Here is a 72089-nt window from a genome sequence, read left to right as displayed (position 1 = left end):
TCTGTGAAGTCGCATCCTGTCGATACTGTAGGATTCCCTGCTCCGACAGAGGTTGGTCATCTAATTTGTTGAGTTCCTTGCGAAGGCTTAGTCGTTGTTTACTATACGCTAGGCAGTCACAAAGAATATGTTGGATTGTTTCCTCTTTGCCACAGTGGCCACAGGCTGCGGTGTCGGCCATCCCAATGCGGAAAGCGTAGGCGTTGGTAAACGCAACGCCCAACCACAGCCTACATAACAGGGTCTGGTCTGCTCGGAAAAGCCTCGACGGGACTTCAAGACTTAGCGTAGGGTCAAGCGAGTACAGTTGGGCATGCTTGAAGTGTGGCTGATTTCATTGTGATGTTGTTTGCTGGCGAGCAAGCCTGCGGAGCTTTCGTGCAGCATCTGTCCTAGAAAGTGGTAGTCGTAGTTTATGATCTTCTGCGTAGGCTGAGCGGGCAGCTTGATCGACCCGTTAATTGCCGATGATTCCGCAGTGACTGGGCAACCACTGAAATGTAATTTGGTGCCCTTTCTCAGTCAGGTGGTGTATAACGTCTGCTATCTCTAGTACCAGCTGCTCGTGCGGTCCACGGCGTAAGGCTGATAGTAGAGACTGCAGTGCCGCCTTCGAGTCGCAGAAAATAGTCCACTTGCCTGTAGGTTGATCAACTACAAATTGCAACGCGGCACGAAGTGCTGCTAATTCTGCTGCCGTTGATGTTGTTGCGTGAGATGTCTTGAATTTAATTGTCATGGCCAGCCTTGGTATCACTACTGCTACTGTAGAGCTGTCCGGCTGAACCAATCCGTCAGTGTATATATGTGTGGAGTCTTGGTATTTCTCGTACAAGAGAAGTAGTGTGAGCTGTTTAAGAGCCGGTGACGACAAATTGGCTTTTTTCTGGACGCCAGGTATGTTAATATTAATCATTGGTTGAGCGAGGCTTCATGGCGGAGTCACAGGTCTAGCGGCAGGAGAGAACGAAGTTGGGATCGACTCACCATGTGCGGTCACTGTTTTGCAGTAAGATGTGCATGGGTCGGACCACTGGTAAAGAGGCTAGGTGATGTCGAGAAGTTCGAGCAAGGTGTCGTATATGTGTCCTCAGCACTTCCACATTAATGTGGGTCTTGATGAGGTTGTCCCTTGTGATCGCGATAGTTGCCGCTGTTGACGCACTTTGGGGCAAGCCTAAACATATCCGGAGTGCTTGAGCCTGGACACTTTGAAGCATTCGTATGCTTGTTTTACTTGCGTTGGTTAACACAGGTAGGCTATACCGAAGGAATCCAAGGAAAAGAATCCTGTATAGTCGCAACATAGCAGTTGTGAACATTCCCCAGTTTTTTCCGGCGAAGAACTTGAACAAATGACAGATGTCTGTCAATCGCCTTTTCGTGTATGCTACAGGTGAGCTCCATGAGAGGTCTCTGTCAATTATAACACCTAGGAACTTGTATAATCAAAGGTGACGTATCCTTTCGCTGTTAATCAGAACGCTGTAGTTCTGCATTGGTTTGCGCGTAAATGCCACAAGTGCACATTTCTCAGAGGAAATTTTCAGACCTCGTTGACGGAGGTAAATAGCAACTTGAGTGGCAGCTCTCTGAATGCGCGCTCGCAGCTGTAGACGTATTACTGCAGACGTCCAAACGCAGATGTCGTCCGCGTACATTGACGATCTGACAGTACTTGGCAGATTCTGTCAGTACGAAAAGCTGTGAAGTACAGCACAGCTTCATTTATGTCTAACCTACATATGTCGGTCCAACCTAAACGAATAGTGTTGCGAAACTGTTCTCAGTCTGCTTTGTTTATCAGGCATTTGGGAACATGTGGAGGAAATTCATATGATGTTGGTGTACTCAACACTGCAGGAAAATGGTCACTTCTATATGAGTTATTCATGACTTTCCATTTCAGTAGAGGTAGATGAAGGAGACACGATTGAGGTCTATAGACGAGTTTTTCTGGAGATGTTATAGTATGTTGGCTCTTTCCTATTCAACAGACTGGCACCGAAAGAGAAGAGAAACTGTTCAGTTAAATGACCTCGTGCATCACAGCGAGAGTCACCCCACATACTTTTATGTGCATTTAGGTCCCCAAGGAGAAGATAAGGTTCAGGTAGCTCGTCTATTAAAGACTGGAATTCCCGTCTTTCAAGACGGTCGTGCGGAGGTATGTACAGAGAGCAGACGGTGACGAGTTTGTTTCGAAGTACTGCACGGACAGCAACCGCCTCAAGGGCTGCCTAGAGTAGTAAGGGCGTACACGCAGCTCCTTGATTAACCATAATGGTCACGCCACCGGATGACGCCACAGCTTCATCTCGGTCCTTTCGGAATATTACGTCAGCACGTAGAAAATTTGTATTGGGGGATTTTAGGTGTGTTTCCTTTACACACAGCATTTTTGGTGAGTGTCTGTGTAAAAGCTCTTGGACATCGTCAAGGTTTTAAGGAGTCCTCTGATGTTCCAGTGTATAATTTGTGTCTCCATAGTGGAAGTAAAGTAGTACCATGTGTAAGTTAAGGGACTGACTTGTTTGAGCTGAAAGTTTGAGCTCAAGTAACAGGGCTGTCATCAGGCCCTGTTATGAGTTTTTTTAGTTCTCTTGGCGCACTCCAGAGAGCCGCGCCGCTCTTTCGGCACCAGGGGTGCCGCCGTATTTATTGCCTACTCGGAGGCACTGGATGCCCGCACATGCGAGCTGGTTTTTCGATGTTTAGGCCTTGCCTGGTGAGGTGAGGCCTTGATACCCGAGGACCCTGGAGTCTCTGGCCTCTTTTCAATAGTAGGCGGAGCAGACTCATTCACTGTCGTATTCGGAGCAGCCGCCACAGCCGATGGCTCGCTCTAGGCATGCCGAAGGAGCGGTGAGGGCTGGTGCGACGCTGCCTCCTGACGCAGCGCTTCAGCATATGTGGGGCCATAAAATGGCGAGACTATTCTTCTCGCTTCTTTATATGTGATGTTTTTTACCTTTAATGTGATGATCTCTTTTTTTTTCAAAATGAACAGGACCGTGAGTAAGCGGCATGACTCCCGCCACAGTTCACGCAGTGTGCCGGTGCTTCGCAGTTGTCGGACGCGTGGTCCACGACTCTACACAGAGCACAAGTTTGCCAGCCACGACAACTTTGCGAGCCGTGGGCATATCTCTGACATTGGAAGCAACGGTGGTGGGTCGGAATATATGGCCTCACGAAAGTCTTTCTATACCCGGTTTGAATGGTTTCCGGCAGATCGCTCGAAGCGAAGGTCAGTATTAGGTGTTTAGTTTGCACTTACTTTTTTCTCTTCTTATTTTATTACGCTGTACGTTGGTCATATTCTGGCTCTCCATCCTTCCAGAAATTCAGATTCGGTCAGGTCAAGCAAATCTGCATCTGATACTACCTCGCGAGCCGAGTTGATAGACTTGTGTGGTGTAATACTGATTGGTGTGTCGCCAAAAGTTGTGAGATAGTTCAGCTTTTTGAATTGGTCTTTCTCTCGTATCTCAAGGAGTAGATCTGCGCTGGCCATTTTGGTAACCTTGTACCCGGTACCAAGAGTGATGGTGAAGAACCTAGCCACTACGAAGGGGGATACAGTTCTTGCATGTTTGTTAGTTTTCTAGCAGTGTATAACATGAAAGTGAGCAAAGATTTGTCTTTGCTGGTTAAAAAAAATTGATGTCTTCGGTGCGTACCCGAGTTGAGGAGGCACGATTACTAAGCAAAGGAAATGCTTTATGCATGCTAATTTTAGGTTGTTCAGCAGTGTTGGTGGCTACCCATCACGAAGCCCAACGAGGGGGCGCTGCAAGTTTGCTGATGCTGAAAGCTTGCAGACGTCAGCCGTACACAACTGCTATAACCCAATGCGCCTAGGCCTAGCCACACACTCTTTGCACAGGGTTAACCCTTGCCGCCAAGAAAATTGGAAGTAAACAGAAGTAAGAAGTAGACAGAAAAGATAAAGAAGTGAGAAAGACGAAGATGTAGAAAGAGAGACAGATAGGAAAAGGCGACTGCTGATTTCCCCTGGTTGCGTCAGTCCAGGGTTGCCGTCTACGTGAAGCCGGGGCCAAAGGGGTGTGTTACCTCTGCCCGGGGGCCTTAAAGGTCCAATCAACCAGCGTTGGGTCGACATCAGGATCCCCTTTTTCCCGGAAACGGCAAAGCCCCGCACGGCTAGGCGTGGGAGGGAGTCGAAGCACCCCTCTCCCCCACCAGCTCGAGTCCATGGTGTCGCTACACCAAATGCCTGTTCGCGCAGACGGCCCTGTGGGAGCGTCATAAGCTGGATCGGAGAACAACCGCGGCCAAATGTAGGAGATTTTGCTAGCGTTTCTAGGTAAGCCGAACTCAGGGAATGCCTGTTATAATTTTCAAATGAGGTGAAATAAACATATCGCGCATTTCGGCTGATAAGTTCATTTCAAGAATTGATGCTACAGCATAATTGTATGGTCAACATTTAGCATGTTTAGTGTCTGAATTCCAAAAAATCGTCGATAGCATCCAGTTGTATATTGTCAAACCTTTTAAAGAAGTGAGTGCCAGTGCTGAGTAGTATAAAAAATACAAGTCTCTTAAATAATATCCTACATACTTTTTGTATTGTGTATCTGTGTTGTGATACGTCGCGTAATACGTGCATTAATATCTGTATATCGTATACATTCAACAATGTATCCTGTATTTTATGAAACAAGATTGCATTGTCGCAACACCACTGTACTAAACAATATTCGCAGACTGAACTCCACTTCTCAAGGTAGTTCTGGTGCCACTGAGATAATCGAATAAAAAAATGAAAAAAAATTTGTACCATCTCTCTGAAGGGAACCTTGATGGGATGCGAAGTAGCAGCATTACGCATGGGTAGCATCACGCGTTGAACGGCGCTAACGCGGGTGCTGCGGTGCACACTGGAAGATTCGTTTGAAGCGTTAGCGAGCATAGGTCTTGTAGGTGACATGTTCAGACATGTTTCAACGCGTACGCTAGGTGCGCGCCAGGTTTATTGAGCGTAAACCGAGGAGTCGGCGGTGTAGCGAGCGGCGGTTGGTGCAGGCGTTACGGGCGAATGACCGAGATGGCAGCCGCGGGCGCCGTGGCGAGCGTGTAGCTAGCGAGAGAGAAAGTGACGTCAGCGCGCACTGCGAAAGGGGGGTGTGACGTCAACGTGCAGCAGCAGTGTGACCTACTTGACACCGTACAAACACCTGCGGCCTGTGGCGCGTTCATTTCGAGATGGTTCATTTTCGAGATAAGCATACAACAACGAATGCCTTGAGTGCGCGCGATAACCTAGCCATGAGTGAAACATGGTTGGTCAAAAAGAGATACCAAGTGAGTGGATTCGACCCGCCGGTCAGGCAGACTATAGAAACAGAAATTTAGTAGTGTAACCGATGCGCACTACATGTGTTGTTAACTGCAGGAAGCATATCATGTTAGACGCTTGAAAGCGCTGACCTCTGTTCAAGCGAGCCGAGGCCACGCATCGGAGCTTTTAAAAAGCGGCTGACGGCTGTACATTGGGACTTCACGTACACAGACGCGAAAAGTCTACGTACGTTACGTGCATGGGTTCTGAAACACTTTTAGCTACACGCACGCGAAGCACGGTGCGAGCTACTACGTAGATCCATCTTCTCGGAATCTTTTATTGACAGTATGTGCGTCGGGTGCCAGAACCCAAGGGGGCTTTCATAAAGATTTTTTTATAGACGCTCTTTCTCGCACCTGTCAAAATGTCTTTGAGCAAATGGCCTTGTTCTGAGTACTCCTCGGTTCCGGACCTAGAAGGGGCCACCAAGTAAACGTAAGCTATGTAATGACCAGTATAGAGTTCGCCTTGTTTGTTGTACACTAATTGGAAACTAACAAATAACTTAACAGCGAAGGTAAGGCGCTCAGCGTATTGCGCGAGCAAAAGGTCTGTCCGGTTGCGAATAACGTGGGCGCTGAACACTAGTTGGGGCAACTCTGCCAAGCGGACAGCAATATCTGTTCACTCCACTGTGTGCCTCATGTTTTTCACGAAAGGGTTGCATTCACTAACATTGCGTAGCAGGTCTAAATCTACGTTCTTCAAAAAGCGAAGGCGTGGAGCTAGTGCAACTGCTCCAGTCATCCTGTCACCGTGTTTTGATGCAAGCCGGATGTGCGTGCACTCAACACGGTATCTTGTTCGTGTGGCCGCGCGAAACTGTCTACATGCGCAAGAAAGGTGCGAAAAGAATCGAATATCACGTATTACGTCCATGAAAATAGCCAATGCCTCCCAGAAGATAGTTCGGGCCTTCTCACTACTACAGGCACGGCCCGTGACGTCAACCACTTTCGACACTTGTATGCTGCCGAGTAGACGTGCGCATGCATGCATCCGTCATTTGAGGTAGCAGGATTGCTAAGCCTGACGAAGCTTATTGTAGAGTGATGGTGTTTCTTTGGGTGACTGCACGAAGATGACCATGTTTTTCAACGTCCTGAAAATGCTGCATGGTGATGTGATGTGCTATGTTCTCTAATTTTCGTGGAGTGTGCTATCGGCGTCAAATGAAACCCGAATAGCGGGAAGCCTTCGTCATAGTATAGTGCACAACCTCCATTTATCACCATGAACAGGCCCACATTTATGCGCAGAGATTCCGAACTGGATGCGGGCGCCTGTCATTGGTGATGACTGGACGGCACACACTTTACTATTTTGAAGGTTTGCCGCTGTTCGGTTTTAATTTGACGCAGATTTGACGCGGGTTTAATTTGATGCAAGTTTCCGCAGTGGGGAAGCGATGCGAGCTCAAGTGTCACCAATATTAACTATGTGCCGAAGGTACAAGTGTTTTCGTTCTCAAAAGATAAGCGAAAAATGAAATGAGAGCCTGCCGTTCATCGGGATGATATCCATATGCCTTCTCTCCGAGCTTCAAAGGTATGTGTGCGTCTATATGACCTAACTTTAGGTAGGTTTTTTAAAAGCCCTTCACTTTTCATGCCGCCCTCTCCAACGCACGTTTGGTTATTTATGTAAATTGATCTTATGTGCTTTTCTGACTTGTTTGCACAAGCCTTCACCTTAGACACTTTTTGCTGAGTTTCGCTGGTGTTCACCCCCGCTATAACGTTTTTTCCCGAGACAGTAGAAAGTTTTGGAAGAACGTTTGCAGGCACTGCGGGCGCTGTGGGCATAGCGGGTACCATATGAGTTTTAGAATAACGTTTGCCCCTCCTACGGAACAATCCAGAGACATCAGCTGCCTTCAAACTGAAACGCACACTGTGAGCAAAAGTTGGCCGAGATGGGAGATTCTCCAGCACATGAGCCCACAAAACTCTTCTGCCCCAGTTATTTACTCCCTGGTAGGGAGTGAACTTGGCAAATGAGGTTGTATTACGTCCCCTGCTTAATGACAGAGTTTATGAAGGACATAACTTTGTGAAACTCCCCAGGTACTTTCATGTTACGAGTTCAAAAACTCCCTATGGCAGCTTTAAAAACTCCTTTATGGGCGTACCGTGCGTGTGTGTGCACTTTTAAAAAAAATGGAGCAACGTTCTCTCCATTTAGAGAGGAACAGCGATGTCCCCAATGTTCGTCTTTAAATAGAGAAACGTTGCTCCCTCACCCACGGAGAAACGTGTTCCTCCCTATGAAAACCAACATGGCTGACCCCAGGTTAGCGAAGCGAGTAGGCTTAGCGAATGCATCGATTCTCGACTGATAAGCAGAACACGGCACTGAAAGTTACAAATAACGGTACCGCCAAGCTTGATATCGAACGGAATGACTATAAAAACAAGCCGACGAACCTGTAGTGATGAAAACATCGCGAAAGAGAACGACGGAGCAAGTAGGTTTTGTTCAGCCAGTGAGGCGACGTTCACTCTGAAAGACACGGATACAGCAGTCCTCACCCGAAGAGTGCATGCTAGGCTTGCTGTATTTATTTCTCGCAGATTCACATAGTATAGAGACGTTATCCATGCGTTTACGGGGCCGCAGGTCACGAGATGTGCTTCCGAACCGTAGACTCGATCACAGCGAAACCATTCCAACTCAGTAGTGCAGCTTTGATAGGTAGATGTTCAACGTTATATAAGTAGCTGGAGGTGTGAGAGCGCCCTAGTCGTGAAGTAGGTGGTAGCTGACGCCATCTGGAGGGAACTGAACGATACTAAAAAAAAAAGGTTGCCTGCGGTGACGTACGTTGTCATACCCACTTTCACGGCTCCCTTGCAGATAATTCACGGCTCCATTCATTCAGGATTACTCACTGACACCGGACGCCTAATATAAGCTGATGCAATACATATAGCTACACATGCACACAAGGACACATAGTACACAAGGACACATATAGGGTAAACTCAGTGAACAAGAGCATAATAAACCATTATCCACAGTGGCACACACTTCGACGTGCTTACTTTTTTTTCTTTATTGCCTTCTTGAGTATAGGTCAAGCTAATATGACAATCACTATCACACGTGTTTCATGCGTGATAACGCGTCAAACAAAGATATTACATCTTCAACACAGTCGGTAGTCTTATACACATCTCGCACTTTTATAACTGCTTCCACGAAACACTCATTAACGGATAGAACTCTCACATCACAGTGTCTGTACGATAGCATACTACGCCAAACCGAATGAAGATCAAGTAAAAATATAACATACAAATTTTGCACAGAACTATCACAAGGCAAAAAACGAGTTCCATATGGAGTAAGAGGTAAATCTTTTTTTAAAGTCCTCTGTAAAATGTCCCAAAAGAAAATAGCATTCTTAAAATCAATAAACACATGTTCAATGGTCTCAGGTTTGTTACACTTCGACGTGCTTACTCACACCCTACTACGAAAACGCAAATGCTTATATAGCAATGAATTTCGACTGAATAGTGGCACAGGTTACAGGTAAGTTTTTGTCCACTTTTTTTGCTTTCTAGCAATACCAGAACATGCGCACATGTAAATATGTTGTACATGATGCTTAGACACATGAAACTTTACTAACAGTTGTACAATAATGAACGGGGTAATTAGTAGATCTTATCTGGTTTTTACGAAGACGATTACCCAAACCGCGCGTGGAATGCCCACGGCATTCCGTTTGCGGCGCCACTGCCACAATTATTTTTTTTCTTGAAGCCTCCGAGAACGCAAACGCTTGCCGCGCGCTAGCCATTTTGGAGGTCACGTCTTGTTTTATTCTTCCACTTGTTACTCGGAGAGGGCGCCGAATGCAAACCAGGCTTAGTCTCCGTCATGGTAGGTGTTCTGTGGTCGCGTCGACCTCGTTTAGTTGTTACGTGTTAACGTTTGCTTATATTCTTTTTACGTGGTTACCACAAGTGTGACCGTTAGGCATGGATACAGTACACCACTAGCCCTTCAATTATAATGTTTTGATGCGGTAACGACCATCCTAGCAGTGTATACATACGTTACAACGAGGGCCTTGCGAGAAAAATAAGCGATGACCTCACATCTGACGGTATTCTTTCGTGAGTGATGTCAGTGGCTGTTGGCGTCGCGGCAGCTCTATTACTTGAGTGGAGGAACTAGCGCTGCAGTGCGCAAATTTACTGTAACATTATATCATGCTGTGTCTAGATACTTTTCTGCTTCAGATGTTTCTCGCGATTTGCCTCGCGTGTCAACTTGCAGTCATAGTGCGTGCCACAATTTTGTTGTTAGCGCTGCGGCTGTGGTGATTACTATTACTCTGGATTTGGAATACTGTTTTCACAAAGGTGAATGAGTGTTAGTACTTACCTGCTGTGCACAGCTGTTACTAGAAGTACATTTTGTGTTGAGTTTCTCACGACAAAGGAGCATCATGGACGAGAAAGGCATACTGCACGTGTGCATAATTCCGTCTTGCCTCTCAGTGCTTGCATGGGCAGTTCAAAACGCATGCAATTGAGAATATGGTTTAACTGACAGAATTCATTAGTTTACTTTTCACAAAAGTGTAGTTATGATGATGTTTAAAACGTTTCTGATGGTTGTCAACCATTCTGGCGAATGAACGCTCGGTGAAACTTCGCAGCCTGTTTCCCTTTGTGCTTTCACCTGCCATGGTAGCATAGTCTTATTGAGTGTCGTGTGACTATGCTGGAGGACGGAGGTTCGACTTCCGGCCACGGCGGTCGTATTTGAATGGGGGTAAACTGCAAAGAAAATCCATATGGCAGTAGCGGCACGTATAACTCTATCATTTGTGTATGATCGTGCTTTCACGCATGGACTATACAGTGGTAACAGGTTTCCTGGAATGTTGCAAAAATTAAGTGTGATGGTGTTTTATGCACCTCGTTGAAATCATGAGTGCTGTCGGTGCCGTGCGAAACTAAAAATGCGTGGGCTTATTAAGTATGTCGACACCGAAACAATTCATAATTTGTATATAGTCTAAGGTAATCTCTAAAGCAAGAGTGCTTGGGAAGCAGAGGTCCTTGTATTCGTGACAAATGGGCAGTATGAAACAACATGAGAGACACACGGAAGTGTGCGGAACATCGTGCGAGTGCCTGGCGATAAAAAAAGAGAGGCTCTTACTCTACACCAATAAAACAAAAAAAAACGTCACTCCCGCATTGCTTGCATCAATCTTAGGTAAAAGCAATCGTTCGCGACTGGCCGTGGCCGGCTAGGCTCAGCGTGCGCATGCGCGCGCGCAAGCCCCCGTGATTGAGGAGAAACTTGAACACTGAAGGAGGAACGTTTCTCGTTTGGTCCTTGCCGCGAGAGGGCGCGACGGGTAAAGCGCCCGAAAGGGAGGAAGTCGCTGCGCCGAAGGAGGAACGGAGCCCGTTTCTTCATTCTCGCTCCTTTTTTTTAAAAGAGTGTGTTTGTGCGAATGTACGGGCATACGTTTGCACATCAGTTTGAAACACCTGTGCATTCTGGGGCTGACCATCTGAGCATCTTTGGACAGGCAACGAAATTAAAAGTGTAGCGAAAAATTGCAACGACCAGTTGGTATTTACTCTGAACATTTCAATATATTTTGCATCATTGAAGCACACTGGACATCAGTCCGATTCCTCCACGAAACGTCACGAATTCCACGCTTCAAAGGGCCGAGTTACGAAAATTTTGAAGAATAGTTTAAAGGCAGCAAAAGTAAGCTGTTACGATTGTCGGTGATTGCTTTTGGAGTTTCGTCGTAAAACTTCGAAGCGGTCCGAAGTAGGCTTTGCTCGACCACGGCAGGCTGACCGGGAATAGTTGTGATAGTTTGTCGGCGACGCGCTCGCCCAACATCCTCTAGACTAGCTAAGGCCGCTCCACTCCTCGGTGACGTCACCACACTACGACGGGCGTGGAGGACGCGTTTTCAGATAGACGCATTGCTTGCGCCGCTCGTTTTTGTGCGGTGGCTTATATAAATAAATAAATAAATAAATAAATAAATAAATAAATAAATATATATATATATATATATATATATATATATATATATATATATATATATATATATATATATATATATATATATATATATATATATATATATATATATATATATATATATATATATATATATATATATATATATATATATTGTAGAATGAACAGTCTTTTAGAATCGTATGCGTCTTTTCTATTTGTTTTACGGCAACCAAAGCCAGACTCTTCATAATCTATATATTTACTTCACTCAACAATACACAAATGAACTATGTTGGTTGTAACAAAAATGTTTATTAAAATATATAAATGGTCAAGTGCACGTGACGTTTTAACGACAAGTGAAAGTACCGAACCGTCAAGGTTTTAAGGTGCTCAGCTTCCGCTTTTCGGCCACTTTTTTTGGACAAGTTGATGGTTTTTTAAGTTTACAATAGTTTTTCAGCAGAATGTTGGTTGCAGCACTAAGTAGGTGTTGTAGCACTAATCCTGGGCTGTGACCGCTATGAACCTCCTCCAAATGGCTGCCCTCCATCAAGAGGTTGCACGTTAGAGAAAAAAGGGCTTTCTTTCGATTGGAGAGTGCATGAAAGACAGTAGAATACTTGTTACTTCGTAGTTTGTCCAACACTATTTCGGCGGTCATAACAGCATTCACTACTGCAGGTTGGGGAAACTTAAGTCCTCCACGACTTATGCTCTCTAATACTTCTGCGTTTTCCAACACGATGTCCTCTTCATCCACTAAGTTTGTTCTGCACGCAGTGCATGACAGCTTCTTAAGTGCCGCATGGGCACAATAGCCTGCGACGTATGTTATGGCAGGAAGATTAGGGGCCTTCATTTCTATGTCCTTAGCATTTACTTTGATTTTGAATTTCTGCAAAATGGCCTCATCAAATTTGATTGGAGGCGTTTCCGCATCCATCTCTGGCAACTTCAGGGCACTCTGTAGACGAAGCTTGCGTTCGGATTCATATATCTGCCTAATGGAGACATGGTATTGAGACCCGGAAAGTTGTCAAATCTTTCCCCCAAACAGTCTGTCTGGAACTTGTACAGGAGTACATAGTCAAATTCAAGGTCTTCGAGGCAATATGCGACAAGCTTGATCAATGTCTCTGTAGTGAGTTGAAAAGCACTGTGGGTCTCCCGTGTGAGAATTCCGTTATTGAAATTCAATTGTTCCCACACGTCAAGCCACTGCATGATGCTTCGAAGGAATTCCACTTGTGGGCACAATGTTTGCGTGATGAGAGTCTGCAGCACATCGCGAAGCCGTCGTCCTTTGTTGGGAGAATTAACATTGATAATCTTCCACCACGTTTCTACAATCCTTATGAACTCTGCAGTTTCAGGTGCGTGCTGCAAGTCATAGCGCTGGTCATATGTTTTTAAAGCAGCTGTCGTGGATGGATTAAACACTTTCAGGGCAAGTTTAACATTCTGCCTCTCCATGTTGGAAGGATTGAGAGCTTTTATTGAGAGCATTGGAGTAGCCTTCACAAGTTGATCTTGTTCCTTTGAGTGAAGATCCCGGAGGGTCTTGAAAGATGCTGTGAGAATTTTCGGGCTGCCATGCAGATCCAGAAGAGAAGAAAAAAACATGCATTTGCCACTGTTGTTTTGATTAATCCAATTGTTATGAACACATTTTAACAGGTGAACGGGATCAACAACAAAAAAAGAGAACGTGTCGGATCTGATGGGTGCGGGTAGGAGCTGCTGACTTTTGATGAATTTCCAAAAAGAGAAATTGTTCTGCGATATATAGAAATGTTATCCGCGATAACAGCAATGACGCAAAGACCAACTTTTTCAAGCTGACTTATGATGCTCCGGAGGACAGTGTGAAGCTGATCAGCGTTGATTTTATCAACTGGCAAAATATAAACAAAACTTTTTGAGCTGAAAGAAGGCTTTGCATCATAAATACTTGTGCTGTCTTGGCTGCATTCGAAGTGTTACTGGCAACGCCGACGATTGTGCCACCTTCGTAATCCAAATACGGTTGTATATGGATTTCATCCATCATGAGTACCACAGTTTTTTCATGATCCTTTATTGCAGTCACGAGTTTCTTCGCATACAGCAAGAATGAAACATCCTGTTGTTCAGCTGCCGGATTCACAACACGAGAATTGCGTACACGTCTGATTGTTGACTCATGCGGCAGTGTGAGACCTCCGTAGTTCCTCAACTATCTATAGGCGTGAAGAGAGATGGTAAATAGGAGGCTCGAAAATACTAGCAAGTCTGAAGAGTAGCGGGGTGACTTGCTTAAAAGGAGCATGACTTGTTCCCTAAAGAATGTGCAAGCATCGCGTCGCTCCTCGTCTTGCATTTCTTGATTCATTGCGTCCTCAAGGAGCGACACCACGAGCTTTAGCATGCCACTGGTCTTGTCCTCGGACTTCAAGGTAGGTGTCTCATCAAATCCCTCAACATCATCCAGAAGACGCGTCAAGCACCGAATGTCATTCAAAGTTTTGGGAATGTCGATGCCATCAAGTTTGGTGACCTCGACGTCTTAAAAAAACAGCGTGAAAGAGAGGTCCTCTGTGATTTTCACTGATTTTCTCACAGCTGGGGCACCATCAAAAGTCAGGTTGAGCAAGAATACACAGTCATGCTGCGTAAAAACTGTCCAGAATTTGAAACCTTGATATGTGGAAGGCAGTTCAAGAGTGCCTGAAAAGTGTCAATTCTTTTATTTCGCTCTTCCTTGAGGTGCGTCTCGATGGACAGGTTGACGGCTTCTTGCAGTAAAGCTGCTTTTCGACGAGCTTTCTTTTCATGTGGGGCCTCTTGAGTTGTGGTTGCGGCTGTGGTGGAAAGATAAGCTGGACAGTTCCGCAATATGCTTTGAACTGTGTCAGGTCGAAGATGGGTAAGCCTCAGCTTTGCTTCAATTACTCTGCCTGTCTTTGTATCCATATAGCTTGTTGTGTTTACCATGTCGGATGGTCTGAAGTGGCGCTCGCAGACCTAGGATAATAAAAAAGACAGAATAACGTAGTATTTTAGGTTAAGAAGCAGTAGCTCATCTTCATGGCAGCAAAGTAATGGACACTTCGAATATTTCTCAAGAAACCCGTGGTGCCGAAGGTCATCTATACAAGGTCACTCCCTCATATTTGCCACGCATTCTTTTTAATCTAGAGTGGGCGTCCTCGTTATCTCTCACATCAATCTCCGTGGTGTTATTCAATGCACAGGAAGTGTAGAAAACGGCACTTAATAGGAAAGCTAGCCTTACCACTGATCGCTTTTCTTGTGTGAAGTCCACACGTTGAATAGCCTTAATCCACTGAGTTCTTCTTGTAAGGTCCGAGGGGAACGTAAACACACGCACAGATTCTCCACCGTGATAGTTCCCGCGGCACCGCGGTACACAGCAATGCCCAGGCGTTATCACAGCTTGCCCACTCGACGCACACACTCTTGGTTGGACGCACTCATGCCATCGTTATTAAGGCAATATACCAACACTCTCGCCGATGCACAGAGCACAAAAACACACAAACACAGTTTTACAACGCAATAGATCGAAAAATCAGCCAAACGCCACATGAACCGCGTGTCCACTGATGTTTATGGTCCTGCGGATGCCTTCACCCTCTTCAGCATTGCGCTAAACTATCAAAAATAGAAACAAAACGTGGCGTAAAACTCAATTTTAACGTTCCAAAAGACTACGTTTCCTGATACGCACGTGTTTCACGCAATAACGAATTAATTTTGAGGTCAAATTTTAAAGAAAAACGCTACAGAGGATTTCCCGAAATTCGGCACTCCGGCTTGTTTTCTTCTGTCCGTGCGCAGTAGCGCAAATACCACAAAACCGGTCGGAGCGGGGCGGAGCAATGGAGACGGGTTGCTTCGAAAGGGGAGCTTGCTGAAAGCGGGTCGAGAGACGGCGAAGCAGCTCCGTCGTAGTGTGGTGACGTAGGCGCTAAGTAGAGGAGGAAGTGGAGAGGCCTTAGCTAGTCTAGAGGGTGTTGGCTCGCCCCGTCTCCGCCGATGGTGGCTTGTCCGAGTGTCACCGGTATTTCACCAGCCGAAACATCTAAGCGTTAAGAAGGCCTCGCTATGCCGTCAATATTGCCGCGTGCCATTTCCAAAGTTTTTGTTCAAGCAGCGATAATCGACGCAGAAACGTAGGGTCCCATCCTTTTTCTTCACTAACACCACGGGGGATGCCCATGGGTTCTTGGACGGCTGGATAATGTCATCCCGCAGCATTTCATCAACTTGTCTTTTCATGGCTTCACGTTCTCGCGTCGAAACCCTGTACGGACTCTGACGGAGTGATCTGGCATTTTCTTCGGTTATGATGCGATGTTTTGTGATTGGGGTCTGCCGAATTTTCGATGACGACAAAAAGCAATCTTCGTATTGCAGGAGCAGGGCCTTGAGCTGTTCTTGCTTATCGTTCGGAAGTCTGGGATTGACGTCGAAAGCTATTGGAGGGGCTTGGTTCCTCTGAGCAGGTTCCGCAGAATCGGCGAGGGCGAAAGCACTTGTGGCTTCGACGATTTCTTCGATGTATGCGACCGTTGTTCCTTTGTTCACATGTTTGTACTCATTGCTGAAATTCGTGAGCATAACCGTTACTTTGCCTCCCCGCAGCTCTGCAATTCCTCTTGCGACGCAAATATTTCGGTTGACCAACAGATGCTGACTGCCTTCACCGACGCCTTCCAAGTCAGGTGATTTAGGAGCGCCGACTGAAATAATGACGCTTGAGCGAGGCGGAATGGTGACTTGTTCTTCCAGCACATTCAAGGCATGGTGTCCTGACGGCGTGCGCGGCGGTAGTGCTTCTTCTGTGGATAACGTTATCGACTTTGTTTTTAGGTTGATGACAGCACCATGGAGGCATAAGAAGTCCATGCCAAGGATCACATCTCTCGAGCAACGCTGTAGGACTACGAAGTCTGTAGGATAAATACGGCCTTTAATGGTGACTCTCGCTGTGCAGATTCCTGCAGGCGTTACGAGATGACCTCCAGGTGTGCGGATTTCAGGGCCTTTCCAAGCTGCCCTAACTTTCTTTAACTTCGCGGCGAACGACCCACTGATGACAGAATAGTCAGCTCCAGTATCGACGAGAGTGGTCACACTGTGGCCGTCGATAAGAACGTCGAGGTCGCTAGTTCGCCGCCTCGCATTACAACTAGGGCGTGGCGTCGGGTCACGGCTGCGTCGGCTTGTTCCGCTGCTTCCATGTTGCGTCGTCAGGCCACCTCTGGTAAGTGAGCTTTCGCCGTCAGGGCTTTGCCTTGTTGGCGTTGTGTTCGGAAAGCTCCGTCGCGGCGTCGTCGTCGTCGGAGGATCTTCGGTAGTTCGTCGCACAGCAACCGCACCTCCACCGGTTGCTGCCCTTAGTTTCCCGGATACGGGCTACGAGACCGGCCCCGCGTTGGACCGGAGTACTGCCGGGGGTGCGGTGACATGCGGCGGCTGGGCGACGGCGAACGGGAAGGACTTCGTGGTGTCCATTGAGTTCCTGCCAGGTAGTCGGCGATGTCACGTGGCCGTTCCCCTGGCTGCGGACGTGGTGCATCGATGGCGAAGCCACGCAGTCTCATCTGTCGGTACTGGCAACGGCGAGTGTTGGCTGGTGTTACCACGCCTTGTGGCGGGTGTTACCACGCCGGGTGTTGGCTAGCCACCTTGAAGGACCCTTCAGGTCGCCTCGCACGATGGAGCCTGAGACTTCAAGATTATGACATTACTGTCATTTACAAGTCCGGCAAAAAACACTCCGACGCCGACTGTCTCTCTCGTGCACCTGTCGACCAACCACTACCCGACTACCTGGATGACGACTACTTCTTGGGAACGATAACTACAGACGACTTCGCTGAACGACAGCGGGCCGACCCGGAACTTAAGGCCCTATTAGAATACCTCGAAGGCAGGCCCGCCGAAGTCCCGAAGGTATTCAAGCGCTCACTTGCGTCGTTCTTCCTACAAAACGGTCTTCTACAAAAGAAAAACTTTTCACCGCTTCGAGCTAAGTACCACCTCCTTGTGGTGCCTTCAGCTCTGCGACCAGAACTCCTGCAGGCCCTGCATGACGATCCGACGGCAGGGCACCTTGGTGTTTCTCGCACGCTCGCGAGGATACAAGAAAGGCACTACTGGCCACGTCTTACCACCGACGTCACTCGTTATGTGAGGACATGCCGGGACTGTCAGCGACGCAAGACACCGCCGACAAGGCCAGCGGGACTTCTGCAGCCAATTGATCCACCTTGCCGACCTTTCCAGCTGATTGGTATGGACCTACTAGGGCCGTTCCCGACGTCGGCTTTCGGAAATAAGTGGATCGTGGTAGCTACCGACTACCTCACCCGCTATGCCGAGACAAAAGCCCTGCCAAAAGGCAGTGCATCCGAGGTAGCTAAGTTCTTCGTCGAGAATATCGTCCTACGTCATGGCGCCCCGGAGGTCCTTATCACCGACAGAGGAACGGCATTCACTGCCGACTTAACTCAAGCGAACTTGGCATACAGCCAAACAAACCACCGCCGGACGACAGCGTACCACCCACAGACCAACGGCCTCACCGAGTGGCTTAACAAGACGATCGCCGACATGCCGTCAATGTACGTAGATGTCGAACACAAGACGTGGGACGCCATTCTTCCGTATGTGACCTTCGCATACAACACGGCGGTGCAGGAGACGATGCAGATATCTCCATACAAATTGGTCTACGGAAGGAGCCCGGCAACGACGCTCGATGCCATGTTACCCAACGTCACCGACGAAGAAAGCCTTGATGTGAGCGAGTACCTTCAACGCGCCAAAGAAGCCCGACAACTTGCGCGTCTCCGTATCAAGAATCAACAGACGACAAACAGCCACCGTTACAACCTTCGACGACGCTTCGTGGAATACCAGCCCGGTGAACATGTTTGGGTGTGGACGCCGATACGCCGACGTGGACTAAGTGAAAAGCTTCGGCGACGGTACTTCGGACCGTTCAGCTTGGTTCGACGTCTCGGCCCACTTAATTACGAGGTTGCCGCCGACGGCATCACAAACTCTCAACGACGCCAATCGCGACCTTAAGTCGTTCATGTCGCGCACCGCAAGCCGTTTCATGCGCGTTAACAAACTGAAACAGTGTTTTTTTGTATTATTGTTTCATCGTAATTTATTCATTGTACTTTCTTGCATTATTGTTGTACCTTCATCTTTAGTTAAAGCATCGGGACGATGCCTTTTTTCAGAGGGGGGCAATGCCGTGTTCCATTTCCCAAGTTTTTGTTATCGTCCCAAAACACCACACGATTCTCAGCGCAAACCGCGCCTGCAGTTTTCGAGAAGGTTCCGGACTGTAGTAGATCATTTCGATAAGATCACGCCCACTGTGCGAACGGTACAGATTGTTCTGGAACCTACGCCACCGCCAGCGATAACGCTAGAACATTCGACGGCAAGAGTATCGCTGCTTGTCATTTGTTGAACGAAGGCCGACGCTCCGTTCGCCGCTATCAGTCCGAGACTGCTATCTGTGCAAGACTGCTGCTGTAATCGGACTTTCCGTTTACTGGGCACAGGTTCGCCCAGATAAACAGTTAAATCCCAATACGAAGTCTCCTGTCTTTGGCCACATCACGACCCCGTGACAATATGAAGCCGGCATCGTAGCGAGCTCGCGCTGCGCGCCAGCCGCCGTGGCAAGCTCTACGAGCTAGCACCGACTACCGGTGAGGCAAAGAATATGTTTTACAGAAATAAAGGCTGCTGGGATGAATAACAGTCTTCTGCGAATTGTGACCGCAGCTGTCAAATGAATAACTCGAAGGCAAGCGCCGAACGAGGCGGAGACACACAGAAACAGGTACGGCATGCATGCCAATGCAATGCATACGAGCATAAGGAACCACGACTGCGAACCATCTCGTTCATCTAAGTCTACCACTCCGTAGCTTAGACTGCGTGGATAGCGGACACCTATTTCTCTGCACGAGAAAAATAACGAGCCCTAAACTGCACATCAGCAAGCATTTTGTAATCGCTAGCTGTCATTTAACAAATCACCATGCCGTACTCATGAGTGAGGCCTAGTCGTCGAACGCGGTAACGGTGGTCTACCTCGGTTCATCACTGGAGGTGCTGAATGTGCCTCATTGATGTGTTCATTGAAGACCACTCGGGCGTCACTGCAGTTTACAGATTCACAAACAGTACTGCAAGTGCAAATAAAGCCCGTACGACAGAACGCCAACTGATAAAACACTTTCGCTATAGTTCAAAAATTACTGAATGTTAGGCAGGCTTATTATCGAAGGCATGTGTGCTGATGTGCTTACATCAGGCGACCGCATCTTGATACCTACACCATGCGTGTTTATTGATTAGTTAATAGCAAAAAAGGATCTCTTCAGAGCTACATGGTAGGTCAGAATATGATGCCTATATATACCCGGTGACAGAATCGCAGGTGAGCAGCGCGGCTGGCAATCTGTGGTGACTGTTGTATCATTACGTGAACGTTGTGTGCATGTTTGTGTACTGTAATCACTATTGTGTGCTTCGAAGGTAATTCAATTAAAGTTATGCTTGCGCATGATACGGCTGCTGACGTAATTTTTTTCTTAGTTGATGTAAAAATGTGCTTCCACACTGACCTGAAAAAGTTCCCCGATTGATGTAAATAAAAACCCCCTGGCACCACGCGAAAACCCCCAACTGATGGGGAGTGAAGTTTTTAGTCCCTCCGGATGGTGTTTATAAAACGCCTATCAGAGAATGTCCTAAAGGACAAGTAATTTACTCCCATCTTGGCTCATTTCTGTTTACAGTGCACGGACACTACACATAGCTTCAGCAACAGCACTTCGCGGGCCGCGGTCGCCACATGCTATTTCGGATTTTCTGCGAGCGGGACCCGAATGCGAATGGCGGCTCGTGTATGACGCATACGCAGTGGCAGCAACCGCACCAGAAGGGCTCGCAGTGCGCTATTATAAAACTCCCTAGTGCTAAGAACTGCGTAGATGTCGCGTTTTTGGCAAGCGCGTTTGCCGAGACGCGGTTGGCTAGGCTGCAAAACGACGGCACAACGAAGCAGACACCTTGACGCCCCGCTTAACCAACTTCAGTAGAGGAGCGAAATGGGTGTTTTAAGTTCCTCTGTTCGCATCCCAAAGACATCAAAATGAAGCAATAAACGCACGTGGCGAGATATTCACAAAAGAGGCGTTTTTCCTTCCGGGTCGGTGAACATTTTGCTATTTGCTCATATCATCGCGGGTCCTTTGTAACACCTCCGATCACTTTACTTAGAAAAAAAAGGAGCGCTGGTGCGTGATGTCGTGCATCTTTTATGCAGAACATAGTACTTGTGACTGCTGCTTGAACCATTCTTTTTTGCGGTAATAAAATTATGCACAAGTTTCACCAGTACCTTAGCCATTTTTGTTTAAATATGTACAGCTGCTCTTCAACTAAGTGTGGTCGCCTCTACACGCCTCAAAGTTTTTTCTGTTCTGTAGCTTCTCAGTAAGCGCATGCGGAGCGCAAAGCGTGAGATAAAGTGATATGTTTCTCAGGCGTGTGAGTACCATTTAAAGTCGAAATCTGCAAGGACGACTACCAAGTATTCCCGTCCAACAACAGACAATAGTTCAAACACAGACTCAACAGATAGGACCGCAGAAAATTAGTCAATGGATAGAATCACTTTCTATGCATCTTCTGGATTGTGTCTTGTGTGTGTGTGTGTGTGCGTGTGTGTGTGTGTGAGAGAGAGAGAGAAATAATCAATCAGATTTACCATATTTATTTCGTATCTCTGTTGGGTCGTCGCACTTCGCTTTCATAAACTGGTGACACGTTTGATAGCATATAGTATGCTCTAATGTTTAGGTGGAGTAATAAATGGCTACAAATAAATTGCCAAAAACGTCGCAGCTTTGCCGCGAAGGCGAACCAATGAACGTGATAGCAACAAATGGGAAGGTCACGCGAAGAATGGAAAGCAGACCAAAATGTGCCCCGCCTTTCGCACGCACAAATGACACACGAAACGTAATTATGGGTACACATGAACGCGAATAACGTATGACAAACGGGAGTAGGAAAAAATGACCACGTATCTGCATGTTTTATTGCAAATGTCGTGTAAAGACGATAGTCTTGCGTGTGCAGAGAGTGAACATAACGTGCCCCGCCGTGGTGGTCTAGTGGTTAAAATTCTCGGCTGTTGACCCGCAGGTCGCGGGATCGAATGCCGGCTGTAGCGGCTGCATTTTCAATGGAGGTGGAAATGATGTAAGCCCGTGTACTCAAATTTGGGTGCACGTTTATTAACTCCAGGTGGGCCAAATTTCCGGAGCCCTCCACTTCGGCGTTTCTCATATTCATATGGTGGTTTTGGGACGTTAAACCCGACATGTCAATCGAATCGATTGAACAAAACATTTATCCGGGGTTCTGCACGAGAAAATAGGTGAATTGCATTCTGAAAGCACTGCGTTAGAGTGTCTCGATCCGTGTAGCAAAGGCGAACGAGCGCATCGAGGCAAGTTAGACACGAGAGCCATATGGCATTTATCTTCGAAAACGAAGGAAGGCGTGCGTGCCCACGGAGAAAGCTGTGTGCCTGTCTCGGAGGCGATAAAACGTAGAACGCAAAGAGATGGGCAGCTGCCACCACCGTGTCGTCTTAGCAAAGCGTTGGAAATACTTGCCTTTTTGAGCATCGCGTCGCACTGTCAGTGCAGCGTGATAAACGCTACGGTTCTTAGAATTCCAGACTTTCTTATGTGTGCCTTCTTTGGTATACAGCCACAGATATAAAATGTCGACGTGTTGTTATGGTGCCGCAGACGTGCACAACTATTGCTTTTGAACTGACAATCACACAAGTAAGAACGCTGAAACTTGAGCAATATCGGTGGGCACTGTGGATAGGGTCGGCCATTTGACTTACTTTTGAGTGCCGTTTAGGATAACGTTAGCGCGGACAAACAGACACGTGTGCAGACGGACAGATCAAAAGTTTCGTGTCGAACGTCCCCAAGGAATACTATAGGTGGGCTAGGCAGCTGTGCCAGGTGGGCTAGGCAGCTGTGCCACGTCGCAGCGCACTTACCACTTCGCCCTGGTCATGCAGGTATCCCTGGCATTGGTCCTGCACCTTCTGCTTCCCGCCCTGGTGAATCCCTCGTTGGATTTTTCTTGGAATGGGACGCTGCCACCTTGCGAAAGCGAGGCAGGTGCTCGCCAATACGCAATCATCGCGGCTGCACCACTGCTGGCAACAACACTACCGGACCCCCCAACCCTCACTTCAACCTGGACAGCACCATCGCAGCTAACATCATCGCTCCTACCAGCTATAAAAGAGACGCCCGTCTGCAGCACTTCGTGGGCAAGGCAGCTGTGCCACGTCGCAGCACACTTACCACTTCGCCCTGGTCATGCAGGTATCCCTGGCAATTGTCCTGCACCTACTGCTTCCCGCCCTGGTGAATCCCTCGTTGGATTTTTCTTGGAATGGGGCGCTGCCACCTTGCGAAAGCGAGGCAGGTGCTCGCCAATACGCAATCATCGCGGCTGCACCACTGCTGGCAACAACACTACCGGACCCCCCACCCTCACTTCAACCTGGACAGCACCATCGCAGCCAACATCATCGCTCCCCCCAGCTATAAAAGAGCAACGCCCGTCGGCAGCACTTCGTGGGCTAGGCAGCTGTGCCACGTCGCAGCGCACTTAACACTTCGCCCTGGTCATGCAGGTTAGTGGGTACAATAGCCTATTTGCTAAAAAGACAAGTAACTACTACTTGGTGCAGCTGCCGAGCCCACAGTGCCTTTGTGAAATCATCCTTGAGTGCGCCCATACCACCTCCTCTCTACTATTATTATTGTCCGGTGATGTCGAGACTAATCCTGGCCCAGAAATGCAAGAAATCCTCACCGAACTACAAAAAATTTCCGCTGGGCAAGCTACACTTCTCACTGAGGTGCAAGAACTTAAAAACCAGCTATCGACAACCAACCAAACCATAACTGACCTAAGTAAACGCATGACTGAAGTAGAAAACCACTACCAGAACCTGTCGCCTCTACATGCAGATCTTGAAGGGATCCGTACGGGCGCAACTGAAATGAACCGTTTGGTCTCCAAACTGGAGGATAAATTAGACGACGCAGAAAACCGCTCACGACGTAATAACTTAATATTCGATAACCTTCCCGATCCTAACCCAGCCGAAACAAATGCAAAAGCAGAAGGGCTTATTATCAGACACTGCCGTGAACACCTCCAAGTAGTCATCGACCCAAAAGAAATAGATCGCGCACATCGCCTCGGACGCCATGCCACTAATCGCAACCGCCCTATAATAGCAAAGTTCACCTTCCATAAAACCAAAGAGGCCGTACTTACAAATGCACCCATGCTGAGAGAAACCGACTTCAGCATCGGCGAAGACTTCTCCCAGTCTGTCCGAACCGCTCGCCGACACTTAGTTAATTTCGTGAAAGCAAAATCAGCAAAGTTTCAGATACGTTATAAAACCCTTCATATGGGCTCAAAACGTTACATTTTTGACAATGCTTCACAAACTGTAAAAGAAATCGCATAGCAAATCCCTCGAACGAAGAAAGTAACGAACCGCCCCCGAAATCTAGCACAAAACAATCTTTCCTTATCTGTAATCTTTACTAACATACGCAGCTTTCTACCGAAACGAGAAAAAGTATCTAGCCTTCTGAAGTCATCCAATGCCAATCTTGTTGTATTAACGGAAACGTGGCTTACCGATGACGTGACGGACACTGAAGTTCTTGCAGATCTTCCTATTTTTCACTTATACTGAAAAGATCACGAATGCACTCGCGGAGGAGGCGTACTGATCGCCGTCGGCCCGGAATTATCATGTTCCGTAATCAACATAGCATCTGACAAAGAAATCTTATGGCTACATTGCCGGGCTTCACCCCACACAATACTGCTTGGTGTCTGCTACAGACCACCGAATGCAAATCCAGACTTCGCAAACAAATTTAACGATATACTAAATGCGCTCACCAAAGCCCACCCGAATGCCCATATTTTGCTGTTTGGTGACTTTAACCTTCCTAATATTAACTGGCAAACCGGAACAACCGCACAAGAAAACCAGAAAGACTCGAGAGAATTTCTAGATGCTTGTTTCAACTTTAACTTATCACAACTTGTATCAGAGCCAACACGTGTTGCCGCCAATTCCGCAAACATCCTTGATCTCATTCTAACCACCCATCCTTCTAGCTTATTGTCGATTACCTATCTCGATGAAATTAGCGACCATAAAGTTATCCATGCAGATTTCGCATTTTCCCCAAAGCGCCGTGAAATGCTAAACAAAACAATATGTTTATATGATAAAGGTAACTATCAAGAAATTAACAACGAACTCAGTAGCTTCTTCCCAGATTTTGAAGCCAACTTCCGTAGCCGATCCGTCAATGAAAATTGGATAGTTCTTAAACAAAAACCTATTGAACTGAAAAAATAAATTTATTCCGAAGACCGCATTTCGTGCCACGCAGCAAAAGCCCTGGTATACTAAAACATTAAACCGACTAAGCAACAAAAAAAACGCCTTTTCCGCCAGGCAAAATCTAAAAGAACGCCATGCGCATGAGATAAATACTACTCCGCCAAAAATGACTATCTTACAGCAATTCGCAACGCCAAGCGCGCATTTTTTTACACAAACCTACCACACATGCTAAGTGATAATGTAAAAAAATTTTGGCAGACCGTCAATCCAAAACCATCTCGCACTATCTCCCTTACTAACGAATCCGGTGAAGTGACCACAAATGCCGAGTGTGCTCATATTTTTAACATTGCATTCTCGTCCATGTTCACCAGAGAACCTAGTATGCCTTCCGTTCCCACAACCACCCTGATAGGTTCCAGCATGCCTGCGCTAGCCTTTTCCGCAGACGGCATTTCTTCCCTAATAAAAAACATTAAACTTTCCTCGTCATGTGGCATTGACGAAATTAATTCTAAACTGTTAAAGAACATTACCGATACAATTGTACTATACTTGCACCTCATATTCTCACAGTCACTCAGCACCGAAGACCTTCCGAATGACTGGAAAATTGGTGAGGTCGTTCCGGTCTACAAAGCAGGCGACAGCAACTCCCCACTCAATTATCGTCCCATTTCATTAACAAGCATCCCATGCAAAATCATGGAACATGTCATATATTCTCATGTTATCAACTTCCTCGATTCCAATAGTTTCTTTCACACCTGTCAAAATGGCTTCCGCAAGGAACTTTCTTGTGAAACACAATTAGCACTCTTTCTTCACAACATACATACAAATCTTGACACCAACTTTCAGACTGACGCCATTTTCCTTGACTACGCAAAAGAATTTGATACAATTCCACACAACAAACTAATACAGAAGTTATCCGGGCTAAATTTTGACCCTAACGTGTTAACATGGATTAAATCTTTTTTAGCTAATCGTTCTCAATTCGTGCACGTAAATAATGAATCCTCTGAAACTTTCGAAGTAACGTCAGGAGTACCGCAAGGGTGCGTCCTTGGCCCCTTGCTATTTCTAATCTACATTAATGACCTACCACTAACTGTGTCTTGCAAAATCCGCATGTTCGCCGACAATTGCGTGATCTACCATACAATAACTAATGCTTCCGATCAACTAACCCTACAACACGATCTGAACAACATTCAAGAATGGTGTGACAATTCGCTTCTCAAACTTAACCCCAACAAGTGTAAGGTTGTCTCATTCACTCGCCGCAAAAATCCTTTCCTATCCCCATACCAAATCACTAACGCCCCACTAGAAATAGTACAGTGTTTCAAATATCTAGGTGTCACACTGTCCGCCGGTCTAACTTGGAATACGCATGTCACAAACATTATCTCATCTGCAAACAAAATATTGGGATTCGTGAAACGTCATCTGCGTTGCGCACCTCAACACGTAAAACTTCTCGCATACACATCCCTCATCAGGCCAAAACTGGAATACGCCTCTGCTATATGGAATCCACCTCCAATTTACCTAATCAATGACCTTGAATCAATTCAAAATCGCTCAGTCCGATTCATACATTCGTCATATTCTTATGACATCAGTGTTTCATCCTTAAAAGCCCAATCTGGATTGCAGCCACTTGCCCTTCGACGCCGCATAGCCACTCTTTCCCTGTTTCATAAGCTGTTTCATTCGCCCCTCAACCATCCTCCATACGTCATCTCTCCGACGTACATTTCGCACCGCACCAGCCACCCCCTCCAAGTCTCCCGTTACCGCACTAGGACTGCTACCTTCTCCGCATCCTTCTTTCCGCGTGCTGTGAAGGTCTGTAACGACCTCCCAAACCACGTCGTCACAATCACCTGCCCATCAACTTTCGCTAAAAATCTAACAACTCATCTCTGTCAGTGAAACTTTATGGCAATGTATATATATACCCACACCTATGTAGCAATATTTCATACTTTGAATGTAGCAAACGTTTTATATCCTGTATACCAACCCCTTATGTGACAAATGTTTTTTATATCCTGTACATCCACCCTTTATGTAATACCGCCTTGTGGGGTCTTTAAGGAAATAAAATATGATGATGAAATATGATGATAGTCTTTAAAAACGTCCCCGTAATATAGCCACCCAAAAGATACGTCCTATGAATAAACTTCCTCGGAAAAAACGGCCCCTCTGGCATGGCTGTCTAGGAAAAAAGGGCCCCAGGTGAAAATAAGGTAACCCAGAAAAAAATAAACTGCAAAACTTATTTGACGCTTTGCAAATTTTCGAAGTGTTGTGAAAAATGAATGCCCCACGACCTTCAGGGAGATAGAAGTTTCCTTTCTTGAGCCAAATGCTGCTCTCTGATAATAGCTTCAAGCACGCTGTACTGGCCATTAAAAACAGTCTTTTTTTTTGTAGCTTCGGAGCCAGTACCCTAGCACAGGAAGTGCTCTGGACGGTCGCCCAAAGCGAAGGTTCAAGGTGCCGGAATAACAAGGTCCTTTACGCTGAAACAATCCGGTGGGCATATCTTGTTTCGCTGCACGTGAGTGCAGTGTTTCAGGCTTTGCTCGCTGCCTATGCGGCATTTTCTCCTCCTTATTAAGGTTGCTGGTAGTCTGTGGCAATGGTGGTGGGTTTTTCTTCTAAGACAAGTTCGGTGTCTTTCATTTACTGCCTGGTTCGCGATATTAATAGCATAATTATCTGCAAGGTGGTTGTAGTCATTGCTTAAGTGGTACAGTCCATCGCTTGAGGACTTCTCCGTAATGAAAACGCCTTTGCGTCCATTAGTTTACCACAATGGCACCAGAAACCCAGGGCAGTACCTTTTTGTGTTTACGTATAACCACCCAGGCACAAATGTTTGCCTCCTCAGTTCAATTTCACTATCTCCATTCCGCAAATATGTATCGTTATGCCAAACACAGGGCAAGTATCGATTGAGCTCCCGAAAGCATACACATAACTGCAGATTGCTGATGCGGCCAAGCTGCTGCCTCCGGATGCATGGGCGCTGAACTGCCACGCCCGTTATGTCTTTTTCACGCGCGTGCATAGCTAAATTGCGTTTATCTGAAATACGCATTGTGTGTGATATTGGACCTGATATTACACCTAAACAGATTAGTCGAGACAGTTCATGTGCCATTTTGGTGCTTCATCGAGAATCTTTCAGTAAACTCAAATCTTGGCGCACAACTTTTTTTCTTTGAGAAAAAAAGAACTGGTGATTGGAAGGCACAACGTTCGGTGGTGTCCATGCTGCGAGGACGTTTTTTACGACAACGCAAATGTGTGCATATTTACCAGGCACATTTGTTTTGTGGAGACATTTATTCTGGGCACATTTCTTCCGGGGACATTTCTTTCGGAACCCATCACAAACAGCACCAAATCTGCAAAACGTACAAAGTCACTGGATAACTACCTGTGTCTGAAAAACCATTGTTGGTGGCTATGTATCCTCCTGGGCGTGTCGTCAGGTGGACGTCATCACTGTGGCAAGGATGAATGCATGAAATCAGTTTCACCGAAAAGGTGAAGCAATGAATGTGGTAGCGACAATGTTGTATGAAGTGAAGCTGGCAGCGAACTGAATCAGATCCGATCCCACGTAACTCTACAAAACGCTGGTATAAGAGAACGCGGCCGCTCCAGGTACACTCTTCGCACCGTTTTTTCTTGTTGAGAGCGGAGTCCGTGGAAACTCCCGCCTGCAGTGGGGGCACAAGGCACATGCTGATCGTTGCTACAATAGCGTGGCGATCGAGCGTCCTCTCTCCTCCTTGTTCGCTAACGAGATTAGCGCGCACGCAGACGATCATGGCCGGAAAGGCAATGTTCAATCCGCAGAAAAGGAAGGCTAGTGAATCCTTCCCCGTATATATATATATATATATATATATATATATATATATATATATATATATATATATATATATATATATATATATATATATATATATATATATATATATATATATATATATATATATGTATGTATGTATGTATATATATACCAAGAAGTGGAGGACGGGCAAAACGAAAACTTTTTATTTTTCCTACGTTTCAGCCGGGGACCGGCCTTCATCAGGGAAAACCCCGATGAAGGTTTTCATCAGGTTTTCCCTGATGAAGGCAGGTCCCCGGCTGAAACGTAGGAAAAATAAAAAGTTTTCGTCTTGCCCGTCTTCCGCTTCTTGGTATTTTTCCACTGGATCCAAGGACACCTTCTTTTTAATATATATATATATATATATATATATATATATATATATATATATATATATATATATATATAGGCAGGCATGGTGGTGGAGTGGCCGTAGCGCTGCATATAGTCCAGTAGATCATCCGTGAGTGGTCACAACGTGGTTTATTTCGACGTTTCGGCCTAGTGTCTGGCCTTCATCAGGATTCATCTGGCCTTCATCATCAGGTCTGGCCTTCATCAGGAATCCTGATGAACGCCAGACTCTAGGCCGAAACGTCGAAATAAACCACGTTGTGACCGCTCATGGAGGATCTACTGGACTATATATATATATATATATATATATATATATATATATATATATATATATATATATATATATATATATATATATATATATTGTGACGGTCTTTTACACGTCTTTATGAGGCCTAGAATACGTGGCCAAAACAGTTACTTCTGAGGCACAGAAGTGACTCAAGCGTCATCCCCACTAACAATGAAGATGAAGAACACTAGATGAGGATGGTTTAGTACAGGTGATGAAGAAGCGTGCTTTAAATGCCCGCACTACTTCCCTACGCATGAGAGCAGCCATCTTGGCCGCAACTTATAGATGCGGAGAACGCCTTGCGAAATGCCTTCATACGCGAGACATGCACTATCTTGGTTCTACGACAGCGCCGGTCCCTTCGAGCAATCAGAGGATCAACGCCATAATTAACGGGCGAGGTCTGCTCTAAGACTGTGTATGGGCTGAGGAACCGAAACTGAAATTTGTCGCACAAGCCAGGAGTGCGAACTGGTGTCCGCAGTAGCACTTGCCGCCGGGGTGGAAGGTCACCGTGGTGTGCAATGCGTCATGCAGATTTTTACGGGCTTGTCTCTCCTATGTGTGAAGTCTGGTGAGCTGGTGACAGGGATGGAGGTGGGACACATTGTTTACAGGAGGATGCAGATGGTGTAACCGGGGCTGTAAAGAACGAGACGTCCAGAAAGGAAGATGGCAACTGGCCATAGACAAGGTAGAACGGCGAGTAGCCAGTTCTGTGTTGTACGGCGGTATTATAAGCGAATGTTACGAACGGCAAAAATCGCATCCCAGTTTGTGTGGTATGGCTCAATGTACTATGCATTATGCATTATGTCGGACACGGTGAGATGAAAGCGCTCAGTGAGCCCAATGGTTTGGGGATGATAGCTGGAGGTTGTGTTGTGGCTGGTGCCGGACATTTCCTCGACAATTTGGGAAGGAAAAGCTTTTCCACTGTCACTAAAAATGACACGAGGAGCACCATGATGCAAGATCAAGGCTTCAAGCATAAATGTAGCCACGTCAGAAGCGGAGGCCGAATTCACGCAGGACGTTTCAGCGTAACGTGTCAAGTGGTCGAAGCTGTAACTATCCATCGACGGCCACTGGGAGTCGTGGGAAGGGTACCATATAGATCGATGACAACAACTTCAAATGGTGCCGATTGACAGGGAAGTGGTTGCAGCTCTCCGTATTGAGGTGATGTCGGAAGCTTTCGGCGTTGACAAAGGTTGCAGGAGGCGACATACTTTGCTACGCTGGCGAACATCTCTGGCCAGTAGAAATGACGTTTAATGCGAACGTACGTTGTCTGGAAAAAAAATGACCAACAGTCAGGTCGTCGTGGTAGGCCTTAAGAATATCGGCTCGAGGAGAGCCAGGCAGAACGAGCACCCAGCGTTGACCACCCGGATGATAGATGTGATTGTAAATAACGCGGTTATCGAGCTTGACATGCCTGAGCTGTCGCCGAAGGCGGGCATTAGGCAGTCACGATTTTCCCTAAAGGTGATTTATGAGGCATCTACAGTAAGCATCAGCAAGTTGATACGCTATAATTAAGCCGTGGTCGTCCGGAGGGATCTTGTTAATGGCTGCTAAGAATAAAACAGATGTGGAAGGACTATCCAAGCGTTCCTCGCTGAAATTAGTAGAGGAAGCAGTGGACGGCGCCGTAGGAATCGGGCAGCGAGAAAGCGCATCTGCGTCATAGTGCTTTTTGCCGCACTTGTAGGTAATAGTAAAGTCGTATTCTTGAAGGCGTATAATCCATCGACCAAGGCGTCCTGACAAATTCTCGAGCGTTGAAAGCCAACATAAGACATGATGGTCTCTAACTGTGGTAAAATGGCGGCCATGTAGTTAAGGTCGAAATTTCTGAACCGACTACGCGACAGCTCAACAATCCCGTTCAGTAATGGTGTAATTATTCACGGTATTGGTCAGGACGTGGCTTGTATACGCAACGACCCTTTCACGAGATGATTCATTGTGCTGCAGTAGAATACTTCCGACTCTGTGACCGCTAACGTCAGTATGCAGGAGTGTGGGTGCAGTTTCATCGAAATGATTAAGTACTGGTTTCAGATGTGAGGGAGTTTTTCAGATGACTTGACGCTGATTCGCCGGCAGGAGACGACTCAAAGCGAACACCGGAACCGAGTAATTTGTGCAAAGATGTCGCTCTCGAGCCAAAGTTTCGTATGAATCGGCGGAAGTATGAAGCCAGGCTGAGGAGACTGCGTAAATCCTTGGTCTATATAGGACAAGAAAAATGAAGAACGGCCGATATTTTATCGGGATCAGGACGAATGCCATTCATACTCACAATGTGTCCTAAGACCTTATTTGTCTTGCTGGGAAAACGGCACTTTTTTGTGTTCAGCTGAAGGCCAGGCACATGAGGACTTCGTCTAAACGGTGTAAGTGTTGAGAGAAGGTTGACGAGAAAGCAATGATGTCGTCCGAATAGCACAGGCAAGTTTCCCACTTCAGGCCACGCAAAGTGGAGTCAATCATGCGTTCGAATGTTGCGGGTTCGTTGCACAGGCCATAGGGCATTACATTGAACTCATAAAGTCCGCCTGGTGTCGAAAATGCCGTCTTTTCTTTATCATCCTCATGCATCGGTATCTGCCAGGATCCAGAACGTAGATCGAGAATCGAAAAGTAATGAGCTCTTTGTAGCGAATCCAAGGCGTCATCTATACGTGGAATAGGGTATACATCCTTGGGCGTGATCTTGTTTAGCAACGGTAATGTACAAAAGTGCACAAAACCGTCTTTTTTTTCGAGCTAAGACGACAGGTGATGACCAAGAGCTAGCAGAGGGTCGTTTATGTTCCTTCTCAACATTTCGTCAACGTTTTTCTAAATAAACTTCCACTCAGCTACGGATACGCGATATGGCCGACGACGTACGATAGACGTATCCTCAGTCTCAATGTGATGCGTGGTGACGCACGTCTGTGCCAATATGGGTATATTGACGCCAAATAAAGCTTCGTTCTTAGTCAGCAAAGTAAACAGTTGTTGGGTCTGCGAAGAGGTCAGGTGAGAATTGATGGTGGTTTTGAGGGTGGAGGAGGGTGGGGAAGGTGCAACAGGGAGATCTTCAGGAGAAGCGTCTTCAAAACTTACCACAGAGAAAGGCTCCAGTGTAGCGACACAAGCCAACGTTGAGCCTTTCGGAACCAGAATTTTTTCCGGCGTCGGGTTTGCTGAGCAAACGAATGCGAAGGCATCGTCAAAATGTATTTGTCGTGATGCGAACGCTATTCTTCTGGTGACACAGCGTACGGAGGGTTGTATGAGCACATCGCAAGAGTCGCAATTCGCTGACTGTGTGGAGGTAGCTCAGTGTCTTCTGCAGCATAAAAACGAAGTGGTGCGTGATCTGCGTGAAGCGAATAGGCGGTGTCGTTCATGTGTAGGATGCGTTGCCGGCATCAGATGGACGCGGACGCCATTGAAAGAAAGTCCTATTCTAATATTAGCTGTTGAGTACACGAACTAAGCACTGCAAAGCGCACATAATGGAGAAGTATATCATTGTAGGCACGAACAGTGCACATGGCGGAAGGTCGGATGGCGTCCTCTTGTGCAGCGAGCAAAGTAGGTCCATCGTAGGGCGTAGTAACTTTGCGGAGACACGCACACAAATCTCTGTGAATGACCGGGAAACTAGCACCAGGGTCTATTAATGCTTCCACTTCTATGGCTTCCACCGAAACAGATATCATATTATGAGGATGTCTTGGCGGATTTTTTTTTACTTTGCTAAATGCAGCTTTTGCCCCCGAAGCTGCGTAATTTAGTTTTCCCAGCGACGGTCGGTGAACTATGAGGCTGGTCGAAGTGGCGACGCAGAGAGACGAAGAGGGGACGGCGAGCAATGCCTGGCACCACGGTAGCGAAGAGCCATTTCAGGAGTTATTGATGGCGACGAAGAGCGACCGTGAAGCGTAGCGTAAGGACGGGGCTGGAAAGTGCTTGCTGTGGCATAGTCATTCCGTTCGTAAGTGTCAAACCCACGACGCTTGTCTCGCTGACGCTTGCGACAGACACGTGCGATGTGTCCACGATATCCGCAATAGTAGCAAGTAGGTCTCGTCTGGCGCCATGATTGAGAGTAGGGTTGGTTGTTTGGGCTAGGCTATGGAATCCTGGTGTGCTGGCGCCGGGGGAGCATATTATGGCAGGTTTTCGGTGCTGGGCTCCAGGGACGCCAGATGGGCTGGCGTTGTCGGCGGCGGTATTGGTGGAACAAAGAGTGGAGTAACTGAGGCGACTTGCGCGTAAGTCAGTGGGGCTTTAGAGACGTGAGGGTTTGTGTACGCATTACCAGTCATAGCCGCCAACTCCTATTTGACGACGTCCCGTAAATTTGTACTGGGGGTGTCAGATGGAAACTGACGCGCTGTAAACCCGAACGACTGCAGTTCCTTTCGTATCATGCTGCGGATCACGACTCGTAACGAGGGGTCGGCACGGTCGGCTGCGGATCACGGCTCGTAACGAGCCGGGATGGCTGCAGGAGAGCTGTCCAGCTGCGGCCCTGCGAGTTCGAGTTCACCCAGGCGCTGGCACATAGCTACAATTTCAGCAACGGGACTTGGGTCCTTTACGACCAAAGAATTGAAGGCGACAGGTCCTATGCCTTTGAGCAGATGGCATACTTTGTTTGTCTCGGACATGGAGTTGTTGACGCGTAGACTGAGAGAAAGAATATCCTCAATATACGAGGTATAAGACTCGCCTACTTGTTGTTTGCGACCTTCAAATGTTCTCCTTGCCAGACTGGCTCGAACTGGCGCAGTAACGAAGCCTTGTCGCAGATGTCCTTTGAAGACGCTCCAGTTGGGAAAGTCAATCTGGTGGTTAAAAAACCAAGTCTTCGCCACGCCAGTAAGATAAAAGGAGAGGTGGCAGAGCTTGTGTGGAGCGTCCCAACGGTTCGCTGCGCTCACTATGTCATATTGGTGTAGCCAGTCGTCCACGTCCTCATTTCGGAGTCCAGCAAATAGCGGGGGCTCGCGAGAGGGTTCACTGACGATCCAAGAGTGAGTAGCTGCGGCCGTCGTAGCCGGAGGGTAAAGGGAAAAGTGCCTGAGGGTTCGTCCTGCGGCCTGTTGGTGGACACGTAGCCGCAGGACGAACCCTTGTGCCATACGAACCAGCAGTTCAAATCTTTAATCCCTAGAACAAGTACCGACTGGAACCACCTTCCCGCATCGATCGCTTCAATCACAGACGCCAACGCGTTCAAATCAATCATTTCTGGAAGTGCATTAAATTATTTATTATAATCCTGCTGTTTTATTTTACTTCTTATTGATATTTGTTGTCCCACTCCTCTCTGTAATGCCCAGTGCCTTGAGAGTAAATAAATGAAATGAAATGAAATGAAACGGTGACCCGAGTGAAGCTCCAGGAGATAAAGCGGGCGAGCAGGCATGGGAAATTGAGGAGCAACCTCCACCACTTGCGATGTAGTCCTTTACACGCCTTTATTAGGCCTGGAAGACGCGGCCAAAACAGTTACCTCTGAGGCACAGAACCGACTTAAGGGTCATCCCCACTATAACGGTGAAGATGAAGAATACTAGGTGATGATGGTTTTGTTCAGGTGATGAAGAAGCGATCACTAAATGCCCACAATATATATATATATATATATATATATATATATATATATATATATATATATATATATATATATATATTGTAAGCGATGTCCAAATGAATCGGCAGTGGCTACATGTATAAGGAAACTGGACTCGGTGCAGGAACTCGATCGGATACGTCCGACGCCACTCGCGTCTCGGCTCGCTCTCGTCTCGTTCTCCCCTCTCTGACGATGCGTTGCTATGCGGTCCCGGCTCGAAGGCTCACTTTTTGTTTTTTGAATGTTCGTTGAACCAATGGGCAACCACGTCGAGTGGACGCGCTCAGGGCTCGGAGTCTACGCTAACGCAGTGCAGCGTTTCCCGAGCAAGCACGGAGACGCTGCCGGAGAATGAGACGCTGCCGGAGAATTCAGCTGTGCGAACTCGAGTGCCGCTGACACGGCCCTCCAGAAAATGGCGCCTGTCCTCGGGCGTGCGTGTCGTTAGATGGCGATGGTTTCGTAACTTCTAGGAGCGGCTCCTTATATTTACGAAGCTTCTCCACGTTGACGATTTTTTGGTTGATCATGCCCGGTGTGTGGGGTACTCTTTGGATCTCGGCCCTGTTTCCTCCGACGAGGGCCGTTATCTCGAACGGACCTTCATAGCGAGGGTCTAATGTGCCCCGAGCGCTCAGCTCAAGCAGGACGAGGTCCCCCATTATGAACCTCGGAGTTCGCCGCTTCTTGTCGTATCGGACCGTTGTTTTGCGCTGACTCTGCAGTAGCCTCTCTCTTGTCTCCGCACGTCCCCTTGCCAAGTCGTGTAGTCTGTGAGACTCGTCGATGTCCCCCTCGACTGAGGCGAGGTTGAGCTCTCCTGGCAGTTTTGGGTCGTAGCCGTGCATGAGTCGAAATGGGCTGTGGCCACTGTGACGATGCTTCGTGGCGATGATTGCTAGCGTTGCTCGGGGTAGTTCCTTCTGCCATTTGTCCTTGTTTAGCATTTTGCGTAGCACCTGTTTCAACGTTCCTACCATTCGCTCAATCAGTCCGTTTGATTGTGGCCAGTACGGTGGGGAGTTCTGATGAGCAATTCCCAGTCTGTGATGGAACTGGTTGGTTTTCTTGTTCACGAATCCCTTGGCGTGGTTCGTAATAATGACGCTGGGAACTCCAAATCGCGGAATCCACCGGTTTGTCATGAAGTCAAGGTAGTGCATCGACGAAGTGCTTGGTACAGTCACGGCGTCCATGTATCTCGTGGCGTGGTCGATACCCACGAGGATGTGGTCTCCCTTCTCGTTTAGCGGACCCATGTGACCCAGGGATATCACCGCGTTTGGCTCAGTAGAAATATCGCATGGGATGAGGCAACCTTCATTCCGTGTCGTGCGGGCGTTGATAGTCTGGCACGTGTGGTCAACATACTCGCGTATGTCCTTTCTCATCGATGGCCACCAGTACTTTCGCTGGATCAGGTCTCTTGTCTTCTCGACGCCTCGGTGGCCGTTGTTGTCGGGGAAAACGATCATCACACTGCTTCGGAGGGCAGCGGGAATGATCACCCTCCGACGGACCCGTCCTCCCCCGAGAGATTTCTTCACCAGTATGTCGTTTTCGATCTCGTAGTCTGAAGATTTGTGCTTGGCCTCTTCCCGAAATCTTTTGCAGTCAGTATCCCTCTCCTGAAACTCGCGTAGGCGACTGTGTTTGCCGACTACTACTGCGTGCAGTGGAGGTCTCGGGTCAAAACGCCCTGGTCGAAAGCCTCTGCAAATTCTGACTGCCTCGAGAGTGCGTCAGCAGCGGAGTTCTGGCGTCCTGGCTTGTGCTTGACGTCGAAGGTGTACTCTGCTAAGTCGAGCGTCCACCTCGCAAATCTGCGGTTGCTGGCTTCCTTCTGGACGAGGTATGGCAAGCTGAAGTTGTCCGTGAACACTGTAAAACGAGGGCCTCCTCTCAGGTAGACCGAAAACTTCTCAGTGATCGCCCAGTGGAGCGCCATGCACTCGAGCATATTAGAGTGTACACCACGATCGTGCTCGTTTAGTGATCTGCTTGCGTACTCTATGATTCGCTCCTTTCCGTCTTGAGTTTGAGAGAGCACCGCACCCAGCCCGGTTTGCGAAGCGTCGACGTGAACGTTAGTCGGGCAATCTGGGCGGAAGCTCGCCAAAATCGGCGGGTTCTTCGAGGCGTGTTTTATGGCGTTGACGGTTGCTTCATGAGCGTCAGTCCATACGAAAGGAACATCCTTCGCCAGAAAGTGCCGTAGCTTGTGCGTGACCTTTGCAAACTCCGGTATGAACTTTCGGTAGTGGTTAGCGAACTGCAGGGAGGAGTAAATCTTCTTTGCGTTGCGATGCGGCTCGAACTTCTCGACAGCGGTAACTCTGGATTCGTCCAGTGTTCGTCCTTCGGCGAAGATCACGTAACCCAGGAAAGATACTTTGTCTTGAATCAACTGGCATATCCGGAGATCCATCTTCAAGCCGTTGATCACGACTCTCCTGAGTGCTTCGTTCAGCAAATCCAAAGCCTCCCTCACTGTTGTGGCTCCCTGCCCGACATCGTACATGTACGTAGCTGTCCTAAGTAAGCCATCGAACGTGCGACGCATGACTCTTTGCATGGTCTGAGGGGCCTTGCAAAAGCCAAAGGCCATTCGAAGGTATTCGTACTTTCCGTCTGGAGTAATGAATGCGGTCTTGTGTACGTCGTCCGGCTTCATTCGTATAGTCAGAAATGCCGTCTTCACGTCCAACACAGTGAAGTAAGCCGATCCGTCGCGCATGAAATCGCCAATAACGTCTTCCGTGACGGGCATTGGATAAGAAGGGTTGATGGTTTTCTCGTTGAGCTTGCGATAGTCGTGTACCATTTTTCGTGGAGTCGTCGGGTGGTGCGGTTGGTCGACGACTATCGTTGGGGCACCGTACTCGCTTTCGCTCGGCCTTATGATGCCCTTGGAGAGGTAGTCATTCACCGGTTCTCGGATGAACTTGCGATCAGCCGATGAGCACCTGTACGGCCTCGATGACACTGGTATATTGTCTCTGAGTTCGATGCTGTGTTCGGTGTGAGGACACACGCCAAAAGCGTCGCCTTTGAAAGTGAACGCTTGGTGATGCCTTAACAGAATTGCGTGAAGTTGTTCCCTCTCTGCCTCAGTGGCATCCTTTGTTATCTTCCGTGTGGCGTCTTCGACTATACTCGTGAAGTCTTCGTCGGGTGCGGGACACTTTGTGTTGAGGCGCACGTACCCTTCGTCTTTGGAAACACTCTCGTCCGATTGCCGGCAGAACGTCGCAATAAGCGTTTCCCCGGTGCGGTGTGGTGTGCCTTGTTTCGGGGGTGGCACTTCGGACGATAAAAATTTTTCGGAGGGCTCGACTGGAACGATAGTCACATGGTTTGACGTGTGAAACGTTACGTCGACGTTCGCGACTCTTCACCAGTCTGATCCCAGAATCAAGTCGATGCCGCTGGGCAGTTCCGTTACCACGACGTCTTCGAGTCGCACATTCGTGGTGCCCATTGTCACATCAAGCGTTGCAGTGAGAGTTGGGCATATGCTGCGGTTGAGAACTTCAATGTTCTCGTGTGATACCCATGCGTGCGTGGGAATTTCGTCCGTCAAGGCATTGGCACTCATGATGGATATGTTGGCGCCACTGTCAATGCACACGCGGACGGGTCGGTTGTTAGCAGTACCGGACACTATTGGTAATGTGCCGCCCGTCGAATGCAAAAAAAACAGTTCGCTTGCCTAGGTGACGTAGTCCCTGTTTCGTGGCTACTATTGTCCCTCTTCGCTCGTTTCTCGTCCGCTTTGATCGTTGCTGGCGTTTTCGGCTTTCTACAATCACGGGACAGGTGACCGATGTCGCCGCAGTTGAAGCACGAACGAGCAGAGATGGGCCGCGGGTGTGGAGCTCCCGAGAAATCGCTGCGCGGGTTGGCGTTCGGCAAGTTGGCAGAGCTGCTGGCTGGCACCCGTTGGTTCTAACCCTGACCACGGCTCGCTGTAGACGATGACGGTTTCTTGTCGTTCTCGGCACACAAGGTCGTGCGACGCCTCGCGTCGAGCAAAGCCGCTCTGTCAATGAGTTCGGTTACTGTGCCACACAGTTGCGCTGCGAGTGGGTGGGCCCATGTGTCGTCCTCGATGCCGCTGAGAATGAGGGAAATACGTTCTTCCTCTGCTAAACGGTACGGCGCCTTGTTCAGAATGGCGTTCTTCGAGTACATGTACTCGACGATGGTCTCGTGGCTCTGAAGGCGTCGCTTCGTCTGCAGTTCGAGGAACTCCTGCATTGTCAGCTCTCGTTTGAATCGGAGAATGATCGCTTCCTTCTATTGCTCCCAGGTGTCATACTGTGAGCCGTAGGCGCTGTGCCAATCCTTGGCAGATCCCGTCAAGCGGCTTGCTGCTGTCACCAACGTCAGCGATGGCGTCCAGTGGGCGAGCGCTGCGATTCTCTCCACTTGCGTAATCAATTCGTGAGCACTTTGTTGCGGCGTCCCATCGAACAAGGGGATTGAGGATGACGTGTCGCTTGTGGAATGAATCTGGATCGGGCTCGTCGTCGGTGGACCTCTCGACAGCGTGTTGGTGAGCAGGGCTTGTGTGTTCACGAGCGCGGCGAGGATCTGGGCCATGGAAGGTTCTCCCTCGTGCGTTGAAACAGTCGGCGCGGCTGGGCGTGCCGCGTCTTAGTTGGTGCCATCGTTCAGTGATGGTGGCCGCGTCGAACCCGAGGACATCTTTATGTCAGCAGGGACGGAATGGTGCAGCCCGAGGGTTGCAGTCGTCACCCGTTCCGTTGGCAGTGAAGCGTTCTGATGGGCTTCGTGCAATGTCTCACGTTCACTCGAGGTCGCACGGTTAAGCTGGGCTCACAGGCTGCTCACTTCAGCGCAAAGCCTCGCGTTGTCGGCGGACGGTGTCTCCAGGTGCGCCTGCCTGTCGTCGTCGTAGGCAGCCTGGTCCTTCGTTGACGAGTCCGTCGGCTCTATGGCTTGGCGAGTGATGTGGTCGCGGATGATTCTTGCGATGAGCTCGTCCTTTCGTCCGGAGCACCATAGACCTCGTGCTCTCAGCTTGTCGACGAGTTGCTTTTTCGTTGCATTGGCCATCGTGCTGTGGTCGAGGGTCGTGAACACGCTTTCGACGATGGTCGTTTCGGAGTCCCGAGACGATGTACGGCGCGGCGGCGCTCCTTCTCGTGGCGTCGTTTCTTCCTCCGCATGCAGCTTGGTCGATTCACATCCTGTCCGCTGCGCTATGTCAGCGATGTCCGAATGAATGAAGTCAAGGCAAGGTTCAAATTTTAAGAAAAACTGTATTGTGCTAAGTTACAGGTGAATCGGCAGCGGTTACATATATAAGAAAACTGGACTCGGTGCAGGAGCTCGATCGGATACGTCCGACGCCACTCGCGTCTCGGCTCGCTCTCGTTCTCCCCTCTCTGGCGATGCGTTGCTATGCTGCGGTCCCGGCTCGAAGGCTCACTTTTTGTTTTTTGAATGTTCGTTGAACCGATGGGCAACCGCGTCGAGTGGACGCGCTCAGGGCTCGAAGTCCACGTTAACGCAGTGCAGCGTTTCCCGAGCAAGCATGGAGACGCTGCCGGAAAATTCAGCTGTGTGAACTCGAGTGCCACTGACAATATATATATATATATATATATATATATATATATATATATATATATATATATATATATATATATATATATATATATATATATATATATATATATATATATATATATATATAGGCAAGAAAGAGACGACGAAACTTTCGGGGAAGCGTCTTTACTAAACGTTTTCAGCTGGTGGACCAGCCTTCGTCAGAGTAATGTGCTAATAGTTCATACATGGCTTTAAAAGCTCTTTTCAATAACAGGTCAGCGCCATCCGCTCTGGTTAGCATTACAATGCACATCATAAAATGTCAAGTGCTTCAGAAAAAAAAGAAAAAAAGAAAAAAAATTACGAAAACCAGAAGGGTACATACATACTAAAGACATAGTTAAATATTCCCTTATATGTATTGTGACGTGATACTATGCTTATCAAACGTAGTTAAGAGATGTAGATCTGTAATGACGTTGTTTGGCGGCGTAAGAACAATCTTAGTGATATTATTTTTATTTTTATTTATTTTATTTTCAGATTTACTGCCAGCCTTTAAAAAAGGCCTTTGGCAGGAGCGGGCAGAACAAATAAAAGAATGCGAGAACATACGCAAATACGTCCACAAAACAACCGCAACAATGAGCGGGAACAAAATAAAAACAAAAAATATACAATTACGCAATCAACAAAGTGACAGCAGGTACTTTTAACCTGTTTGGTACCAAGCCAGACCCACACTGATAAAAACTATTAATAATATACAAGACATGACTGAAAAGAGCAGGAGAAATCTGGACCGAGGTGCACCGCTAAACAAAACAGAGCTACAATGTGACACACGCAACATCAACAACAAAAAAGGAAAAAAAAAACATCAGAACAACATTATTGTTTCACAATCACATATCAGTTTGCAGAAGTCGCTATACTAGAAAAGCGGAGTGACGACCAAGATACCGAAAAAATTACAGATAATCTGACAATGCTTTAGCAAAAGAATTTAGTGTAGTACATTCAATTACATTGGATGGAAGTCGATTCCATTCACGCGTTGTTCTCGGAAAAAAGGAGTTTTTGAATGTGTCTGTTTTACAGCTAAAATCCTTTATCTTTTTCGTGAACGTATATAGTGTGAACGTATAGTGGAATTCACTGTGAAATGATTGAAGATAAATAAAAAATAAAAATAAAAAGGGCAGATATAGAAAGCGTGATTTAGGTGGTACAATTCGAAAGCAGTGCATCATCGCTTTTAATCCAGTGAAAGACAGGTCAGTTTTTCTTTGCTTTCGTTGATTCCAGCTGAAACAGTGTTAAATTTATGAATGAGATATGATTCGCGCTGTTCACGATCATGGCTGGTGCAGAATCTCGATTCTAGTATCGTGACTTTGAGGTTACTAAATGAGTGGCCGGGCATGTTCACATGCCTTGATAATGGAAGGTTTGGTTGGGTTTTAGCATGCGATCTGTGATTGTTGAAACGTATTCTGAATGGGGTTTCAGTGTGGCCTATGTATTGCATATGGCAGGTGCCACGCTCAAGTAAATACACTACATATGATGAATTACAATTAAAGCTTCCCCTAATTATGAAAATGAATTGGTTAGAAGTGCTGGTGGCTGTTAAAGACGGTTCTATATGAGGACAAACTTTACAACGGGGTTTGTTGCAGCGGCTACAACCAGTACGGTTAGTAGTAGCAATTTTAGATGACGTCAGGATGTCACCTATGTTTTTTGAGCGCCCCGCCGCGGTGGTCTAGTGGCTAAGGTACTCGGCTGCTGACCCGCAGGTCGCGGGTTCGATTTCCGGTTGCGGCGGCTGCATTTTCGATGGAGGCGGAAATGTTGTAGGCCCGTGTGCTCAGATTTGGGCGCATGTTAAAGAACCCCAGGTGGTCGAAATTCCGGAGCCCTCCACTAAGGCTATGATTTTGATTAGCTGTACGTTTTGATAATGTATGCTGTTGGCCTTCTTTGGTGTGTGTGCGCACAATGTGTCCTGTATATATTGAAGCCTTCGAGCTATGAATAAATCAGTTGCGAGTGAGCGCTGTGTGTTTGATGCATGGGTGTGTGCGTGTGTGAGTGATCGTGTCAAGTTTTCGCGCTCGAATTAACTTTTTGAAATAAAATTTCAAGATACTACATTCCTCAAACCAGTGTCAGTCTAGACAAAAAAATAATGAAGCTATTGTACTGGCGTGATCAAGTGTGCAGACCACCACGAGATCGCATGGCCGAATGCCTCGACGCGCTATCTAGTGACGAGACGGCTGTGGTGGTGCTCATGCGCATGCTGTCGTACCAGTTCACCTTGATTGATTGATATGTGTTGTTTAACGTCCGAAAACCACCATATGATTATGAGAGACGCCGATGTGGAGGGCTCCGGAAATTTCGACCACCTGGGGTCCTTTAACGTGCACCCAAATCTGAGCACACAGGCCTACAACATTGCCACCTCCATCGTAAATGCAGCCGCCACAGCCATGATTCGATCCCGCGACCTGCGTGTCAGCAGCCGAGTGCCTGAACCACTAGACCCCCACTGCGGGGCCCAGTTCGCCTTTCATGTCGCTCTTCACGACACGCTCGTAGCCCATCGTAGCCAAAAATACAACTGGGTGTCAATGTACTTGCTCCATCAAATTTGTTCTGTTCTTTTTTTTCGCACGTAGCGGCTGTCACGGCACCGGTTCCAGCGCCCGGCTCGCGCAATGGCACCTAGATAATTTCAGGCCTGTTAACTGTGTCTGCCGCAGGCTCTGACATCAGACCGGTGTTTCCCACTGCACAGACGTGCCCACGCTTCTCTTTCTTTGTTTCTTTCTTTGTTTCTTTCTTTGTTTCTTCCTTTCTTTCTTTGTTTCTTTGTTTCTTTATTTTCTAGAATTAAACAAAAACATTACATTCTGGATGTTCTCCTGGGCTAAAAGTGGCAATGAAACAGATTGACTAAGGCCCAGAAGACCAACTACATGGCAACAAGTTACAGATAAAAATATCTGCGCCAAAACGTACAAGTTATGATGACACGTGGTAGAAAAAATATTTACAAAAACAAAGCGTATAACAATATTTGTACAAACGTAAAAGAGAATTATTTTGAATGAACACATTTCTAATAACAAACGAACAATAACAAATACTCGAGTTGAATTATGAACAACAATTCGTAATTCTAAAAGTACAAGAAAAAAACAGCAATAGTACGCCTATAATTCTGGCAGTGAGCTACACGAAACAATATCATCATAATATACGAGAAAAAGCATGGTGTCATGGTGACATAAAAGTATACAATGAAATGTAGTACAGCATGAAGAAATAATTGAATTGTATGAATACATTAGTCATTAAAAAATATTTCACGTAATGTTTTTAGCGCTGCCTTGTGTAAATCTTTATGCTCGTTAAGAATACATGGCAGGTTATATTTCAACGATTGAAGTATACAGTCTGCGTGAGAGCGCGGTATAAACCAGCCTCTTACATTCCGAGTATTGATAGCGTGACTGTTGCGTTGAAGTGCAGCACTGGAATCGATAAATTGTTGAAATGAAGAAGAACATATATAAAATTATAGCAGGATGTAGAACTCATACATATATTGTGTTTTAATTACACTGTATTGTCGAAAATATGTCAATGTCTGGGATAAATAACCACTGTTCGCCACGTGACGGACAGCTTTCTTCTGCAAAAGCAATATTCTGTTGATGTTGCCTTGCAATGTAGTAAGCTAAATCAGCCAGCAGTATTGTATGTGTTATTGAAACATTGTTGAATATACGCTGATATTAATCTATGGAGGGAGGATTTCTCGACAATGCAACAGAGCTCTCCCTGTAAAAGAAAGTTTTTTTCATACATAAATTACGTGAGAGTCCCAACTTAATTGAGATGAAACCGTTACACCGAGAATTTTATGTTCTTCTACAACATCTATTTTTGATCTGCACAAACAATATATTGTTTAACGTCCAGAATCTTATTCCTAACTCTAAATAATATTATATTTGTTTGCTCGGGTTAATTTTTAATTTGTTTTATGGGGACTATGATGTAATATTACAAAAGAAACGATTACCACTTTTTACTCACGTATCCCTAGTTGCACCGGAAAACAAGGCCGTGGCATCATCATAATATATTATAACTTTCACCGACTTCTTGATATTACCAATATCATTGACAAAAACATTAAAAAGAAAAGCAGCGATGTATTGCTCTCGTCGCCCGACAGACATGGATTGTCAAGCCCGACGAACGTTTTCAAGAAGATTGTCTTTTTCTGTGTCAGAATATGATGAGGTATTTCGTGCACTCGATATTCGCAGTGTGTACGGCTGCAAATCGTAACGGTTGGCGATACTGCATGGCAGTTTGTCGCGGCAAAGGGACCGATGTTGCGAGTGCTCTTGTTTCCTAAGGACCACCGAAAAACGAAATGGGAGCGTGTCGTTCGTCAAGCTGACGCCGACATCCGTGTTCTTTGTAACCCGAAGGTACAGGCTAATTCACACTTCGGGGAAATTTCGAAGCACGTGGCATCGTGATGCGGCCAGTGCTGCAACCACACAACGTCAGCAGCTCACGCGTGCGCAGATGACTCCGGGGGATAGTTTTGAACCACATCGTCAGCAACAGCGGCTCTTGCGTGCCGCATTGCTGTCGATCGCGCGGATAGCATTCTTAGTGCAAGAATAATCTGCACTAAACGTTGTGCGACGTTTTTCTGTGTTTACGCGCCTTACATACAGGATGTGTCATACTTGGAGGAAATCTCAGAGAGCCTGGCATCGTGCTGCATCTAGCGCTGAAATAGCGCACCGGCAGCAGATCTCGCGTGCGCAGACGCTTCAAGGGAGTGGAGTTGAACAGCGTCGTCTGCTACAGCAGCGCGCGTGCTGCATGACCGGCAAGCGCAAGGATATCATTGTTACGCGGGTGCTGGGCCGATAGTGTGCACTAATCATATCGAGAAATATCTGCACCGCTAGATAATACATGAATAACAAGGAACGACGAACACACGCATATTTTTCTTTTCCTTCGTGGCGCGTATGGTAGCGAACTTTTTTAAAATGTTCCCATACCAACTTGCCCAACTTGGAACGATTGGTTGAACGTTGTGGAACGTTGTTGATTGGGAACGTTGTGGAACGCGAACCTCTCAGATTTGTGATAATAGGGCACTGGTATTTGACCACATACCTTATTTGATTGATTGATTGATTTGTGGGGTTTAACGTCCCAAAACCACCATACGATTATGAGAGACGCCGTAGTGGAGGGCTCCGGAAATTTTGACCACCTGGGGTACCTTATTTGCTTTATCACCACGCGGTGTGTTCATGAATATGTCATCGCTGTGTGTGCACTGCAGTACGCTAGACGAGGAAAGCACGACCATTAGCAAGCAATGTGCGTTCTCTTTATCGGATTTCAAATAAAAATACGAGCTCAACAGTAATGTTTCTGCTGGTGCGCTGGCTTAAAACAATAAAACAAATTGGAACAAATTCAGGAATTCAGGAACAAATTCAGGAATTATTCGGGTTAGTACAAAGTCGGAACGTGTTTCTTTTTGATGACACTTCATTACCAAGAGACTCGCTAAGCAGCTAGTGACCCGCTCATGATGCATTCCACTTAGTACCTTGTCATGTAACCAGCGGCATTGATGACGGCGCTAGTTCTTGATGGCAGTAAGGCGTACAGGGACTCGATCAGCGATGTATTCACTCTGAGGGCGTCCCACTAGCTGACGATGGCAGACCACAACCGATCCTCGCACAGCCCGTGTAAAGGATAGCGTGCCAGCGACATTTCCATGAAGCCCCAGATATTTTCGATTTTATTTAGGTATGTCTATTGGAGCGGTCATTCTATGGCCTTTTTATGAAGCAGTGCACAGAAAGGACATAAACACGCGCACAAATAAAGTGCGCAAACTCATAAATACGTCGCACGATGTTTGGTGCAGATTATCGCCTCAGTTCTTGCAATAACATTGATATATCCGCGCACACGCTAGCAATGCGGCAAGGAAGAGTGGCCGTTGGAGACGACGTGGTTCGAACCCCCCCCCCCCCCCCTCCTCCTTCCCCGAATCATCTGCGCACGCGCGAGCAGATGACGCCGCGTGGTTGCGGCACTGGCTGGGTCACGATGACACGCGCTCCGAGATTCTCCATTAGGGAAAAAAAGCCTGTACGTGTGTCTTTGTGGCGCTGCTTCATCAAAAGGCCCACTCATCAGCCTATTTGGGAAAATGAGGTGCTAAGCAGAATGTGACAGCATGTCTTGTCTGTTTTCTCGAAACACTGTTGTGCTGTATGTGTTCATGAATACTTCGTCATTGTGTGTGCTCCGCAATACACATCGACGAGGAAGACACGACAATTAGCGCGCTATGTGCGTTGCCTTTATTTGACTTTAAATAAAATTAAGAACTAAACAGTAAGAGTCATGCTGCATGCTCTGCTTTAACATGACAAAAGAAACGGGAACAAATTCAGGAATCTTTTAGGTGAGAATGAAGTGAGAGCGTGTGTCCTTTCGAAGACAATTTATTATCACAAGACTCGCGAACCAGTTCCAAAATGCGCCCGTGAGACATTCTCGTCATGCCACCAGCGACAGCCATCAGGGCGCTCATTCTGAACGGCAGACAGCTACTCAATGAGCAATTTATTCACTCGCAGGGCGTCCCACTCGCTGACGATGGCGGACAACAACCGATTCTCGACCATCCCGTGTAGAGGATGGCGTGCCAGCGACATTTTTAGGAAACCCCAGACATTTTCGCTTATTTTTACCTCAGACGATTGGGGCGGCCATTTCATGATAGTGACACCACGCTCTTCAAGAAGTTCTCTCACTACATGAGCAGTGTCGATTGGTGACTCGCCCTGTGGGAAGCAGTGGTCACCTTCCGGGAACGGGCCGTCAAGATTGTACGGAATCAATACGGCGTCTATAATCGCCCCGTAGCTCTCAGCGGTGAACTTGCTGTGAAGGCGGATCTGTGGGCCCAGACCATCTTTACTAATGCAAGCCCACTAGCACACCAGTACGTCCGTACACTGGCGGTGACTCCCTGCACGTACCGCGACATGGGGCTGGGGCAAAAAACAAGCATATCATTAGTTTTAAAATGTTACAATAGGTGATAATATTTTCTTTTAAAAAACAGGCCTGCCTGAAATATTCAGCACAGTGGGAAAGCTGGAGGAGTGCTCTTTATAGTCCCTGTTACAAACCCTTTTGGCACAGTTACCAATACAGTTTGTACAGGCCCACTTCGCCAAAAAAACGAACCTTTCTATGTTAATACCCACCATAATATTGCCTGATAAGACAGATGCTTGGGCTTGCTGGTGATTGGGAATCAACATATTTGAATAGCGCAAGGCTTTGAGGGGTCACTACGTAACTACAGAAGAAAAAAGGACAGAAAGACAACTGACTTCAACTGAAATTTATTAGCGAAAACGCTGGAAATATGTACTCGTGGCAGAACATCACTGCGGAATCGCGCAACCTATTGCATCACAGCAAGACAATCATCATCTCATCATATGGTTACAGCAGGACACCTCATCGCAAATTCACAATCTGTTGTGTCAAAGCCAGAAACTCAATTTCATTTTTAGTAAGAACAAGCAAAGGCTTGTTGATGCATCGATCAGCCAGCATTCGCAGTTCGATTGTCCTCAATAATCTCTCGCGTTAGCTGCTGACGCTGTTTCGCTACAACAGTGCAATTTTCGAAATCCAGTCTGCAACCACAATCTCTACAATGGATACCCAAATGACCTTGAGCAGCTGAGTATACATGGTGTTGCGTTTGGTGGGCCACCTTTTTAACGTGGCCGTCAGAACGGAAAAAAGGCCACCCCCTCATTTGGTGGAGTTAAGGAGCAGCGCCAAGACGCTGTTTCCATGTGCTGGGCGCTGCGTGCCTGAAATTACTCTACGGAGCACCACTGTCCTTCGGATCCGCGCAGAGATGCGACATGCGACGCCTTCGTGCCCCGGTAAAAGCCACAATGCCGAGCTTCCAGCGAATACGGACATCGGGCCATCACGCTGTGCGTCTCTGACCGATGAGCGGCCGGTGCTCAAATTAGCAACAGATGTCCAGGCACGGCCCCTCGTAGGTGCCTAGACTACGACTGCCGTTCGACAAAGAATGGATGGTCGCCCTGAGCGGCGAGACAGACTCGTTTCACCCCGCTCAAGCAAGATTTGCTGGAGGAGGCAGCATCGCCGGGGCCATACACGTGTTCGGTTTGTGTATTCGTGTACGTGTACGTGGGGGGCGGTGCCGACACAATAGAGGATTTTATTCTGTCGGGCGCACCACTATACGGAAAAAAACGTTTGCGGATACCGGTTTACCGGGTCTGAACTGCGCATGCGCGTGCCTTACGGGCGTTTACCGGACACGCTCAAACGCCCAAACGCCAGAGATGCTTCCAAGGTTGCCACTACCGGCTTCCCTTTTCTTTGAGCCGAGTCAAGTTGAGCCTAACAGAAACATAAAAGAACAAGATGGCTACTTCGAGGCCTGCTACCAGGATGCGCCGCGTACACGCTACTCGCCTTCCGACGATAAAATTATCCTTGAAGAAGTTCTTGCACTTAACCCTTACGAAAATGCTTCTCGGTGGCACACGATCACTGAAAGAGTGTCAATGCTGCTGCGGCGAACACTTAATTCGCGAAGTGTTAAAAAGCGCGTTGACCTTCTCCTGGCCCACTTCATACGGAATGGCGCGAAAAACAGAAAAAAGTTAGTAGACCGTATATTTCACGTTATCTTCAAGCCACCACGTTGTGGCCAAACTTTGTAAACGTGATTGTTTGCTTGACTAGATCGGGAACAGAAGAAGAATACGCGGCAATCGACGTACTTCTCTAGCACGTGGCTGACATCGCCGCCGAATACTCGTATTGGCCACCACGGTCCGCTGTTCGGAAGCACCGTGCGAAGAACACTGCAGCTTCCGCATCAGAGACCGCGCCAGAGTCTGCGTTGGGGTCCACTGCTAAGCGGATCAGACCTACCGCGCAGGCCAGTTGGGACGACCGCCACATCGCCGCGCTGGAGTGCTATGCTGCTGAATCTGCAGCAGAGATAAGCAATCAGTCTGGTAAGAACCTCGCTACAATCCCCCCTCTTTTTTTTCTTTTTCTTGTTTCATAAGGCGTGGAGAAGGAAGCTCTGAAACATTGGCACTCATCTGCATCGTTCAATCAAATTAACTTGCACAATTCGAGGCCAAATATTTTTTTCTTTATTCATCAGATACCCCGCAGCGCAAAAAGGCGTTATAGCCAGGGGGTTACATCAATAAATGACGTACATCTCCGTTCGCACACACAATACAACTTTGTTCACAGATAAATAACTGAAATACATTTTCGTTCACACAAATAGTAGAATTTGGTTCACAAATCAGTACATCTTCGTTCAGGTTACAACACGGGTTTACAGCAGTGAATAAAATATACCTTCGTTCCCACTATTTACTTGCATTTCAGTTAGCCTGTTCCACTGTTTAATCGTTCTAGGAAAGAATGAATTGGCATACATGTTCGTTTTAGCTGGGTATTCCCGAATTTTTCAACTATGATCAAAACGTTTTGAAGTGTAATGAGGGTTGTGTAGGTATATTTCTCTAATAATTCCAGTTTTATTGTAGTAAATGCAGTAAAGAAATTTTAATCTCTGCTTCTGGCGGCGGTCAGAAAGACACTCCCATCCTAGCTCAGCTTTCATTGCAGTGCAGCTCTTCCCCCTTCCATACCGTCCAAAGACGAACCTGGCAGCACGATTTTGTAATTGTTCCAGAGCAGCAATGAAGGTTACCTCGGTGGGGTCCCACACGACACAACCGTATTCTAAGATCGGTCTGATACAAGTAGGTATGCCATACGTTTTAAATTCACATGCTAACATCGCAGGTTTCTTTGAAGGAAATTTAAGGTCATACCAGCTTTGGCTATGAGAATGTCAACCTGAGGCCTCCATGAACATCCAGATGATAGTATTATACCTAGGTACTTATATGTACTCTCTTGTTTCAACTGTACATTGTTCAGATGGTACTGTGACTGAAATGGTTTCATCTTTTTGGTAAATGAAATATGTACACACTTTGTTATATTGAAATTCATTTTCCATTTGGTACACAAGCTATGAATGAGCGATAAGTATTTCTGAAGTTCTAATACATCATTGTGATCAAACATTTTTCTGTACACAACGTAGTCATCCGCAAACAACCGTATAGAAGATGAAAGTCCTGCAGAGATATCATTAACATAAATTAAAAACAATAGCTGACCCAGGACAGAGCCTTGTGGGACCCCTGAGGTAACATCTGTGTATTCGGAGCATTTTCCATTCAGTACTACGGTTTGTGTTCTTTGGGAAAGGTAACATTCGATTCGTTTAAAAACAGTCTTATCAATGTTCAGGGTGGTAAGCTTAAACAGTAAGAGTGAATGTGACACCGTGTCAAACGCTTTCTGAAAATCCAAGAACACACCGTCAACCTGTCCTACAGTATCTACGCCCGATATTACATTATGATAAAATTCGACTAATTGTGATGTGCAAGACAGCCCTCTGCGAAATCCATGCTGCTCGTTGATTAGTACCTTATGCTTGTTTAAATGAGTTATTATTTCTTTGTATAAAGTATGCTCGAGGATTTTACACGGGATAGACGTAAGCGATATTGGTCTATAATTACCAACGTCTTTTTTAGACCCACCTTTATGTATCGGTACCACGTGCGCAATTTTTCAGTCATGTGGTAAAGTACCTGTCGCTAAAGATCTTTCAAAAATTGCATAAAGATACATAGAAATTGACCCCGCTCAACGCTTGAGTACACGCGGAGAAATTCCATCTGGACCACTAGATTTACTCTCGTCAACGTCCTTCAGCAGTTTTTAAATTCCATTAACACTAAGCTCGACATGAAGCATAGGCGAAATGCTTATAATGATTTGATGATTATTACAGCTGGGTTTGGGTAAGAATACCGAGTGGAAAAAGTTGTTTAGGCATGCAGCCTTATCCTCGTCAGTCGTAATTACCGTGCCGTTATTATTTAACTCCTGTCTTCCAAAGGAATCTGAGCCACACTGTTTTAATTACTTCCGAAACATTTTAGGATTTGATTTCATTTTGTTGCTCAGCTCAGTGAAGTAATCATCTTTAGCTTTTACTATCTTTAGCTTATATTCATGGGTAATTGACTTCAATTTTTCAATGTGAGCAACTGATTTGTTTTTCTTAAATGCGCCTAATGCCCTCTTCCTTTTGTTGATAAGTTTTAATATATGTGCTGTTACCCATGGTTGTTGGTGCTTTTTTAGCCGTGAGGAATTAACACTGCGGATATGTCCATTTGTTAACTCGGAAAATATATTCTTAAATTTGTCCCACATATCATGCACATTGCCCTCCTCAAAAAGACATTCGAAAACAGAGAACAAATTACGAAGTTTTTTTAGAAATCGCATCGTAGTCACCCGTGTCATAAAAGTAGATCCTTCTACTCGTAGGTCACTTCGCACACACTTTCTTTCGGATACAAGCAACAACAGCAAGATCGTCACTAATTCCTGGAATCACAGTCCCGTCATTTACGAAATTTGGCGAGTTACAAAACAACAAGTCTAACATAGCGTCATTGCGAGTAGGTGTGGTAACGTACTGCGTCAAACCAAACGTGTCGACGATATTTTTCATCGCAAGGTTCATGCGCCCGCTTACACTTATACAGAAACCATTACCCCAGGATAAGCCAGGCAGATTAAAATCTCCCCTAGGAGTATTGTCCGGGCTGACGCTTCAAAAAGAATTTCATCTAATGTTTGCACTATGCTAATATCTGAGCTCGGCGAGCGATAAACCACTCCGACCAAACACGCGAAGTTATCCGGCAGTATTATCTTGCACCATACAGACTCCAGTGCGTCGCACTTATAATACACTTCAAATGACTGTAAGCAAGAACGAACAAGTAAAAAAACGCCACCACCTGCTGTGAGCCTATCGTTGTGATAGACGACGAATTTTGCGCAAACACCTCACTATCAGCAATCGAGGGCTTTAGCCAGGATTCTGTGCCAAGGACTATATCTGCGTTAACACTCTCAATTAAGCCCAAGAGCTCAGCAACTTTATTAACTACGCTTCGGCAGTTCACGATGACGGCAACAAGTTCTTGACATCGGTATTTCTCCTTTTTTCTAGTTTGTCATTGCCTGCGTACTGGGACGACCTCTTCTTTTTCGTCATCCCATCTGAAAGCCCTGCCGTTAATAATCAGTTTGTCAGAATTCAGCTTCACTTTATTGTTCTTATCCTCTCTTTTTGTCTTAGCATATTCCCACATGCAGCTTATTCCCACGAAGCCATCGTGCTAATCCCACGAAGCCATCGTGCTGAGTGCCTATATACGCCTGATCGGCACCACGTGAGTTCTGTTGGCGCAAATTGATTGGTTGATCCTCGCTAATCTATCCGTGGCCCGGGCCACACGTGCCTCTGACGACATATGATAACCCATGCACACGTGTGGATGATAGTCGAGATACTGTAGATGCTGACCAGGGATCAGACAAAAAGGGCTGTGTCCTGCGTTCCGCTGCATCGAAGTGGGTCGCAGAAACCAGCAGCCGAGGTACCTGCACCAGCAACAGTTGCATCTGCGACATGTCGGCAAGTGTGCCGGCTCCAAATCCCCAAATGATACATTTATGTTAACATTATTACTCACACTTAAATCTGTCAATGTGTGAATTTCTGAAAGTTTTTATTTCCAGTTGATATGCACGAGATAATTGCTATTTTCACCTGATAAAGTTTTTGGAGTTAATTCCATGATGACACCGTTATTACGGTCACCACGAATGCTCCTCAATTATCTCATTATCCGTCTTCTTAACTACCTCAAAGGGAACAACAACCTATTGTTATGGCACCTATTTTTTAGCACAATGAAAAGCTTAATAGTCAGAGTGTCTAATCACAGAATAGTAACAAGTGAAATGCTGTGAAACATTTGTTATAATTCCTTTCTATCTCCGGTGAATTGGCGGTTGGAGATGCACGTGACAACACATGCCTCAAACAGTGAGCGCAAGAGTGGTTCGTGTCCGAGCAAGGCAGTACACTGTGCATGTGCACACTCTATGCGCTTACGCAGCAGCTTAACAAGGGGCACTGGCTGCTCAAAAGGCAGCACCGCTTCTCACCGTGCAACTCTTTTTACCCAGTAAATGAAACACAGAATAGAGCAGGCTTTGTTATACGTGCTGTAATTTTGATGATGGCATGCATGATAGCATGGGAATATGCAACTGCATACAGCAGGATTAGACTCAAGAATCTAGCTGCGAGGGGCTTATTCTGGGCTGTCGGACATACCTGTTTTTGGGTGCTTTTAAAAAAGTATTCAAAATTTAAATCCTACTTACAATGCGAAAAAGCTGCTGTAGTCTGTCACTATTGTCCTGTTTGTTTTTTTTTTATTTCTGCTTGGATGTAGTCACATTTCTACTGGTTGTCGGTCCCATCAAGTAACTGCATTAACAAATTTGCAAACGATGTGCTGCAACAATGCTTTCTACCGTTTAGGGTCACTCGTGTTGTTCAGCCTGATTGAAAGCAAATATGCACCTATTTCAGGGTGAAATGTTAGGGAACTTGTGTAACTAACATCACTAAAGAGGCACTGGTTTTTGATTTCATGTGTTTTAATATTTTCCATCTGTACAAGGTGACACAGTGATCCCAGCGGCTTCACTGCTGCGTAGCATGTATGCAAGGAAGAATGAAGACACTGCAAATGATGTGGACGATCCAGACACCCGCTGCCATTTTGACTAGCCCTTATCAGCTGAGGCACAATGTGTGTAAAAATATTCGAGTTTCAACATAATTCACTATAACAAAGAATTGGTGAGGCACTTATATACATTTTTGCCAGCATACCTTGAAAACCTGTAAAAGCCGTTGTTAGGTAAAACTGCCTTCACTTATTTTGCACAGCAGTGTTCCTGTGCATGTGGACAGCGTGATAATCTGCCATATCTTCTGCATTGTTCTTATCATCTATATAGCTCACCGCATAACACTGCTTTGTTTTTGCTGTTGTTGATCGAGCATATGCAGCCATACCATCTCGTAGCACTGAATGGATATTTTTAATGAATAAATGTCCTCGCTCTCTGTTGTGATAACTTCCGCAGACACCATTGGCAACCGCTAGAATGGTGAATATTTTTTCCTACGTTGTTTAATTAATACTTCAGCAATCCTACTGGTGCAGGTGTTTTGTTGCTTCGTGTCACCCTGCTTAATGCAATGAGCCACTAAAGGTTCAAAGCCACTAACGGGGTCCATTTTTCTAGCTCTCAACATGAGTGCAGCTGGCATGGCTGATGAGCGAACCCACACGCCAGCAACAACTGTTGATGAGCCACCAACAACTGTTGATAGGCCCTCAACAGAAGTTCGTGGCAGCCATACACCATCACCAGGTATATTATTATTGTTGTTTCCTTGTCATGTTTTAATAGCAATTATTAGTGGGTTTTTATGTGCCACGTAAAATTTACTGATTTTTTTTTTGGTTGTGAGCACAGCTGATAGCATGATGAATACTTGGGCAAGTATACTGGTGTAAATGTGTTACTTTTCGTAATGTTGCCTAGTGTAACAAGCCAATTAAAGGCTTACTTAAAATTATGTCATCACTTTGAAGAGTCCCGTATGTGACAATGATGAGGTCAATTTTTCCAGAGCCTGAGCTAACACCTGGCACGGCCAATGAGGCAAGCCACACGCCAGCAACAAGTGCGGATGGGCCTTCCCAAGCCACTCATAACCGTACACCATTGCGAGGTACATCATTTTGTTAACTTTATATCCCTGTTTGTTATGTTTTCAATAGCTACAACTTGTGGGATTTCGCTTGCAAAACCCACAATATGAGTATGAGGCGTGTTGTAATGTACGTACTCGGCATTAATCTTTACGACTTTCAGTTCTCTTATGTCAACCTCAGTTAAGTACATGAATGCCATTGCATTTCGCACACACTGAAATGAAGCCACAGCGGCCGAGAATTCAACCTACAGCCTTGGATTAGGCAGTTCAACAACTAAGCTTGTTTTGTGTTTTGTTTGTTCTCTTATAAAGAAAACAGACAGTATTTGCGAAGAGCATGCCACTGCTGCCAGTATGATTATCAGCATTTAATGATTCATGATGCAATTCATGAAACATGACTGCCTGTTGACATATGGATACTTTTTGCAGCTTCTGCAGAAATTATATTCGATGTGCCATAATGTGAGGCCATACAGAGACACAAGTATTGAATGCCACTTGGACATATTTTACAGGAATCTTTTAGACACTTCCATTATTATCAGATGTACAGTGATAGAACTGCATTTTTACTTTTTGGAGCATACTTTGGAGCAGCCATAGTTGTTTACGGAGCAGAAAAAAATGGTAGTTCAGAGCAGCTATCGGTGTTTTAGAAGATAATAAATTTGCCATACATTAGTACCAGCTCGGAGCATTGTCGAATAATCTCGATAGTATTATTTCTGATTAAACATATTTAACACACAACAGTCATTATAAATTAAATGTATCGTACAATAGCAGATTGCCTAAAATATGCTGTGCAATAAGCTGCAATTTAAAATACTACCATGTGTGGTAGTTATGAAATTAAACTGGAAAAGCTGAGCACCACATTTTAGAAGTAACCACAGTCCCATATAACTGTTGCCGAATAAGCAGTAGATAATCGGCATCAGATAAAAGCAGTCCTGCTCATTTTCAAATTTCACCATAGTAGCCTGCATGTCTAGCTGAGAAAAAAAAACCTACGAGCTGTATGCTTCATATGCCAATTGTTGTCACACATGTGAGATCAGAGCCAATAATGCTGCCCACTAGTAACACACTGGGATGGTAGTACGCAGATTCTTTTTAGTTTCTTTAAGACTTGTGTGTCGGTCAAACAGTAAAAGCTCAGCATTCTCATACTCTCAGTGTCATCTGAGAGCAATTAGTAACAAAGAATACACTTCGGAGCAGCATTTCTCTTTTGGAGCAGTTTGTAGCAATTGAAGCAGCACTTTCATCACTGCGTGTCATTAAGCAAGCTGTGCTTTATGCAATGAGCAATACTGGACTCCCCAAACATAAGCTGATTTCGTGGTTACAATTAAAATTCACGTGACAAATCAATTTCAGTTAGTGTCTGAAGTGCACATTTTCAGCGGCAGTAGACACAAAGCAATAAACATGACAATCTTGTGTATTTTGAGAACTTTAAACAAATGTGCCACATCCACTACCTTGAGGCAGTGCACGAGCACAACTGGCTGCATCAACAGAACAGACCCCTCGACGACGCACGCCACTAAGAGGTACATAACAAAGTTTTTGCTATATCCAAATGAACCTAGAGCTTAAAGGGCTTATCTGCCATGATGGCACCCAGTAAAGAATTCATTTCATCACAGTAAAGTAATATGTGCCATTGTGCAATCATAGCACCAACTTTGACTTTACTACAGTGTGGTTTTCAGCTCAAGTGCAAATATGGATGCAACAGTCAATCTTTGAAGTCCAGAGTAATATTTCATATCTTATGTGTATATTATTCAGCAGCATAAAGGCCGCTGTGGTAGTTCAGTGGTTAGTGCATCGAACGCGTTATTCAGCAGCATAAAGCGGCCTTAGCTTATTAAGTAGATAATGTATAACGTATTCGCTATAGAAGTCAAAGGCTGTCCAGAGACTTAATGTTTGGTGAACTTTCTGTCGCATAGCTTGTTCCTGAGACATAAAGCCTTGCCACTTTCCAAGGGATTGTAGAGCTGAATAAAGTTACGGAATTTCAATCTGCCACTGCTAGCATAGCAGAACACAAAAATGTATTGAACTAATTTCAGAAATATAATGCAAATTTCAGTAATAAAGCCCGTTCAGCTGAAATGTTGGCTATTCAGATGTGTTCAAACGAAACATTTTTGCACAAAACAGATTGAAAAACAAATGGGGTTTCCTAAAAGCATAATTAATTCTTAGATGTTTGTAAAAGTTTTGTTTCTAAATCCGAGCGTTTACTGTATATGGTACTGAGACCCCAGCAAGAGTGCTCGTCTTCTTCAGCTGATGCTAGATTGTCAATGCTTGTCAGGGGGCTACTTGGTTTGCAAGCACTGTAACGAAAAAACAGTGCAAGAAAACAGGGACACACTGGGCACACAGATGAGCACTGACTCACAACCGATCTTTATTTTTTTATTTGATGCAGTGCATAAATATATATACCATACACATGAAAATAAAAAGCTGTTCAACAACTCTTGCTTTCGTGCGCTCATAGTGAACACTTATTCACACAAACAATACAAATCTAGAAATTCCATTTTTTTCTTTGATGACACCATGCTAACACAAGCACCTTCCTTTTTTTTTTATGTGTGTAGCTTTGATGATTAATGTATTCACTTTGTCTGACGAGCAGCTAAGCACTGTCGTATCTTTCAAGTATGGAATGCTCCACAATCTCAGCAATGCAACCAGGGTGTATGCAGAATTTTATGTCAGTGTGTGTCTGTTGGGGGGCGGGGGTGAGTCTCCACCTAAATCTGAAGGGCTGACCAGGCAGGCAAAGTTTTCGCCAAAGGAGGGTTGTATCAATTGATTTCAGGAGCCAATCTTTCAGTTTGCTTGAAGATTACAGTGGCAAAAATTTTATTCAGTATCCCTTTATGTACTTCAGTATGCCAAGTCCAATGTTTCTTGTTTACATATTTTTGCAGCAGGGAGAAGCCAAAATGAGGCAACGCTGGCGTTTTTGGAGGCCAGGTATAATCAAGACGTAAAAATGCGCCTCCTCAGCTACCAGATTGACAGAAGAAAGCTGGACCTCAAAATTCGCCAGCACGAAGACAACATGAAGCTGCTACACCAGCGACATGCCGACGACGTCAGATTAAGGGAAGCGGAAATGGAAATGAGAAGGATGGAAATGGTGGCAGTACTTGAAGAGAGGCGTGCTAACGCAGCAAACCAAGCATCTCAACTTCGGTTGATCAAAGAACTCAGTGAGGGAAAAAAAGAATAAACTATAATATCAATAGTGTGATTGCTAAAAACGAGTGAGTATGCATTTCTTTAAAGTTGCTATGTATTGAAGAAGTCCCTCCAACGACACTTCAAAAACCTGCAACCAATAGAAGTCACTGTCGGGGACAGAAAGTGGTTACGACTACCTTATGTTAACATGATATGTGGGGTTTAACGTCCCAGAACCCCCATATAATTATGAGAGACGCTGTAGTGGAAGGCTCTAAAAATTTCGATCACCTGGGGTTCTTTAATGTGCACCCATATTTCGACACGGGCCTACAGCATTTTCGTCTCCATTAAAAGTGCAGCCCCCGCAGCCATGATTCGATCCGCGACCTGCGGGGCAGCAGCCGAGTACCTTAGCCACTAGACCACCACGGCAGGGCACGACTACCTTATGTTTATTGTGCGTCATGTCTCCTATCTTTCTCTGAGCTCCAGAAATATCAAAATACATTGTGCACTATAATTCATTAATTGTTGGTGCTGCTGTGTGTATTGGTATGCGTTCAAGCTATTTCATGTTGTCACAGGAATCGTCATTAGTAAAGTTGCAACGTGCACCTCCAAAACTCTCTCTTTGGTAGCCATACAAACTAAAACGAACACAATAGCTCTAGGTCTGTTCGATTTACCTGCACCACTTGAAATCGGTTCACGGCTGTGCACGCAAAGTTCAGAAATTGTGCTGTGCGAGTTCAGCAGTGCTGGCACAGCGCAACACCTGAAACGAATGACGAGGTGCCGACAAGTTGCAGGCTTTATTTCTGTTTGCTGAATTCACATCGTTAAGCTAACACTGAACTATGGCGAACTGCACATGAGGACGTGCTTACACGATCCCTACAGGATCACTTGTAAAACATAACATTCCATTAATGAAAATAAAATGTTATACTTTTTGAACTGACACAGAAAAGCCTCTCTGTAAGCTGGCTGTGCAATCCAATTTTATTGTGATAGTTAAAAAATGCACATATCTTGAAATGGTTGTACACGTTGGGCAGTATTTCATATATAAATGGTTCGAAAAAAAAAAGAACGAGACTAAGTGCGAACCTTGAAAAGAGTGGAATTGAAAAGAACTGTTTTACTGACATCATCCCCCACCCATCGTCTATCCATGTGGCCAGTTTGGGCTTAACACCAATCACACCAGTTGTGAGTGCAGTGCCATAAAGAAACACATGCAACTGTGTACTGAAAAAAAATATATGTAATGTAAAAACTGAACTGAGGCTCAACATCAAGTTTCTTGTGAAACTTAAAAAATCTTCTATGAAAACATGTCGAATGTAAGTGAGGATTATAGAGATGAAACGTCTGATGCATGTGTGTTTGAATGGCGTAAGTGGCTTTCAGGGGAAAGTAAGTGTGGAAGATGATGAACATTCTGTGGGCTTAAGGTCAGCGATTACAGATCAAAACATTTCCAATGTTTCCGGCTGATATGTGGTGACCGGAGATTAAGTGTTCATGCAGTAGTTCTTACAGGAAAAGCTGTTCAACGCATTTTAAAGGAGCATTGCCACTCAATGTCAAACTACTTGAGATGCGGCGTTCATTCGATTCTATTTCTATTTTGAGCGCAAAGAGCGTCCAAAGGCTCAATGGCGCAATCAAGGCCAGGAGACATCGACAGTATTTTGTAGTGTTCAGCAAGCTCGTAAGCCATGCCTCAGGCACTGAGCGACTTCGAGCAAGCAGCGATGACGTCATGCCTAGCAACGGCTTCACGTGCTTTGTTTTGCTCTGTTCACAGCGCGTTCGTGTCAGTTCTGCGTTTTTGTGATTCCGCTTCAGGTGATTTATCATGGAGCTGTGAGCGTCGACTTGGTAATTTCAAGCTACGATCATTGCGAGGTAACAATCACGCAGCGTTCGTATGTCTTACCAGCCAGCGTAGCCCAAACATGCGTTGCCAGCTGCCTCATCGCTGCTCAGTCCAGCGTTGTATGCAGAATTACAGCTCAGAAGAGGACAGAACTGAGAATGATTTGCCATGCCACGATTCCATATTCCTCAATTTTTCTATCGTTGCTAGTGAATGTTGATGATGGAGGTGAAAACAATGGGGGTGGAAAAGGCATGCCCATACATGTGCACGCTGAGCAGAGGAAACGTCAACGGAAACTGGCGCCCACTCATGTCCACCCATCCACTGATGCCGTCTTATTATTGCCTTTTTTAGCCACTAGGTTTTGGGTTCTGGCACTGCAGTGCTGCCGTCACACTGGAGAACTCGACCACATGGTACAGCTCTATGCCAATGAGAACTGTCCATAATCTATTATTAAACAAAGCATTATGGTACCTATATATATGTTAATGGCAAGAGCACAATCATAAATAGGTGCAATAGCCAGAAGAGCAGCACACCCACTTTATTTGCTTAATTTCGCTTGATGTTTTTATTTTTATTTGTGAAAGTTAAATATTGCTGAAAGGGAACCTATCTTTGGCTCAGTTGAAGAGATTCAGTCAAAATAAAGAATCTCCTGAAGGGCCTCCGAAAAACGTCATCGCAAATCTATCACCAGCCATAATAGCACTGTATTCAGAAGTGTGTTAATACTGAATGGGGACTACTTTGAAGGTGATAATGTTAAGGAAGACTGTTTTTGCAAGTACAAGAAATTATTGTGCACGCTCATGTTATTCTTTTTTTCGGCCTTTGTAGCCTCTTTAAATCATGACATGAGCATCAAAGCTACTACAGTCAAAGCCCGCTACAATGAAACTGCCAGGGCACGGAAAAAATTTCTTTGTAGTAAAATAAAAAAAATATAGCTGATCTGAGCTAGCAGAATAAAGAAATGTTTATTTTCAATATTTAAAAAAAAATGCCCGCTGCTTCTTATTTTTTCCCAGCAGCGACACGATTTCTGATACGAAACAACACCTGAAATCACCTTAGTGAACGAACCAAACAGTTGCATTAACACATTAACACCAGCAGCTGTCCACCATCAAAAGTATTCGACAATGCTGAGATATAGGCAGGGTATCGTGGAGCGGCGCCTTTTGCATTATTCTATACCATTCTTATCATCCATCACTCGCAGCTAGCTGATTTTATTGATAATGCAGACAAACAGCCGCTCTGATTAGTTACCACACTGGCCAAGCACGAACATAAAGTTAAGCATTGGAATCGGAAAAGGCATCGTTCCGAGGTTGCACCCAGCAGCTGCGTGGAGGAAACCATGAACTGAGCTTCAGCTTCGGATTGTCTGCGGCTCAAAAGCAAACCAGTGGCAAAAGCAGCGCTAGAGTGTATTAGCAGGGCAGTCTCATTACCACCGCTATCGAGCAATGGCGGCGCCCATGCTCGCTGAACAGCCCCGGTCCTTGTGGTGCCAACGTGTGTTTTAGACTTCGTTGACGCATTTTCAGGCTCTGAATGTGCATCGAAATGTTAAAGATTGGGTTTAATTACTGCATAGCAATGAGTATCTGAGCCTCGAATCGCATCGCAAAATTGCGTTGAAGTGGTACGATTAAAGAAAAAGTGTTCGTGGTGGCTACAATCCTTATGCCTTGATTCCTATGGACCACTGACGGGGAATAGTTAATTTTTCGTTGAAGCGGCATTCGTTCTAGCGGAGTTTGACTGTACAAGATATTGTCATGATAATAGAATGAAAGTCAATTAAGTCCCAGTTATCAACAAGCCAGTTAAAATAGAGCCGAACGTCTTGGTTCTCTTCTACTAGCTGCAAAAAACAAAACTCGGCTACGCACAAATAGCAAACTGTCTTGCACAACACACAAGGATCCATTGTATGCTCATGTCAGTGTGCTAAGCTGGCATCTCAAACGACACAAGGTATTTTCTGAGGGTGGGCAGAGTAACATCAAAATATGTAGACACTTGGCTGCCATACATGCAAGTAGGGCAGTTTAAGAACAATGTTGCAACTTTATACATCCGACCCACCCTCTGCCGAGTTATCTTCTGGCCTTTATAAAAATCAACGAAGGCACAGTCTGCAACGACTCTGCCGACGCCTGCCGCACTGAGCTCATGCTCTTATTGATGTTAACCTCATGGGGACGCAAAAAAGCACCTCCAAAAGGCTTGTAGAGCAGTGCCCGGAGTGGGTAGGCGGGGTCTCCATATATTACATATGTGCGGCCTTGAGTAATAGTCTCCAAGTTGCGGTAGAGGGCAGTCTCCTTTAGGATACCTGCGGAAAAAAACTGCTTAACAATACTGAACATTATATGGGATAATCAGCCATGGTATCCTGCTACAGAAACAGTAGACTTGAGCTTGCAGAGAAGAATGAGTGGTTCAACAGTGTTATTAAACTAGTCCCAACAAATTTAGTGTAGTAAAGAGAACATGCTGAACTGCCAGTTTCAGATTTACTCTGCTAGTTGTGGAGCTATCTTTGGACTGTACCAGCTGCTTGACCGCACACCTGTGCTCCATCATGGTGGTGTGTCCAGTTAACGCTTACAGACACAGGACAGTGAAGAGCATGGCAAGGTGAAAAAGAAAAAAACTGTGACCATGAGACAAACAGGGAAGCAGCATATATCCTGTTATGTTCTCAAGATATGACTGAATATGTGAAATTGAAAAGGGTAGAGGGCTGTTGACCTCTAAGTGATTTTTCGTAGCAGTTTGACGTTACTGGAAGACAGCAGCTAGTCACTTGCTAGCAGCAGATCCGTATTTAAAAAAAAATAAATGTATATAAGAAGAGGTTCATGCCAATGCGTGGCGCCGGCTACTCCTCTTGCACAAAAGTCGACATCGCACATTTAGTAGCAAACACAAGGCTATACATATAGCCTTGTGCTAAGGCTATACATATAGCCATAGCACAACTTACACAATGAGTGCACATTTTTTCACACTGAGTGTACACACCACACAGAAATGTGTCCACACTACATAGAAATGTGTCCGCATCACACTGAGTTTGTAAAAACACAAGTAATCACGCCAACTTAAGTGTTCACACAAAAAGTGAAAGTTCAATGAAATGTCTAAGGTGATTTTGTCACTTAAATACTGAACTGTTTTCAGCGAGGTTTTCCCAAAAATATCGTTGTAAAACACAAAAATACTGTTTGGAGCATACCGCGGTTAACAGTGAAGTACATTTATTTTTTGTTTAGTACTTTTGAGCTATTTCTGATTCCTCCAGAAAGTAAACGACTGCACGCGCTGCAGTGGCTTGTAGCTTTCCTTTTGGCCATCATTTGCTTGTAATGCACATTAGCAACAATAAGACAGAAATCTTCCCGTGACCTTGACAGTGAGTTGGGCAATTTAGGCGGCACTCGGAACGTAGAGTTCAGTAACTGCGTTGACTAGTTGACATGATGTTTGATTGCAGTGAGGCATGCTAATGCTCTGTGATGGAAACTTTCAAATAAAAGAAAATATTTTCGATGCTTTCGCTTACTCCAGTGTGTGAAGAGCGTTAAATACACTGCATACTAATGAAAGCAAAAATGTCTCAAAACATGTTAGTACACTTTTATGCCGCATACCAAGAAATCAAAAACTGTCACTTGCAGGACATTCAAAATTGTGTCACTGCTCCTTTAAGACACCTTGTAAAATGTCTAGGGCAAGAAGTGGTTGGAGCAGAATAAGCCAATAAAAGAAGGAAAATTTCGACTGCTTTAAGCCTAGTGAAGAAGTTACATTTCTAGTTGAACGTTTGTCTTTGCAAGTTTGGTAATAACTAGGGGCGTGCATAGTGAAATGTAGAATTGAACAGATAAACATTGAAGAGGGATGATACCTAATTCATGCCTAATTGAATAGAGTACTATTCAAATAGTAGTTGAACAGAAAGGCACCCATTTCCAAGACAACTGTAGAGTGCCACAACACATAATTTCAAGCAAATATCCACACTTCAATGAATTAACATCGCCATAATATTTCACCACTGAAATGTACCATTATGTGAACTGAGTGTTTACATGCAGCAGTATACAGCCTTTTAGGTATTTTTTTTCATTTGTATGATGAACACAGAAGTTACATAAATATTAAAGGAGGTACTTTGCCACCAGCTCTTGAATAACATTCCTTATGATGAATCTTATGGTAATGAATTGAGGTTACACTTTCTTCAGCAACGCTGGAGTTCAAAGCAAAAGTTTGTTATTGCGGTGATGACTGAGTTCTTTGTAGTCCCGTAAAAGTGTGAAATTAATGTATCTTCACAATTCAATCTTTTATACAAGAGTTTTGATCTTTTGCTCTTCTAAAGCTTTGTTGCTTTGAGATTTTGCCCTTGGTGATTTGCAATTCTTGTAGTTTGAATAAACTCCAAATATTCATTCGATTAGAACACCAAATCGAACAAAACACTGTTTAGTTCTTCATTTAGAATTTTTTAATAGTCAAACACCCTTATAATAAAAAATAAGGGCAGACACAAATGGACAAACGGGTACATATGTGCCGTCTGAAGGAACGGTGTCTGTTCGAGCTGGTACATCATGATTTCATGATGAATGGGCTTGCCAAAACAGAAGTGTTAAGCATCAAGTGGGTACAATTATACGAAAGAGCATGCTTTTGAATTTACTCTAGATGAATTTTGTATCATAGAGGTGCATGCTACCTTGCCAGGACATGCCAATGTGTTTGAAGCGAAATGTTTCATTGACAACATAGTATTCCATAGGGCATTTCAGTAAGTCTGGTACCTTTGCAGGAGAAACTGGAGGAAAGTTCACATACCAGCATCATGACGACGGCCTGGAAATGGCCCATCCAACTGACAGGTTATGCCGTTTGCACACATCAATGCCTGAAACTTCAAATCATGATAGCGTTTGTGCCAAGAAAAATAGTCTTCTTGTCTAGTTGATGGTCGACAAATTCGTCTAGCTGTTCCGTCAACAAATCCCCAGCAATTCTTCAATGGGGCACCTTTCCTGTGCAAAGCCTGAAAAATGAAATGGCAGCTGCAGAAAGCAACACATAGCACAACGTTCTAAGATCGAAATAAGTATAAGCTGAACTTTTCGCAGTAAACGAAGCTGCTTAAGGTGTAGTAGCTCTACCTGACAGGACGTGTGTTTGGCACTAAATCGTTGCTTAGCATCACTGCAACAGGAATTCAGATCTATCTCCCACAGAAGAAACACATTCAATGACACATACATGAATTTTGTTTATCACACTTTCAATGATAAGTGGTTCATGTGAATCTGTGATAATTATTCATTGATAGTAATTACTAACACATTTTATGCTGGTAGTTGGCATCAGGTACTGTGTCTGTTGAAGTAATGGAGTAAACTGCATGCGAAAGTAGGTTGCTGACACAGAACAGCCAGATATAGAGCAATGGGGCTAACCTTGGAAGGCAGGCTGCTCATCGACACAACACTGATATTTTTTTAGTTTGAATGGAACTCGTTTTTCTGTGAACATTGATTAAACAAAGCTGCAAATAAAATTTGAAATTGTCTCGTTGGGCAGAAAAATCTGAGAAATATTTCAAATGGCATTGGTACAGCAAGAAAGAAAACTGATCTTTTAAGGCATTGTTACAGTACAGTTGTTCTGACACTGACTACATCATGAGGTTTTTCTTGGGGCAGTAATGATAATGAGGAGGCAAAATAATGAAGGAGTAGGTGTCTGGTTCACGGAAATAACTGCTTTACAGTGTTTGGAATAAAAGGGATGTCTCCTGTGCTTTTTTTTTTTGAAGCACGCTAGGAAATATAATGGAATCGACAACAAATTCACGTATTAAATTGATTCGGCAAATTATTACTTAGAAAATGATATTGCTACGACATTGGTGGGGTTGAGGGGCGATTTATCGTGCTTGGTGTGCTATGAATATAGAAAGCTAGCGCCTTATTTTCCCTTTATAATGACGAATTAGACTTGATTGATTTAATGTCCCAAAACCACGATATGATTATGAGAGACGCTGTAGTGGAGAGCTCTGGAAATTTCGACCACTTGGGATTCTTTAACGTGCGCCTAAATCTGAGCACGCGGGCCTACAACATTTCCGCCTCCATCGGAAATGCAGCCGCCGCAGCCGGGACTCAATTCCACGACCTGCGTGCGGGTCAGCAGCCTAGTACCTTAGCCACTAGACCACCACGGCGGAGCACGAATTACATTTAATGACCTCTACCGAAACACAGAGATGTAGTGCGGCGAAACATAAACATAGCGCTAAAGGCAGTCATGCAGTGCAACAGCAACAGCACGCCTTCTTACCTGAGAAAACAGCTCCAGTGATTGCAGATTGAGCCACTTGTGCACTGTAAGGTCCGCAAGGAGGTGCGCGAAGTAGTAATCTATGTGGGCTAACACTTTAGACACCACACTTGATATTACCGAGCTGTGGCGCCTAAAGAAGAGCTCCAGCTCACAGAGACGATTAGGGTAGGCTAGACGCCGCAACGTCATGCACATCATCTCGCGACCAGACACTCGAACCCGTTGAGCGCTCACGACCTCCTCAGGAATCAGCAAGGCTTCCATCGAATCTTCCAGGTCTCCTTTTTGGAACCTGAACGAGCGGTAAAATGTAGTGAAGTCCATTCCGTCCAAATCAAAAGTCCGTTTATCTGGAGGTCACGGCGTGGTGCAGTTCGGAGCAAATACATATTTTCGATTTCGTTCCATCGCAAAGTTCGCAGGAGCAGTTGGTCGTGAAATACACTGTACGGCATCGTTGATACAGACACGAAAACAGCAAATCACCGACACTTCAACGGGATCAATGGATCGCTGTGACCGATGCCACAAAGGAGCACACGAAAAGTAGGCATGAGTCGCATGACGCTTGTGTCAGCAACTCATGATACCGATTCTGATGCCGATCACCGTGATGCTGATGTTTTCTTCATAGTTAGGTTTAAATCATAGCACAATTAAAGAAAACAAACTTAAAGTCCCGTTTTGTCGAAAAAGTTTATTGGCATTGTCCAATGTTTTTTTTTTTCAAACTTAGTAAGTAATTGCGAAGACTTTCTACTTTGCGCATACGCACATGCGGTAGCCACGGCCGCGAAGGCGTCGCGGGCGTTTTTGGGGCGTTTTTGGGGCGTATTTTGGGCGGTACGGGCTAAAAGTACAAAAAGCTCGTTTCAACGCTATGCGGCTTTACGACCTCCGGCAACCCGGTATAGGCAAAAACGTACCGGAGTGCCGGACAGACTAAAATCATCTAGTGACTCTCGTGTGTGCTGCAGGACATATTATTGGACAGTGCTGTATGAACGTGTTCCTCGATCTAGAGATCTGAGGAGGTGAGACTGTATTTATTCAGCCCTCGCGGTCTTCTTAGTGTGGTTCACGCAGTTTGTTCAATAGACAGCTTCTTTCAAAATAGAGCTCTCAATGTAGAGCTTCGGGCTAGAGAGCCCGCGGCACGCAAATATTGTACATAAACCTTCTCTACGAAGTTCAACCTCCTCTTGTTTGTCAACTTGATCCCAAATCTCCGGTGCCGCAAATCCCGGTCGCAACAACTATAATGATGCTCCCTTAAATGCCCATTGAGGCACCGGCCCCTTTGCCCAACATACATCTTGTCGCATGACAACGGGAGCCAATAAACAACAGCTATCACATATGCTATGAATAGCCTTCTATATTTGATTTTGCAGCAGCTCCTACATGTGGACGGCGAATTCACCCGTTTGCAGAGCGCTGAAAACTTTTCTGGAACACAGAAAACAACCTTCGCATCTACTTTAACACATTTTTTTCAGATTGTCAGATATCCTATGTAGATTGGGAATTACAGCTACGCGCTTCGAGCTACTAGCCACGCAGTTCACTGGTGCTTTTCATCCCTGTTTAATTGTCGTAAGCAACTTTTCCTCCACCGAAAGCAGCACATGATTGGGGAAATCACCACTGATGATACGAGAGATCTGCTCAACGAGGCTGCTGATTAACAAGTGGCCGCAAGACTTTCGGAGGGCATTGCTTAAACAATGATAAGCAATTCATCTCTTAAAGAGCTTGGAATGAGCTCACAAGTACGATAGAAGAGCTTTGCTTCCTCTAGGCTTACGTTTCCAGCAAAGATGTTCACTTGAGATGTTTAATATTAAATCTAAAAACCTTAAGGAAGCATCCTGTGGAAGTTCATTCATCAGAGTATGTGCCATGCACTCATCGAAAATTCGTAATGTGTTTGAAATGGCAGCTTCAAAGCCCCGATCATCGCAAACAAAAAGCACAAGAAAATCGTCAACAAAATGAAACACCTCCATGATAGCTGCTCTGTAGAGGTGGCTAAGCGAGAAAAATGTCACTTAAAACAGGTGCTATGCATAAACCGATGCAAACTCCTCTTTTTTGAATAAAAGCGCCTCCATTCCATGATACGAAAGTTGTCTTTAAGTAAAAGCCAACGAGCCTGCTCTGTTTACATCAAAAATCTTTACCACTCTTTACCCCTTGACACACTTTACCACTCTTTACTACTTGTGCGTTGAGGACTGCATTCAAAACTACGATTCAGTTCCGTTCCAGAATGCAGCGGCCATAACAGTCGGTGGCTTTCTTGATCTCGTTGGCTTTTACTAAAAGACAGCTTTAGTATCAGAAAATGGAGGCACTTTTATTGAAAAGAGAGGAGTGTGTATCGGTTTATGTATAGCATATGTTTTAAGTGACATTTTTCTCGCTCACCTAGACCAACTTTTCACTAACCGCCTCGACAGAACGGCTGTCGTAAAGGTGTTCCGTTTTAATGACAATTTTTTTGTTCTTTTTGAGTGCAATGATCAGGGCTTCGAAGTGGCCGTTTCGAACATATTACGTCCTTTTGATGAGTGCGGTGCGTGGCACTTCTTATTCTGACGCATGAGCTTCTGCAGGATGCTTCTTTAAGGTTTTTTAAATTTTATATTAGACATCTCAAGTGAACATCTTTGCTGGAAATATGAGCCTAGAGGAAGCAAACTTCTTCTACCGTACTTGTCGGCTGATTCGAAGCTTGTAAAGAGAGCAATCGCCAATCGTTGTTTAAGAAACGCCCTCCAAAAGTCTTGCGTCCGCTCGTCAATCAGCGGCTCCCTTGAGCAGATATCCCGTCTGATCAGCGTTGATTTCCCCGATCATGTGCTGGGTTCGGTGGCGGAAACGTTGCTTAGGACAAATAAACAAGGACGAGAAGCACCAGTAAACTGCGTGGCAAGTAGCTTAAAGCGCGCGGCTGTGATTTTCTATCTACTTAGTATTTCTCACAATTTGAAAATATTACGGCATATTCACGGGGTGAATGATGATGAATGGGCGAAGCTCCGAAGGGATTCATCGGTAAACTGTGAATCTTCCGTGTAATTCGCCCAGTCGATCATCATGTAAAGACGTGAGAAACGCTGTGTGTGTATATACACAAATCAACTTTTACTTGTTCTTAGACGATGGATGGCTTGCGATGTCCCTTGCCTCGCGCGCTCGCACATCAGGATTCTGTCTGCGAGCGCGCGCTGCTGCCGCCTTGCGCTCTCTCCGCTGTGCAGCCTTATCCATCCGGCGACTCCGAGCGCACGCCAACAGCGAACGGATTTTATTACAACGCTCCCCCTAGCGTACGTCGCCGCACTAAATCGAACGATTGCCTTCAACCAATGACACGCGCCATATGTGACATCATTCCTATTTTATAAGATCTCGCGTCTTTCATCAACTACAAGTACAGCTTTCTAGTTTATAACATCTTGCATCTTTTCATCATCAGCTACAAGTACCGCCATCTAGTAAACACTACAAGAACTAAACGAGAGGTGGCTACATACAGGGGACGGTACCGCCATCTAGTGAACACTGCAAGAACTAAACTAGAGTTGGCTACATACAGGCTACAGGGGACGCACAGCCCACGCCCTAAGGAGCTTCGCCCCTAAAAAATAGGTGATGAGGTGGATGTGAATGTTGTTTTCTCTGCACCAGAGAAGCTTTCAGCTCTCTGCAAACGCGTGAATGTGCAGTCCACACGAAGGAGCTGCTGCACAATCAAACATAGAAAGCTATTCGTAGCATGTGTGATAGCGGTTGGTTATTTGCTCCCGTTGTCATGCGGCAAGAAGTATGTTGGGCGAATGGGCCGGTGCTCAATGAGCGTTTAAAGAAGCATCATTACCATGTAAACTAAGCTGTTCAAGGCATTTGGGTATCTATTGTAGAGATTGTGGTTGCAGACGGGAATTAAAAAATGCACTGTTGTAGCCATACACCGTTAGCAGCTAACACGAGATATTATTGAGGCCAATGAAATTGCAAATGCTGAGTGATCATTGTATTAGCATGCGTTCGCTTGCTATGAATTGAAAAGAAATTGAGTTTCTGGCTTTTACACAATTGATTGTGATTTGCGCTGAAGTGTGGTGTTGTAACCATATAATCAAATAATGATTGTCATGGCGTGATGCAATAGGTAGCACGATTGCGCGGTGATTTTCTGTCCCGACTATAGATTTCCAGCGTTTTAGATAAGGAAATTTCAGTTGAAGTCAGCGCACTTTCTGTCCTTCTCTCGTCTGCTGTAGTTACGACGTAACTAGTTGATTGATCGATATGTGGGGTTTAAGTTCGCAAAAGCGCCATGACTATGAGAGACACCGTGTTGGAGAAACCAGAAATTCTGACCACCTGGGGTTAACATGCACGCAAATGTCGTAACTAGTCGTAGTCTTGCGCTGTGGAATTATGATAATATTGCCACTACGCATCTGGAACGCCGTATGGGCGATTTACTGATTGTGTGGCTTACGAAGAAGAATTATGGCTGAACGTTTTTGTGTTTGGGAAACTTTAACCACTACTTAAACTTCCTTATTGACCAGAAACTTTATTTCATCTTGGTGCAGTAACAGAATTTATTAAGCAGAAAGCTTAGCCTAAACTTGTAGGCTTAATTCATTGTTAAGTGAAGAAATATTATATAACCAAATTATTCGGCGCCCTAAAGCACAAAAACTTTGGCTGAACCCGCGTATGAGGGAAACCAATCTAAATATTACGGATTAAGATCTTAATTATATGGATGAACAACGTGCAACTGACTCTGGAAAGTAAGTTTCTGTGTTCTTGCAGGGCACCAAACTCGTTGTCGCTGATCGCCAGTGGCCGCGAAGGTGCACTAATAGCTGATTAC

At 45.6% G+C, this 72089-nt stretch overlaps 1 protein-coding gene and 1 pseudogene across 1 annotated transcript; one reads left to right on the top strand and one right to left on the bottom strand.

The window, feature by feature from the left end:
- Window positions 1–11684: 11684 nt before the first annotated feature.
- LOC142775565 (uncharacterized) lies at window positions 11685–22758 on the bottom strand (annotated as a pseudogene).
- Window positions 22759–22801: 43 nt separating this feature from the next.
- Window positions 22802–58982, top strand: LOC119161661 (uncharacterized). Its single transcript, XM_037414219.2, has 4 exons — window positions 22802–23177; window positions 55203–55331; window positions 55594–55695; window positions 58647–58982. The coding sequence occupies exons 1-4, from the start codon at window positions 22934–22936 to the stop codon at window positions 58949–58951; spliced, it is 780 nt and encodes a 259-aa protein (XP_037270116.2). The 5' UTR covers window positions 22802–22933; the 3' UTR covers window positions 58952–58982.
- Window positions 58983–72089: the final 13107 nt, after the last annotated feature.

The sequence above is a fragment of the Rhipicephalus microplus genome, chromosome X (genome assembly GCF_043290135.1).
Source record: "Rhipicephalus microplus isolate Deutch F79 chromosome X, USDA_Rmic, whole genome shotgun sequence".
In the NCBI taxonomy this organism is placed as follows: Eukaryota; Metazoa; Arthropoda; class Arachnida; order Ixodida; family Ixodidae; genus Rhipicephalus; species Rhipicephalus microplus.
The sequence above is the reverse complement of the archived record's forward strand: the minus strand, read 5'-3'. Positions and strand labels throughout refer to the sequence as shown.

Bases quoted from the DNA above. Each gene is read 5' to 3' on its own strand.
- LOC119161661 (XM_037414219.2), top strand. From the start codon at position 22,934: ATGGGGCGCTGCCACCTTGCGAAAGCGAGGCAGGTGCTCGCCAATACG. The intron at 55,332-55,593 runs GTATATTATTAT...CAATTTTTCCAG, and splicing joins CAGCCATACACCATCACCAG to AGCCTGAGCTAACACCTGGC. The intron at 55,696-58,646 runs GTACATCATTTT...ATATTTTTGCAG, and splicing joins TAACCGTACACCATTGCGAG to CAGGGAGAAGCCAAAATGAG.